Genomic DNA, 72,089 nt, shown 5'->3' on the forward strand with positions numbered 1-72,089 from the left:
TGTGCTAGCGAGGGAGCTTTCCCTGTCCACATCTCGTGAGGTGTTTTGGTAACCTTCTTTGTGGGAACTAAGTTAAGGATATGGGTGGCAGTCTCCAAGGCATACCCCCAGAATGAGATTGGTAACGAAGCACGACTCATCATAGAGCGAACCATGTCCAACAAGGTTCGATTACGTCTCTCAGCCACACCATTCAATTGTGGCGTTCTAGGAGGCGTCAATTGTGAAACTATTCCACACTCTTTCAGATAGTCGTGAAACTCAAGACTTAGGTACTCTCCCCCTCGATCAGATCGAAGCATCTTGATTTTCCTGCCCAACTGATTCTCCACTTCATTCTTGAACTCTTTGAACTTTTCAAAGGTTTCTGACTTCTGCTTGATTAAGTAGATATATCCATATCTGCTATAATCATCTGTAAAAGTCACGTAGAAGCGACAAGCGTCCCTTGTGGTGGATCTAAAGGGTCCACATACATCTGTATGTATGAGATCCAATACACCCTCACCCCTTTCACATGTGCCAGTAAAGGGTGACTTGGTCATCTTCCCAAGCAAACAAGACTCACACACGTCATCGTCCCTAAGGTCGAATAACTCCAATACTCCATCCTTTTGGAGTTGGGCTATGCGTTTCTTGTTAACATGGCCAAGGCGACAATGCCACAAGCATGCTTTGTCCAAACTTGTGGACGAATCAATATTCAAAACATCATTTCCTAAATTGTCAATAACTAACACAGATTCATAAATCCCATTACAAGGTAATGCATTGAAATAAAAGACACCATTCAAATAAGCATTAATAGAACCATTACTATTATCAAATGAATATCTGAAACCTTGTCTAAACAAACCATGAAAAGAAATGATGTTCCTTGCCATATCTGGCGAATAGCAACAATTATTTAAATCTAGTCCTAACCCATTACTCAACACTAAGGAATAAACTCCGATCTTGGTTACTGGTGAAGACTTCTTGTTTCCCATGATCAAGCTTATCCTTCCATGCTCCACTTCCCTACTTCTTTTTAGGCCCTGCATATCAGAACAAATGTGGTAACCACACCCTGTATCAAGAACCCATGAAGTAGCAAATGATGAGTTATTAGATTTAATTAAATACATACCTGCAAAGGTGGGCTTTATCTTCCCATCCTTAATATCTTGCAGATATTTAGGGCAGCTTCGTTTCCAGTGGCCCTTCTGGTGGCAATAGAAGCATTCTGCTTCCTTGGGGTCAGAAGAGGGCTTAATAGAACCTGCTTTGGTCCCACTAGAAGAGGAACCATCTTGGGTCTTACCCTTATGGTGGCTCTTGGAAGGAGCCTTCCTCTTCTTTCCCTTTCCTTGGCCAATTGCCAACACAGGAGCAGTTACAGTAGAGGATGATGCAATAGATTTGTCCTTGAGGTTGCTCTCAGCTGTCCTCAGGAGCCCTTGAAGCTTACTTAGGGTGACCTCTTCCTTATTCATGTGGTAGGTCATTCTGAACTGGTTGTATCAGGAAGGCAAGGAGTGGAGGATGATGTCGATAGCCAAATCCTCATCAAACTTAACATTAAGTTTGAGAAGACGATCAACATATCTTTGCATTCTTTGCAAATGAGCAGTTAGGGATTCTCCACTCCCCATCTTAGCGGTGATCATGTTGGTGATGATCTCATAGCGCTCTTGCCTCGCGCTCTGGTGGTACCTGTCCAGCAAATCTTGGTGCATCTCATATGGATACATGTCCTCATAGGACTTTTGGAGTTCGAGGTTCATGGTGGCCAACATAATGCAATGAACTTTCGTTGCATCACGCTCGTGGGCCTCAAAGGCGGCCATCTCTTCAGGAGTAGCTTCTTCTGGGTTGATCTTTTCTAGCTTCTCGTCTAGGACATATTATTTGTCCTCGTAACGAGTTATCATGCGAATGTATCTCATCCACTCGTTGAAGTTCGAGCCATCAAATGTCACTTTCTGACATAGGTTCATCAACGAGAATGACCCAGAAGTGTTGTTGTTCGTGTTTGGGTTTGACATCTGAAATAGAAAGGAACAAAGTTTGATTAGAATGAATCCCCAATTAAACACCCAAATGAGAAATTAGGGCTAGGATCCAACAACATTATTTACAACTTAGAAAAGGGATGCCGTAATCTAAAAGTAAATAATTTGAAGGTAAGTGAATGACGATTCACTAATTTTCACCATGAAAAACGAAAGAGGTTAAGTTTTAAATGTATTTGAAAATTCCTAGATTTCTTTTGAGATTCATTGAACATTTCAATGGCATGTTTAAATCTCGATATGCACTTCAAATTTGCGACTGGGATGCCGAGGATCGCAAACAAGTTTGTGAATAACCATGCGAATCAACATGGTGCACTCAATGTCTTCATCACCTAATCAATGTGCTGGTTAGCCACGCACGCTCTATTGATCTATGATAAGACATCGAGCCACCCTTTGTCACCAATGTCAATCCTAAATTAGTGTGCTGGTTAACCACGCACGCTCCACTAACGTTTGATAGGGGTACAAAGTGTAATTTCATGGAATAGCATCATTTTCACATTTTACCCTAAAGTAACTAAGAATGGGAATTTGTAAAACAATGTAGTTACTTTAATATTTCCATTATACTTATAAGGAGGAATTAAGTGCCCTATCCTATCCGTTCGGCTAACGACCCTCCACCAGTCAAGCAAGCGGTAGATGTGAGTGTACATCCATTAAGCGCCATTTTATAGGCATCAACCTTATACCCACCTTATAGACTGGCTTCGTGAATGAGGCCTACTAGCGATAAGACTAGCTTATTCTTATACATATATATAATAATTAATCTTATAATATCATAATTGTATAAGGGTGTATTTTAAAACATTTCAAAATACTAGTGTCTTAATTGTATTTAAAATTTTCGAAAATTAGACCATTTAATTTAAAATTTTAAACACCAAAAATCTTTGATTTAATAATTATCAAAATTAAACAATTAATTTAAAATATTAAATCATGAAGGATTATCATGAAATTAAACTATTAATTTACCAAATCCTTTAAATCCCCTAGATTGTGAAATATATGGAAAGGATAATACAAGATCTTCAATTATCTAGTTTAAACAATTAAATTGATAATCACAAAGATAGCAATATCCAAATCCCTAAAATCTTGGGATCTTGTCTTGGGGGGCAAGGGATTTTCGAAATCCCTAGGGTTTCATAACCCTAATTTCGAAAATATGGAGGCTAGGCAAAAGGGTTTAAGAACCCTATCAAAATCGCCAACTAGGGTTTTGCAACCCTAATTGCGAAAATCACCAAGCCTTAGGGTTTACTTGCCATAAACCCTAATTTGTCAAGTTCATAATATGTATCAAATCCAATTGAAAACAAAAAACCAAAGGCTCTGATACCACTGATAGGTTTTATACAAACAATCCTATGTGTGCATGCAACCCTAATTGGATCTATGTTTTCACTATAAGACATACAACTATATGAACACAAAATAAACCCTGGCATGCTTCTATAATTTTCGAAAATCATATAGAAGTGTAGTAGACATACCTTTGTTGTTATATTGCAATAACAACTAGTTTCCTTGATCTCTTGAACTCTTGAAAGCAAGCACCACAATTGTAGTGCCTCTAATGGCTCACAAACACCTTGAAGCAAGAAGGCAATTAAGAGAGAGAGGGAGGATACTAATTTTTGGCCCTAGGGTTTCTCTTGGAATCAAGTGGCCGAAAATTGAAGCATAGGGCATCTATTTATATTGTAGGGTGCTAGGGTTTCAGTCTAAACCCTAATGGACAGCTTAGCCACCAAGCAGCCCAAGGAACCTTCTGGAATGAGGCCCTTGGACGAAATATGATGATCCCTCATCATAATTTCGTTCCTCCTTATTCCATTGGGTTTCCCAGCCCAAAACTCAACTATCACACATTTGACAGTTTATACCCCTTTATTTAATTAATCTCTTTTAGTCACCAAATTAATTCCTAATTAATTTATGACTAATACTAATTAAATAAATATGATTTCTCCTTTAATATATCATTCTTATAATATATTAATAAACCATAATATCTTCTCTCTCATATCAAATTACCTTGTCAAGTTGCTTTGGTGAAGGCAACCCAAAAGGACCATGCACACTCGGATCAAGTACATACCAAATATAGTTACGGACTTAGACACTAATCCAACAAATACGTCACGTCACATGTGATCAGGGTTGAATAATCTCAGAGTGCTGGATTTGGCCCTATTGCGCATCTCTTGTTTGAGTCTAACCGTTGTAGGGACGAGTCTTTTACTCGAAGGATTATCTGAGGCTCGTCACATGTGATGGTATTCAGGTAATGACTAATTGGCATCACAAGGAGGCCTTCAGCAGCTGAAGACTGGTTTGAGTTGAGTCAGAGGTTTCCTTAGGGTAAGCCTAGGATGAGATAGTGCTGGGAGCTGTAGTAGTAGAGAAAGGGACCTGGTGGAGTCGAAGCAGTTCTTGAGGAAAGTACGGATAGATGTGGAAGGTAGTATGGGCCCGTACTACTGAAAGCAGAGGATCCGTACTCGATTCGAGAAAGGCCGAGATGATACCGGGAAACTTGTAGTGTGTGTGTATGATCCCCCAGCAGTGATGAGTGTTCTGATAGTTATGTGTTATGTTTGTCAGCATGGTGACATTGCGCGAGAGACCAGTAGGCGGATCAGGCGTCGGAGAGGGATCAGGCTCGGGTTCAGGGACCGAGCAGCTCGAGGAGCGTATGAGAGAGTTTATATAAGCAGAGGTTATGCGCAGCATATTAGATCAAACTCCTGTGATCTTTAGCACGGTCAAGGAGGGTATACTGGAGATTTTGGATGAGAGGCTGGGAGCCTTCCGTACAGAGATGATGGATTTGATGGGAGCTCGTACTTTGACATTCCGAGAGTTTAGAGCTTGCGGAACGCCAGATTATCACGGGGCTAGGGACCCCATCGCTAGCAGCAGGTGGTTAGCCGATGTTGCCAACGCTTTTCGTACGAGCCGGTGTCCCGAGGGGGACAAGGTCAGACTCGCCTCCTGTCTTCTGAAGGACAGAGCGAGGGATTGGTGGGAGGAGGTTGGTCACGCCATGGGTGATGATACCGCGTTGGACGCGATGACCTGGAGCGATTTCTCGGCCAGATTCAGGGCTGAGTTTTCACCGATTATTGAGGTGCAGCAGCTGGCACGAGAGTTTCAGGATTTGACGCAGACTACTGAGACTGTGGCGGAGATCACCGCCAAGTTCAGGGAGAGGGCTCTTCTTGTTCCGCAGTATGTCACGGGCGAGGAGATGAAGAAGGCCCGATATCACGAGATGTTGAGGGCTGACATCAGGGAGTTCGTGAGTAGGTCCGGCTGTAAGACGCTGGAAGATATGATTTCTCGGGCCAGGGAGAGGGAGATCGATTTGGAGCAGATCCGGAAGAGGAAGCCGGATGAGGTTCAGACAGCCACAGGATCGGGCAAAAGGTCCAAGGGGTCGGACTCGAGATCGGGGGATTATCAGGACCGCAGCCGATGCGGGAAGTGTGGCAGGACGCACGGGGGTGCGTGCAGGAGTGGGAGTGGTGGTGAGTTTGGCTGCTTCAAGTGCGGTCGGACTGGTCATTTTAGCCGAGATTGTACTACGACCACCACTCAGGGATCCGACCTGATATGTTTTCAATGCAATCGGCGGGGCCACAAGAAGGCCCAGTACCCCAGTTTGCTTTCGGCAGGACGGGTGATAGCACCTGCCCCTGCGACTTTGAGGATCACGGACGGCCGTCAGGGCCGAGCAGAGTCGCCAGCGGTAGGGGGCAGGGCTTTTCAGATGTCTACCATGGAGACACGAGCAGCACCGGACGTTGCAGGTGCGTATCTTTTATTTCCTTGTTGACTCTTATTCATGATTATATTGTTATGGTTCTGCATCGTTATTGGCATGAGTATTTTAGAATAGGGTGGCCTGCTTGTGAGTAAGAAATATGCCATCTGCATACCGAGGACTTGAGAATGATAGTTAAAGGATGTTCCTTCCTAGAGCAGGTTACTTAGGGTGTAGTAACTGTAGCATGTCTATGTAGGGCTCGGAGGTGTCCCGCTAGTTTCCGGGAGGTGCTGTTGAGGAATAGATTGGTTAGATCCCATAGCTATGATAAGTTTGGGCTTTACAGCAGATTGATTACGGAATGGTGGTAAGGATTGGAAACTCTTGCCAAAGCTTTGAGCAGTGAGGCATAAGCAGGATCAAAGTGGGGGAGAACCCTCCGAGTATACAAAGGTAAGAGCACGCAGATCCAGAATGAGTACGTGACCACCGAGAAGAAAATAAAGTAGTACATCGATTGATGGATTGAGGAGTTTAGGATTGGGAGTTTAAGGAACTTCCTAATAGTTAGTTCATGTAATCGAGATGGTTGGCAGCTAGTTGAGAATCCAGGTTGGAGGACCACTTATAGGACTCTAGTGAGTCGGAATGAGAATCTTGAGAACGGTTAGCAAGAGATGCTTCCGTGTTAGTAGTCAGTGGCAAAGACGGCATGCAGAGCGTGGTAGAGCGGCAGGAGAGCCGTAACATTTCTCAGCAGCAGCCAGTAGTATGGAAAGTGTTGTAAGACTACGGGGATAGTCGTAGCATTCACTAGCAGCCAGTAGTGTGGAAGGTGTTGTAAGACTATGGGGATAGCCGTAGCATTCACTAGCAGCCAGTAGTATGGAAAGTGTTGTAAGACTACGGGGATAGCCGTAGCATTCACTAGCAGCCAGTAGTGTGGAAGGTGTTGTAAGACTACGGGGATAGCCGTAGCATTCACTAGCAGCCAGTAGTATGGAAAGTGTTGTAAGACTACGGGGATAGCCGTAGCATTCACTAGCGGCCAGTTAGCAAGGAAGGCGTTGTAAGACTACGGGTAAGCCGTAGCTTTCCCTAGTAGCATAGTAGCGGAGATCGGGCGGAGGCCCGTGTCTTCCAGTTAGTGGAGTTTGGGCGAGACCCTTACCTCCTAGCGATCATGGTAGAGATCGGGAATGGGTAGTTGATGAGAATAGTACGGAGCTAGCCTACATAGCCCTAGAGAGGTGAGACCTTGGGAGAAGCCGCTCCAGAATGTAGCTGGGTGAGACCCGTGGGCGAGGCCCGTATGTTAGTAGCAGTATAGGTGAGACCTAAGAGCAAGAGTGCTAAGTAGTATGGTTTGGGTGAGACCCGTGGGCGAGGCCCGTGCAATAGTAGGTAGGAATGTGGGACTAGAGGGAGAGACCGCTCTAGGATATAGCTGGGTGAGACCCGTGGGCGAGGCCCGTATGCTGGGAGCAGTTTAGGTGAGACCTAGGAGCAGGGTTGCTCAGTAGTATGATTGGGTGAGACCCGTGGGCGAGGCCCGTGCGAGAGTCGTTAGGCAAGTGAGAATAGAGGATTAGACCACTTGAGGTTATAGATGGGCGAGACCCGTGGGCGAGGCCCGTGAGTTTATAGCAGCGCAGGTGAGACCTGGTAGGGACCTTAGGGTCAAGATAAGGGATCGAGGATCCCAGGACTTGTAGTGCCAGGGTGGCAGAATAGATAGAACAGTTATAGATAGTCGAAGTATATTCAGAAGTCGCTGGGAGCGACTGGGAGATTGCGTTGGGGTGTAGTAACCGGTGGGGGTCCGGTCAACCCAGATATTGGCAGTTTAGTTGGACCAGGGTGGTCTCAGTGTATCCGGTAGGCGGATGAGGGGCAACATAATTTCCAGTAAGTGGTAGTAGCGGTAAGGAGAATGTGAACCCCGAGAGGGTCAGCGTAGGTACTCGGGAAGTACCAGAAGGATTACCAGTTAAGTAAGTTGTGTTCACAGTAAGTTGTAGTTAATTATTTATATGTTTAATGTGCAGTTGTTACAAGTGTATCACTACATAATATTTGGCAATGAATTTGTGACAGAAATGGCTTGAAGACCTGATGGGAAAGGCTTGAAGAATGAATTAAAGAATGATCGTACTCAATGTTTAAGAATGTTGTTATTTTTTAAGAATTACACTTGTTATTCTTTCAGAATGTTGTTATTATCAAGAAATTGTTATTCTTGATGATATGTTGTATAATTCTTTAAGCATGTTTAATATAAAAAGTATCTTGAATGAAATAATATTCTGCAACAATAAAACCGCAAATATATTTACTAGTTTATTGTTGACTTTTTGTCATTCTGACAGAATAAAATCTGTTATTATTAAAAATAATATTAAAATTTAATTAGAATTAATTTAAAAAATTCATATTTTTAAAAAATAAGGGAATTAATGATCCCTTAAAATCCGAAAATTTCCTTTTTTAAAATAGGTTAATTGACCAAAATACGCTTTGGCTGAAATTTGTGTGATTATATGATACATGCTACCCTATGGTAATATCATAGACCCTCAGATCATGACTGTTGATTCTATTCATCTAGTAGTCCAGATCTGTGCATTCTGGCACACAATAGTTAGTAAAAACAAAATAACCTAAGCCTATATATATATATATATATATATATATATATATATATATATATATATATATATATATATATATATATATATATATATATTGAGGGTATGCAATATAATGCTTTAGGGGAAATATAGATGATTTCATGGTATCAAAGCACCGTACTTTCTTGGATCGTTCTAAACCCTAGTCGACGACTCCTTTCCTTTTTATCTCTTTCTTCCTTCTCATCTTCTTCACCATGTCAGGCTCTTTGACTGAAAAGCCCTCCTCCACCATTAACATAAAACATGTTGTCCCGTTCGTCTTGGATCTAGCTAGACCAGATGAATTATGTTATATGGAGAGTGCTTTTTGAAATCCATTGCATCGGTTATGGAGTTGACGATCATCTCAAGCCTCAACCTCAATCTCCTCCTGCAGACAAAGAGAAAGACAAGGTTACTGTCGAGTCTTCTTTTAACTAAATGGTTGCGCACATACTCGATTGTAAAATCCTGGTTATACGGTACTCTCTCTATTCCTCTTCTCAACATGATTTTCAAGAAGCAAGCCACTGCCTTTGAAGTTTGGGAAAATCTGGAGAATGTTTTCCGTGATAATAAAGCCTACAAAATTATTTAGCTTGATAGAGATCTTCGGAACATCTCCCTTGGTAACTCATCTATTACAGAGTATTGCAACAAAATAAAATCCATTGCTGATCGTTTGGAGCATATGGATGCTAAGGTCTCAGAAGCTAAACTTGTTGCATATATGATTAATGGTTTGTCTCAAAAGTTCTGATACATTGCCATTAATATCCATCACCGTGAACCTCCTCTCTCGTTTTGGGATGCTCGATCCATTCTTATCTGTGAGGAGAAGCAAATGCTTCATGATGAACAACATGACTCGTCAATCAATCATACCGATCATACCTCCTCATTGAATACTATTTATGTTCAGTCATCTTGTAACACCCAAAATCAAAAGGGCCAAGAAAGGAAAGGAAACCCTAAGTCAAAGGGGCAACTCGTCGAGTCCAGGGAAGAACTCGGCGAGTCGGAGCGGGATCCGGGGGAACGATTAAGTTGCCGACCCGGCGAGTCGGCAAAGGGGACTCGGCGAGTCCGGTCTGAAGAGGGAAACCCTAAATCCGGGACTTTGGGCACTATTTAAGCGTCTTATTCTCTCCATTAGGGTTCCTTGGAACCTCTCTCATCCAGAATACCGAACCCTAGCCACCATATCCATTTTTGAGCAAAGATCTAGCTTTGGTGTTGTGATTTGAAGCTTGAAAGAGAAGGAAGTTCATAGTGGTGCAAGAGGAAGCCTTGGATCCAGAGTTGGTGTGATTCTTCAGAGCATTTGGAGGTAAGAAGGCATTACCTTCACTCTTTTGCATATAGTTTTCCCTTTGTTATGAGATTTGGGGCTTTTATGCCATGTCCTTGAACCATTTCGAGTTAGAGCCCAAATCTGAAGTTGCTACTTCAGATCTAAGTGTATTCTGGCCTAGAGAATCATAAAGTATCAGTCTTGGGGGTGTAGGTGAAGCATGGTTGTCTTAAACCCGAGTTCATAGTGTTTTGAGCCTAGATCTCCTTAGCTACACGTAAAGTTTGCAACTTTACGTGGGGAATACACTTGGGAATGGTGGATCTATGAATTGGAACCCATGCATGACTCAAAAACCACTGTATGGATTAAGAACTGAATAGACTCGGCGAGTCCTTCGAGTGGACTCGGCGAGTTGGATGAAGATAGGCAGGTACTCGACGAGTTTGAAGAACAACTCGGCGAGTCTGTTGAAGATTGCCTTGGACTCGGCGAGTCTGTTCTTGGACTCGGCGAGTCACGTCGCGAAACCTCAAACCCTTCGAGTTAAGACTGGGATCAGTGAGTTGAGTGGGGACTTAGTGAGTTGGACAGGACAGAACACGGAAATCGGTAGACTCGGCGAGTCAGGGGTTGACTCGGCGAGTCGAGTCGCGAATGAAAGGATTCTGAGCACATGGACTCAGCGAGTCAGTAGGCAGACTCGGCGAGTAGGGTTGACCTGGAAGGTTGACTTTGACCAGGACTTTGACTTTGACCAGAGTAGACTTAGTTGACTTTCGGAGGACAGTTAGATTAAGTGTGATGTTGATATTGGTAGCTCGGGGAGCTAGTGGAGCAACAGTTCAGAGAGAGTGGACAGACAGCAGCCAGAGGGTTATCAGCAGCTTCAGCAGTTTGAGGTGAGTTTCCCTTGCTGTGGATGGGTCTACGGCCACAATGCCGGCCCATGTAGTCATGAGTAGGATGACCCGGGGGTTAGCCCTAGGCATTGTTTGCTAGTACGATATTCAGGACCAAGGTCCGATGTCGGGCGGGTGCCCAAGGAATGGTTTGCATGATAGAGTATACTTGTTGTCTGTGTGATACATGTATGTGCCTGGTAGGGTGGTGAGTGTGGGCGAGGTCCCGTATATCACCAATAGCAGAGTGTGGACGGTGTTCCATATCTCATTAGCAGCAGAGCAGGGGCGAGGCCCAAGTTAGGAAAAGAGTGAGTGTGGGCTAGGCCCGTATCTCACTATCAGTAGGAGTGTGGACGGGGTTCCACGACTCATCAGTAGCAGGACAAGGGCGAGGCCCAAGATAGGCGAGGCCTTAGAGCAGGATTCAGTAGTATATGTTCAGTTATGTGTTGTGATATGTTTATGTGTTAGTATATGTTAGCGGGCGGGGCCCAGAGACAGGCGGGGCCTAAGAGAAACAGATCTGTATCCGAGCGGGGCTCGAAGCCAGGCGGGGCCTGGAGCGGCGGGGCCGTTGTAGCGGGCGAGGCCCGAGGTAGTGGGCGAGGCCCGAAGTAGCGGGTGTGGCCCAGTATTTGCAGTATGTGATTATGCAGGGTATGTGGTAGGTTGGGGAACTCACTAAGCTTCGTGCTTACGGTTTTCAGTTTTGGTTTCAGGTACTTCCGGTAGCGGAGGGAAGAGCTCGGGGTGATCGCATGGCACACACCATAGATTAGACAGCCTGGGAATGTTTTACTCTGATAAAGAACATATGTTTTGGAATTAATACTCTGATTATGTTATGGAATGATAAATGTGTTTTAAGTAACGTTTTATAAAAGAAATTTGTAGTCTTGAAAATTGGGGCGTTACACATCTACCAATAACAATAGCCATGGCAGTGGAAGAGGAAGCTATCGTGGTGGTCGTGGCGGTCATCGTGGTGGTCGGGGAGGAGGTACCTTCGATGGCCGGTTCCACAATAATTATGGTGGCAATTTTTCTCTTGGTGGCGGATTCTTACCTGGTGGCGGACTGCAACGACAAGGAGAAGGGGGTACCTGGGCCTACGACTGGTTTCAAGTGCCTCATCCTACTAATGGGCCGTCCCAGCTTGGCTTGTTGCCAACTCCAAATGTAATTGGGCCCAAACAGTAGCAAACTAAACACAATTTGGCCCAACAGCAACACCAGTTTTTTACTTCTCCTCAACCCAACAGCAGCAGCCCATATTCTTCTCAGCATGCATACCAGGTCTAACAGCAAAATCATGAGCCCACTACACTCCCTCAAATGTTCAACACAATGTCGTTAAATGATCCGGGTCACACAGATTGGTACATGGACACCGGGGCTACTTCCTATCTTCACTCAAATGCAGGTATCCTTAAGTCCGTTTCTGATAAAAATAGTATTTTTTTCATCATCTATATTAGTTGGCGACGGATCTAAAATACCTATAACAAATATGGGTCACACCACTCTTCCGCTTCCTAATCTTTATCGTACGTTACATCTTAAAAAATTTTTAATTACTCCTTCCATTATTAAAAATCTTATTTATGTTCGTCGTTTCGTTTGTGAAAATAATTGTTCTATTGAATTTGACTCTTTTGGATAATCTGTGAAGGATTACCGCACCAAACAAATTCTCATTCGATGTGACAACACTGGTGACCTTTATCCCGTTACTTCTCCAACTACTCAAGCTTTCGTATCCATTGCTCCGTCAATTTGGCATCAACGTCTTGGTCATCCCGGTCATCACATGTTCAAGAATCTAGTTAATAATAATTATATTTCTTGTTCGTCTATTATAGACCCTACTTTATGTCATGCATGTCAATTGGGAAAACATGTTAAGTTACCTTTTAGTTCATCTAGTTCTGGTTCACATTTTCCTTTTGAATTAATTCATTCAGATGTTTGGACATCTCCCATTCAAAGTTTAAGTGGAATTAAATATTATGTTATTTTTATTGATGATTATTCTCACTTTGTATGGGTATATCCTATTCGTTTCAAATCTGATGTTTTTGACAAGTTTGTGCATTTCCAATCATTTGTCAATAAAGAATTTGAAACTGATATCAAAACCGTTCATTCTGACAATGGAGGTGAGTATAACAATCATAAATTTCATAATCTTTTTTCCCACAATGGCATTAAATTTTGTTTCTCGTGTCCTTATACTTCTCAACAAAATGGTAAATCTGAATGTATGCTTCGCACTCTCAACAATGCCATTCACACGCTTTTGTTTCATGCTCGGCTTCCTCCCACCTATTGGGCGGAAGCCCTTCACATGGCGGCTCATCTCCTTAACATACTTCCCTCCACCACCCTTGGCAATGACACCTCCTTTCATAAACTTTACAATAAAACTCCAACATATGATCACCTTCGCGTCTTTGGTTGCCTTTGCTTTCCTCACATCAATGCCCCTCATAAACTCCCCCCGAGATCCACCCCTTGAATTTTTCTTGGTTATCCAACCAATCATAAAGGCTATCGTTGTCTTAATCTCGACACAAACCAAATAATCATATCCCGCCATGTGGTGTTTGACGAAACAGTCTTTCCTTTTGGATCCATCACACCAAATATTGCACCGTCTTACTCTTTTCTTGACAATTCTGTTTCATCTCACCCTCTTGCATATACCCCGGCCCCTAATACTCCATTCAAGGATGATGCTCCTCACGAGCCATCCTCGGATCCAAACACTAGCACTTCCAATCAACCATCCTCTCACGACATCCCTCTTCAATCTACCTCCTCATCTTCGGACTTCTGCAACCTCCCAAACTCTCCTACTCTTGGCTCTCATCAGTCAAATCTGATTACGTCGATTCCTTCTAATTCTCCAATCTCTTCTCCTTCTCATGAATCTACTAATCTTCCTTCCAATGTCACTCAATCTCAACATCCTATGCTCACTCGTGCGAAACACGAAAATTTTAAACCTCTTCGCAAACTAAACCTTCACATTGATTCCTCCTCTCCTATCCCTAAAAATTATCTACAGGCTTTTAAAGATCCAAACTGGCTTAATGCAACGACTGAAGAATATACTGCTCTTATCTCTAACAAAACTTGGGTACTTGTTCTGAGACCTCCTGCTGCTAGTGTTATTAACTGTATTTGGCTGTTTAAAAAGAAACATGATGCAGATTGGTCGTTATCTCGCTATAAAGCTCGTCTAGTTGCTAATGGACGAAGTCAGCGTCCCGGAATTGATTGTGATGAAACGTTTAGTCCTGTCGTTAAGCCCGCCACCATTCGCATCGTTCTTACTATTGCTGTCACACATTAGTAGCCTATTAGACAGCTTGATGTAAAGAATGCTTTTCTTCATGGGCATTTACAAGAAATGGTATACATGCAACAACCGCCAGGTTTTAGAGATCCCTCTCGACCAGATTTTGTGTGTCTGCTTCAGAAATCTCTTTATGGTCTCAAACAGGCACCTCGGGGTTGGTTTCAGCGGTTTGCCATGTTCATTTCACGCACTGGGTTTGTTCATAGCCGGTGTGACACTTCTTTATTCATATACAGATAGGGCTCTCATACGGCATACCTATTATTATACGTGGATGACATTGTTCTTACTGGTTCTTCTCCTAATTTACTGACTCACATTGTCTCTCTATTGAGTGGTGAGTTCTCTATGTCGGATCTTGGGGACCTCCACTATTTTTTGGGTATTAGAGCTACCCAATCGGCCGATGGATTGTTCTTGTCTGAACAAAAATATGCAATCGAAATTCTCAATCGAGCTTCTATGTCTAACTGCAAGCCCGCTTCTAGTCCAGCTGATTTATCTGCAAAGTTGGATGGATCTGGTCCTCCTATTGATGATCCTACTTTATATCGCAGCTTAGTTGGTGCATTACAGTATCTTACATTCACTCGACCTAATATCACATATGTTGTGCAACAGATATGTCTATATAAGCATGACCCGCGTGAACCTCATTTCACTGCTCTAAAAAGTATTTTACCTTATGTTCGAGGTACTACAGCTTATGGGCTTCAGTTATATTCTTCACCCAATCATTCTCTCATTGCATACTCCGATGTTGATTGGGGTGGTTCCCAGTGACTCGTCGGTCTACTTCGGGATATTGTGTCTTTCTTGGTCACAATCTTCTCTCTTGGTCCTCCAAATGTCAGAATACTACATCAAGGTCGAGTGCTGAAACCGAATACAGGGGTGTTGCTAATGCGGTGGCTGAAACATGTTGGATTCGCAACTTACTTCTTGAGCTTCATTATCTGCTTGCTAAGGCTACCATTGTCTATTATGATAATGTGAGTGCTGTTTACATGTCATCTAATCTGGTTCATCACCAACGTACAAAACACATAGAGATTGATCTCCATTTTGGTCGAGACAAAGTCCCCACTGGTCATTTTCGTGTCCTTCATGTTCCGTCTTCTTCTCAATATGCTGATATTTTTACAAAGAGTTTGCCGTCTTTGTTCTTTGATTTTCGATCCAGCTTGAACGTTCGTGAGCATACCCTCGTTCAACCTGCGGGGGTTGTTAGTGTAGGATATATAGTATGTATGTGTATTCATTTATTGTGTGGCCCATGTATTTGGCCCTTTTATGATGTATCGTGTGTATATATATATATATATATATATATATATATATATATATATATATATATATATATATATATATATATATATGTATATATATTGAGGGTATGCAATATAATGCTTTATGGGAAATATAGACGATTTCAGTGATGAAATCACTAACTTTCTAATACATATGACTCACTATTTATACTACAAAAATAAGATGAAAAATGAGTTATAATATAAATGCATATTATGATGGTGCATTATTACATTCATAAAACACATTGAAATGGTTGTTACTAATGCTAAATAATGATGGAGAGTTGTGGGGACAAGGGGAATCTAAAGGTCATTCACAAACTAATATTGTGTAACACTCTTACTTGCATGACGATTGTATCATGCCTCGTTAAAACCTTAATAGATAAAACCTCATGGAAAAAATTCTTTATTAAGGAAAAAGAGTAAATGATTAATAACATACATTGGAAAAAATGTCTCGTTAAAAACCTTGCTAAGAAAACTCAGTGGGAAAAGCTTAGCTAGGGAAATGAGTTTAATATGTTTCCATCTCCTTCTGATCATCACAACACTTGATTTCCTTGAAACGTCACATACCAATGTTCCGTACCATATTTTCAAATTTGGATGTAGGAGGCCACGCTCTTTTTGAATATCATGAGTGAAAAAAAAACTTTGGTGATATATTTTTGGCTATGTCTACTTTGATAAACCCTTCCTTGAATTGGGCTATACAAGCCACATTATCTTCATATAGAACATCCTTGTTAGAAGTTATACCATAATTTTCACGAATATGATGAGTTAAATTTCTTAACAAAATACATGCACGACTTGCCTCATAAATTGATATAATCTTTGTATGGTTAGAAGAAGCAGCAACTAAAGTTTGTTTAACAAAACGCTAAGAAATTGTGGTACCTCCACAAGTGAATAACATGTTTGGGATTGAGCTTTGTGTGGATCAGATAAATATTCAACATCTGCATAACCTTTTAACTATGCATTTGATGCATTTAAGTAGTATAAGCCCATATCCATTATACCTCGAAGATATCGAAGAATGTGTTGACTCTATTCTAGTGTCTTCTTATTTGGAAAAAACTACATCTTGCTAATGAGTTTATAGCAAAAGATATATCAGGTTTGTATTATTAGCATGATACATTAGTGCACCATTAGCACTTAGATATTAACTTCGGGACCAAGAAGTTTTTCATGTTTTTCACAATGCCGAAAATTGGTCCTTTTTGTAATCTAGGTGCCTTACCATCATCGGGTTACTCAATGGATGTGAGTTATCCATATAAAATCTCTTAAGCACTTTTTTTAGATAAGTGGATTGACGTACAAAACTTCGTCCTTCGTGTGCTCACTTTGAAGACCCAAACAAAATTTCGTTTTACCAAGATCTTTCATTTCGAAAAAAAAAAATCAAACAAGAAGTGGCCTTTTCCAACTCTCCAAGAGTTCCAATTATGTTCAAATCATCTATGTAAACAGAAATTATAACAAATTTTAATCCAAATCTTTTTATGAATACACATGTCACATCGTGGCACCCATAAGAGGCACGTGATCTTCAATTGCCATGTCACGTCGTGGCATACGGGTTTCCTCAAAAACCATGTATTTGACTCCTTTATATCATCAACTGGTTCATTCTGGGAAATGGGTGTTACAACAAGTATATATATCGCCTTGTTTCTTTTTTCCACCATAAAATGGGGTAAGGATAAATGATGTTTAAGAAATATTTGTGAAAATTGATGACGTGAAATGGAAGTAAAAACAAATTAGGAAATTTTGTAAAATGTTAGGGACTTAATTAGTAAAACATCATTTCAATGACTTTCTACAACACGTAGATGCAAAACACCCATACATAGTTTTCCAAATTAAGGCATGTCCCCATTAAGACCATTAAGTAAATAACATTCAGCCCCTAATTCAGATGAACAAAACTCCTGAACAGAGAGAGTTAAAGAGAAATTGTACAAGAAAAAAAAAACATAACAAAATAAAGCATAAATTAGGAGAGGTAACATACCTTGTTAAAACACCCTGAATGAGGTAGTGTGGCTCCTATTGGAGGATGGTTGGAAGCTATGTTGGTAGGGTCATCATGAAGCTCTATAGTCTATACCACGAAGAGTAACTCATCTTCTAACTAGTTACAATCTAAAATAAGATGATGTGTCAGCAATCTTTTTTCCGCTCAAAACATGTCTACATTGGTGGTATTGAAAAAAAAAATATTGGAACTAACTTGAATTTGCATGGCCTCCTTAAGTTGGAATGCCACCTCAGCAATCGCCGGTCGTTTTTCCCGAGTTTTTTCCAAGCATTGATACGCAATTGCTGAAAACTTGAGCAGTGTACTTGGTTTGATATCTTTCCTTATTTTGGGATCAGTAATTTTGTCTATGTCTCTACTTTTGTAGCTAGCTCGAGCCAAATGATGGAGGAATCGCCGTTCGTCATTGTAACTGAAATCACACGCGAGCCTTCCACATAATACTTCAAATAAAACCACACCAAACGAATAAACATCTGATTCTTTTGTTAGAAAACCTGTTTTTTCGTATTGTGGGTCACAATAACCATGTGTGCCAGCAATGTTAGTGATCACAAACGTGTTCTGTTGATTTGCTAGACCTATTCTTGACAGCCCAAAATCAGCAAGTTTTACATTCCAATTCTTATCCAACAAAATATTTGAACTTTTTATATCACGGTGTATTATTCTGTGTTTTTCTGCCACGTGATTATGAAGATAGTCCAATGCAGAAGCAACATCAATGCATATTTTTAGAAGTTGTGGCCATGAAGGTCGAACCAATATAGAAGTGTCACGTAAATATGTATCAAGGCTTCCATTGCTCGCATATTCATAGACAAGGATCATCTCCTTGTTATCATCACAAAACCCTACAAGGATTATAATGTTTTCGTGTTGATATTGTGAGAGCAGGGTGAGCTCAGTGTGGAACTCCTTGTTACCTTGAAACCCGGTGACATCTAACCGTTTTACAGCAACTACTTGGTTTACATGATCAGCCCAGAAGAGGATTCCCTTGTAGACCCTTCCATATCCACCCTTCCCGATGAAGTTTCTTTCGTTAAAGTCTTGGGTACCATCTTTTATGGCGTGAAGAGGGATTTTGAGATCGTTTATTTGCTTCATCTAAATGTAATCGGGAGTAACTAATATTTATCAAGTCTGAAACAACATATATACACAAAATTTATGAAACTAACCTTTGGATGTGTTAGCAGCATTCGATCTGAACTTCCGGGGTCAAGTGGAGGTATACTATGAGTATACATATCTGCCCTCTGAGCAACCTCCGCATATTCTAATATCTATGCACACATACACAACAATAATTTACCAAAATGACATCAACATAAACAATAATCATCAAATGAATTTCTTGAAGCATGAGATATCTCCAGCATTCACCTTTGTATCAACAGCATCATTTTTCTGCTTGTTTGCTACATTGTTACAACACATTTTAAACAAAAAAACTCAAATAATATTCAAACACATAATCGACAAAAGATCAAAGAAGCAAAAAACACCACAACATATATCATACGAACCTAAAAGAATTGCATTACAAACTCCACATTTGTAGACTAGAACTTCTGGAGGCTCCAACAGAGCTTTCCAGCAACTTGGGCAACGAACTAACCGGAGTTTAGTGTTCACCTTTGGATATTGTAGTAGCGAGTGATTTGAACTTTCGGTGTCATGTGGAAATACATTATTACCATAAATTTTTGCCTTTTGAGCAAAATCTGTGTGTGCTACCAATATCTATGCATACACAAACAAAAATAATTCACCAAAATTTGCATAGATAAATATAAGTACTCGTCAAATCAATTTCTTGAAGCAAGAGAAATATCCGGCATTTACCTCTGTATCATGATCTGGATCAACTCTCTTGCTTTTATCCTTCTTCACTGCATTGTTACACCACATTTCAAAAAAAAACATAAAATATTTGAAAAAGAAATCAACCGAAGATATCCTACGAACCTATAAGAATTGCATTACAGCCTCCACATACATAGACTGGAACTTGTGGTGGCTCATACTGAAATTTCCAGCAACATGGGCATCGAACTAACAGAAGTTTATCTTTTCCAATATAAAGAACTAACCGGTGTTTAGTGCTCATTTTGATGCTCAGATTTATGAACTGCTATTGGCTTTTGAAAACCCGGAAATGTTGAACAAATAGAATTATTTAGCAAATTAATGATTAACAGATGCTAATTGGTTAATTATGAACTAGATTTTGGTCAAAATAAGTCAAAATGGCGTAGAAGACCCCATGGAATTAAAGACCTCTGTTGACCGAAAAAGAACGGTGGAAATTTTGAACCAAAATGTAATGGACAAGAACCCAATTCTGGAAATTAGGAAGACATAATATTACCCCTTTTGTCAAAAGATCCAAAACCCAACAAATCAAGAACCGGTAATCAATTATAGTTTAAGGAAAAAAAAGTGATTTTATAAAAAAAATTACATTGGTATTGGAGGAGAAATTGAGAGAACGAGCATGAGAAATATTGTTATCAAAGATCCAAAATTTGAAACATAGATTCAAATCAAGAACGAGGCATATCAAAATAGTATTGCAAGAAATTAGTTTCGCGAGAAAAGAAAAACATGAGAGATTCTTGATGGATCTAAGCTTCGAAACAGAGAACCAAATCAAGAACTACGAATTAACAAAAACGACATTTGTTACTGTATTTGGAATGAAGAGAATAAGAACCTGAAAATTTGTTAGGAAATGCTGTTGTTCATACGAAATCCATGGAAATTTGGAGAGTAAGTCTAGAAGATGAAACAGTTGGGAACAGAAGACGAAGTCCTGTAATAGGCGACTAACTCGAAATAAGTATACATATAAAAGTAAAAGGGAAAACATAATGATTATCACGCCTGTAAACAGTAAGCTTCAAGAGTTTCCGACTTTCACCACGTTACTTTGGACATATTCGCTTTTTCGTCCTTCTATTTTTTCACCATCTTAGTTTCCCAATCTAGGATCCCACCGCAATTGTTTTCAAATTATTTGGACTCCTTACTTTCTTTATTCCCAACATTGATTTTAGTTTTCCGACGACTTCTCATCCAATAATTTAGGATTTCGATTTTTGTCGCCAACAACCGTATGCGCTCTATTGCCGCCACCAATCGTCCGCCAACAACCATCGGTGCTCTGTTACTGTTTCGAATTTCGGTATGTGGTATGTTGTTTCAATTTGATTATGATTTTCTGTTCAATTGCTCTTCCTTCTTTTTTTTATGCAATGTCTCCGACTCTGTGGGTTTCAAGTTTCCGACGACTTCCCGTCTGAAATTTCGGTATTCCGATATTTGTCGCCAACAACCGTCTGCGCACTATTGCCACCGCCAACCGCCTGTGCTCTGTTGTTGCTTGGAATTTTGGTATGTTGTATGTTGTTTCAGTTTGATTATGATTTTATGTTGAACTTCTCTTCCTTCTGTTTTTTTTGTGCGATGGCTCCTGTTTCGTGTATAATTCAAGTCATTTTATAGGAAAAAAAAAAAACAAACCTGCATAAATGGATATTTTGCAAGTTCATACATTGCCCAATCCTATCTATTGCTTAAATTTTGTCTAGAAAAAGTTGCACCTGATATAGACCATAACAAAATGAAAATTGTTGCAATTTCATAGACTTGAGAGAGTTATAGAAAAACTGCATTTACAATACTCTCAACATGCTACTAATTTATCTCGAAGTTACCCAGTTTTACAATTTTGCCTCCAAAATGGTTTTGTTCTGATTTTAGTGTCACTTTTTAATGTCCTGCTGTCTGTAAGATTAGGGTTTTGAGTAACTGTTTGTATTTTTATTTTGATTCGGTATTAAGAATCTAAAGGGTTGTGATAGCTTAGACTAGCAAATTACACACAGGAAATCAAACGTAAAGGATAGGTTCCCACAATTCTAGAGGTGGGTGCTCTCCCAAGTTCATAAGAACTGTTTCATTAATCTTCACATAAAAAAAACAAAAGACCCTCCCCGGACTATATATAAGACAGCTGGAGACAAACAGAATAAACCCAGACCCTCCCCACTAGAAGGATCCCCACAGATAAAATCATGGGGGAGGAGCATAAGAAACGAGAGGGACCACACCAAATAAAACAAAGACAAAAAGAAACATAAATAGGCCTGGGCTGCAGAAGAGGATTAAGATGGAGTGGGTTGGTGTGGTTTGTTCCTTCCCCTTTTGTAGACAAGGACGTCCTTGGGCCTATCAATACCCGCCTCCCAAACTCGAACCTTGCCCTCAAGGTTAAATTCTGGAAATTGAAGGTGGAACCTGTTAAAGTCTTCCCAAGTGGCTTCAGCTTCAGACAACCCCTTCCATTGAATCAACACTTCCTTTCCTTGATCTCTTCCCTTTCCATCCCTTACCCCTCGAAGCAATAATGGTTGGAGGATTAGCTCCATCTCTGTGTTGAGTTGTGGAGGCAGTTCATTGCTAACAGTGGGCTCACCATGGGCTGCCCGCAGTTGAGACACGTGAAAGACGGGATGGATAGCAGCCGTTGGAGGGAGGTCCAACTTGTAGGCGACTTTACCAATCCGTTGGGCAATGCGATAGGGTCCATAGTATTTAGGAGCCAATTTCTCATACTTTCTTTTGGCTAGACTTTGTAGCCGGTATGGGCGAAGCTTCACGTAAACCTTATCGCCCACGTTGAACTCCACTTCTCGGCGATGCTTGTTAGCCTGCAGCTCCATTTTTTGTTGATCCCTCATCAAATGGACTCGAAGGTCATCCAAGACGGCATCCCGATCTTCTAGCAGTTGATCGATCGTATCCATATTAGTTTGTTGTCCCTCATAACGGATGATGGGAGATGGGTCACGACCATACAAGGCTTTGAATGGGGTGCCATTTATCGAGGTGTGATAAGATGTATTATACCATAACTCCGCCCACGACAGCCAACGTGCCCAGCTCGTGGGTTTTTCTGAACAGAAACATCTCAAGTAAGTCTCCAAACAGCAATTGACCACCTCAGACTGCCCATCTGTTTGAGGGTGGTAGGTTGTGCTTCTCTTCAGTTGCACCTCATGTAAACAGAACATCTCACTCCAAAGTTGGCTCACAAAAATTCGGTCTCTATCGCTGATAATGGAAGAGGGAAAACCATGCAACCTCACAATCTCTTTGATGAATTCATTGGCAACTGTAGCTGTTATGAAGGGATGTTTGAGAGGGACAAAATGGGCATATTTGGTTAGTCTATCAACTACCACCCATATTGTGTCCCAGCCCCTTGATTTTGGAAGGCCTTCAATAAAGTCCATGGTCACTTCGTCCCATGTTTGTGTCGGGAGAGGGATGGGTTGCAGCAGCCCAGCTGGGGATGTAGTAAGAGTTTTGTGGGTTTGACAAATTTTGCAGTTCCTCACGTATTCCATGATGGTGGTGCGCATTCCAGGCCAAAACAGTTCCATTGCTGCTCGCATGTATGTTTTCTTTTCCCCTGCATGCCCCCCAATTGGGGAATCGTGGTACATGGCTAGAATCTCGGGTAAAAGGGCTGTTGAAGAGGGAATGACTAGCCGACCCTTGAACAGAAGGTTACCTTGGTATGTGGAATACCCTTTGTGAGATTCTGCATCCCGCTCCAAGTCCACTTTAACTTTTTGTATGAAGTCATCCCTGGCCAATTCCTCTTTCAGTTGATCCCAAAATTTCCAAACCCCCGTGGCGATGGTGTTGCATTCGAGCTAGTTGTCCTTTCGTGATAGAGCATCCGCCACGCGGTTGCTAGCCCCTGGTCGGTATTGGATATCGAAGTTGAAGCCCATGAGTTTCGAAACCCATTTTTGGTAATCGCTTCCCACCATCCTCTGTTCTAGAATGTATTTGAGGCTCAGTTGATCGGTGCGCACCAAGAACTTTCTTCCCAGCAGATAGGGTCGTCATTTGAGGACCGCCATGACAATTGCCATGAGTTCTTTCTCGTAAATAGATTTAAGGCGAGCTTAAGCACCTAAGGTGAAACTGTAGTAGGCTATCGGCCGGTTTTCTTGCATCAAAACGGCCCCCAAACCATGACTGGACGCATCCGTCGCGACAACAAAGAGCTTGGTGAAGTCGGGCATGGCCAAAACTGGGACAGTGGTCATGGCTTTTTTTAGTTGTAAGAAAGCCTCGTTGGCCTCCTCATTCCAGCCAAACTTGTCTTTTTTTAACTGCTCCGTGAGAGGTTTGGCTATGTTGGCATACCCTTTCACAAATTTCCTATAATACGCGGTGAGTCCAAGGAACCCCCTAAGCCCTTTGAGATTACCCGGAGTAGGCCAATCTTGCATTGCTTGGATTTTGTTGTCTTTATCAAATACTCCCTTTGCTGAAACCACGTGTCCCAAGTATGTCAGCCTTCTCTTCCCGAACTCACATTTTTTGAAATTTACAAACAATTGATGCTCCTTCAATTTTTGGAGAGCTGCTAGCACATGATCGCGATGTAGATCCTCACTAGGGCTGTAAATCAAAATATCGTCAAAGAAGACCATAATGAAATTCCTTAGGTAGGGACGGAATATATCATTCATAAGAGCTTGAAAAGTAGTCGGGGCATTAGTGAGGCCGAAAGGCATTACTTTCAACTCGTAATGCCCGTCGTGTGTTCAAAACGCCGTTTTTAGTACATCTTCCACCCGAACCCTGATTTGGTGATAACCTGACTTCAAGTCAAGTTTACTGAAAATGACCGACCCATGTAGTTCATCCAGCAGCTCATCTATAACGGGTATAGGGAATTTGTCGGGAACTGTTGCTCGATTCAAAGCCCTGTAGTCTACGCAAAATCTCCAAGACCCGTCCTTCTTTCTCACTAGGATAACCGGGCTGGAATACGGGCTATTGCTGGGTTGAATCACACCCGCCTGTAACATTTCTCTGATCATCCTTTCAATTTCATCTTTCTGATAGTGAGGATACCGATAGGGACGAACACTTACCGGGGCTGTCCCATCTTTAATGACGATTTGGTGTTCCAGGGATCGTGGAGGGGGTAGGCCGGTGGGTTCTTGGAAGATACCCTCAAATTCTTGGATAAGACTCTGTAGAAATTTAGGGATAGGTTCAGGGGTATCTGAGATTACCTCCGTGTTACTGAGCTCGAGAAGCATGCCATTTCCCTCCTTCCCAATCGTCCTCGTCATAGCCTTAAGAGAAATTAGGGATTTCCCAGAGATTTGTCCCCCACGATTTTAGCTTTTCTCCCCCCTACATCGAGTTCCATGGTCTGCTCTTTCCAATTCGTTTTAGTAACCCCCAGGGTCTCCAACCATTGCATTCCCAATATAACATCAGAACTACCTAACCGCAGTGGGAGGAAATCCTCCGTGATATCGAGCTCCTTAAGGTGAAGTAAGATACCTTTGCAAATCCATGTGCCCCGCTCGCTATCGACGGTTCCAATTCTTACCCCGTACGGTTCTGTCTCGTCGATCGGGATCCCCAAGGTGGAGACCAGGTGTGAAGCGATGAAGTTGTGCGTGGCCCCAGGATCAATTAGGGTTACCACCGGTTGATTCCCAATAGCCCCTCTAATCTTCATCGTCTTTGGAGAAGACAAACCTGCTACCGAGTTGAGAGATACTTCTACCTTGGGGCTGACTTCCGTGGAAATAAGTGTAGCTGGGTCGACATCGCCGGGGGGGGTCTTCAGGTGTCGGTTCTTCCTCATCTACCAGAATCACGTTAACCTGCGATTTGCAGACGTGTCCCTTGAACCACCTGTCGTCACTGCGATAGCATACGCCCCGGTTCCTCTTATCTTGGATTTGAGCCTCAGTTAGAGTTCGATGAGGTCGCACAATACTTCCCGTTCTTTCTGGTTGAGAGAACGTGATTGAGTGGGTCGGATTTCCCCCAATACTACGCCTCCCTGTTTGATTGCCTCGAATTCCCAAGGATTCGAACCCGGTAGCGAACAAGGCCCTATTCCTTTCTTCAATCTTTTGGGCTAAGTCAATGGCACGGCCCAGATCTCGGGGAGTCGAAAGTCTTAACTCCGTTTTGATCTGATCCGATAGCCCATCAATGAAATTCCCCAACGCCACCCTTTCTGATAAACCTTCCAGCGGAGCCGACAATTCGATGAACCGCCGGACGTATTCCTCCGTTGTCCCCGTCTGCGTTAGGGCAGCCCACTGCTCGTACAGGTCGCCACCTTGTATGGGGCGAAATCTGTTCTAGAATGTATTTGAGGCTCAGTTGATCGGTGCGCACCACGAACTTTCTTCCCAGCAGATAGGGTCGCCATTTGAGGACCGCCATGACAATTGCCATGAGTTCTTTCTCGTAAATAGATTTAAGGCGAGCTTGAGCACCTAAGGTGAAACTGTAGTAGGCTATCGGCCGGTTTTCTTGCATCAAAACGGCCCCCAAACCATGACCGGACGCATCCGTCTCGACAACAAAGAGCTTGGTGAAGTCGGGCATGGCCAAAACTGGGACAGTGGTCATGGCTTTTTTTAGTTGTAAGAAAGCCTCGTTGGCCTCCTCATTCCAGCCAAACTTGTCTTTTTTTAACTGCTCCGTGAGAGGTTTGGCTATGTTGGCATACACTTTCACAAATTTCCTATAATACCCGGTGAGTCCAAGGAACCCCCTAAGCCCTTTGAGATTGCCCGGAGTAGGCCAATCTTGCATTGCTTGGATTTTGTTGTCTTCAGTAGATACTCCCTCTGCTGAAACCACGTGTCCCAAGTATGTGTCTTCTCTTCCCGAACTCACATTTTTTGAAATTTACAAACAATTGATGCTCCTTCAATTTTTGGAGAGCTGCTAGCACATGATCGCGATGTAGATCCTCACTAGGGCTGTAAATCAAAATATCGTCAAAGAAGACCAGAATGAACTTCCTTAGGTAGGGACGGAATATATCATTCATAAGAGCTTGAAAAGTAGTCGGGGCATTAGTGAGGCCGAAAGGCATTACTTTCAACTCGTAATGCCCGTCGTGTGTTCAAAACGTCGTCTTTGGTACATCTTCCACCCGAACCCTGATTTGGTGATAACCTGACTTCAAGTCAAGTTTACTGAAAATGACCGACCCATGTAGTTCATCCAGTAGCTCATCTATAACGGGTATAGGGAATTTGTCGGGAACTGTTGCTCGATTCAAAGCCCTGTAGTCTACGCAAAATCTCCAAGACCCGTCCTTCTTTCTCACTAGGATAACCGGGCTGGAATACGGGCTATTGCTGGGTTGAATCACACCCGCCTCTAACATTTCTCTGATCATCCTTTCAATTTCATCTTTCTGATAGTGAGGATACCGATAGGGACGAACACTTACCGGGGTTGTCCCATCTTTAATGACAATTTGGTGTTCCAGGGATCGTGGAGGGGGTAGGCCGGTGGGTTCTTGGAAGATACCCTCAAATTCTTGGATAAGACTCTGTAAGAATTTAGGGATAGGTTCAGGGGTATCTGAGATTACCTCCGTGTTACTGAGCTCGAGAAGCATGCCATTTCCCTCCTTCCCAATCGTCCTCGTCATAGCCTTAAGAGAAATTAGGGATTTCCCCAGAGATTTGTCCCCCACGATTTTAGCTTTTCTCCCCCCTACATCGAGTTCCATGGTCTGCTCTTTCCAATTCGTTTTAGTAACCCCCAGGGTCTCCAACCATTGCATTCCCAATATAACATCAGAACTACCTAACCGCAGTGGGAGGAAATCCTCCGTGATATCGAGCTCCTTAAGGTGAAGTAAGATACCTTTGCAAATCCCTGTGCCCCGCTCGCTATCGACGGTTCCCATTCTTACCCCGTACGGTTCTGTCTCGTCGATCGGGATCCCCAAGGTGGAGACCAGGTGTGAAGCGATGAAGTTGTGCATGGCCCCAGGATCAATTAGGGTTACCACCGGTTGATTCCCAATAGCCCCTCTAATCTTCATCGTCTTTGGAGAAGACAAACCTGCTACCGAGTTGAGAGATACTTCTACCTTGGGGCTGACTTCCGTGGAAACAAGTGTAGCTGGGTCGACATCGCCGGGGGGGTCTTTAGGTGTCGGTTCTTCCTCATCTACCAGAATCACGTTAACCTGCGATTTGCAGATGTGTCCCTTGAACCACCTGTCGTCACTGCGATAGCATACGCCCCGGTTCCTCTTATCTTGGATGTGAGCCTCAGTTAGAGTTCGATGAGGTCGCACAATACTTCCCGTTATTTCTGGTTAAGAGAACGTGATTGAGTGGGTCGGATTTCCCCCAATACTATGCCTCCCGGTTTGATTGCCTCGAATTCCCAAGGATCCGAACCTGCTAGCGAACAAGGCCCTATTCCTTTCTTCAATCTGTTGGGCTAAGTCAATGGCACGGCCCAGATCTCTGGGAGTCGAAAGTCTTAACTCCGTTTTGATCTGATCCGATAGCCCATCAATGAAATTCCCCAACGCCATCCTTTCTGATAAACCTTCCAGCAGAGCCGACAATTCGATGAACCGCCGGACGTATTCCTCTGCCGTCCCCGTCTGCGTTAGGGCAGCCCACTGCTCGTACAGGTCGCCACCTTGTATGGGGCGAAATCTGTTCAAGAACAGCGATACCAAGCCAAAGCATCCCCACCATGTTCGTATCTTCGCTCGTTGGTTGGACCAGCGATACCAAGCCAAAGCATCCCCACTAAGAGCGAGAACAGCCGCCGTAATCTTCTCTTCGTCCAAGAGTTGGTATATGGCAAAGTAGTGCTCCGCCTGAAGAATCCATCCGTCTGGATCCGTTCCATCAAAGGTTGGCATTTCAATCTTTCTATGCCGGAATTCATACCTCCCACCGCCAGTGTTGTTGTTAGTTTGGTAAAGGGTCCCAAACACAAGACCGTTTCCACCTGATCCGCCGTTTCCTCCAATCCCGCCTGAGCCGCCTCCACTTGGTATCAAACCGCTAACGACAGAGCTCGCCACCCCCTTGTTCTTGTTCGTTGGAGGTCTAGAAGGGGTATTGTTGCCTGAAAGAATCACCGGTTGTTGGGTTCTCCCCGTCGGCGCCCCTGTTACAGTATCTAGTTTCTCCAATACCTTGTCCAAGGTAGACTGCAGTCCTCCTGTCGTTGATTTGTTCGGTCTTGGCCTTGGAGAAGGCTCTCCATCCTTAGCTTCATCTCCTGGATATCAGTCCCATGAGATTGAAGATGGACCTGCATGATCCCCATTTGCTCCTCGACCTTCTTCATCGCAGCTGCTTCTTTGGAAACTCCTCCCATTGAATCTTATCGCTCTGATACCAATTGATAGCTTAGACTAGCAAATTACACACAGGAAATCAAACGTAAAGGATAGGTTCCCACAATTCTAGAGGTGGGTGCTCTCCCAAGTTCATAAGAACTGTTTCATTAATCTTCACATAAAAAAAACAAAAGACCCTCCCCAGACTATATATAAGACAGCTAGAGACAAACAGAATAAACCCAGACCCTGCTCCCCACTAGAAGGATCCCCACAGATAAAATCGTGGGGGAGGAGCATAACAAACGAGAGGGACCACACCAAATAAAACAAAGACAAAAAGAAACACTAAATAGGCTTGGGCTGCAGAAGAGGATTAAGATGGAGTGGGCTGGTGTGGTTTGTTCCTTCCCCTTTTGTAGACAAGGACGTCCTTGGTGTTGAATGTGAAGCCACAGCTGGTCAAAAGGCAGAAAACTAGGAACCTTGTTTTCTGTAGTAGCAGAAAACAAGGGAAATGTTTTGAGGCTTTTTTCTTAAAGTTTGGCTGAAGACCCGGTTGTGTTTTTTGATTACTTCTGATTTCCATCTCTATATAAGAGATTACTCTGTATTTTGTAAACCACCTCCAACATCACAGAAGAAGAAATAAAAACTCCTAGTTACCCTCGTGTGGACGTAGGTCAGAAATAGACCGAACCACCTTAAATCTTTTTGTTCTTGTTTTTCTAAAATTCATGAGCTGAGAGAGAGAGAGGTTCGTGTTCATCCTTGTGTTCTTGTTTTTCGTGAGCTCTGTGTGTGTGTTTAGAGTCGTGTGTTAAGTGTCTCGATCCTAACAAGTGGTATCAGAGCTTTGGTTTTAGCTCTAGAGGGTGATTTTCATTTTTTGGTCAAAATTTGTTTTCGTCAAAAACGATTTTGGTGTATACCGTTGGAAAGGTCTCGTTCCGAAGATTCCGAAAATATTTTTTTCTGAATTTTTTGACCACCGGAAGACGTCCAAATCGTCGGTCAAAGGTTTGCCGGAATAGTGACCGGGAAAACCAGTTTGCCGGAGAAGACGACACTGTAGCATCAGACACTGTAGCAGTCTGCCGGAGAAGACGACACTGTAGCAGAAACTGTAGCACGACGTCAGCAGACACTGTAGCAGGCACTGTAGCAACACTGTAGCAGATTTGAAAATTTGCAATTTGGCCCCTGAATTTCCAGAAAATTGCAAGATAGGTCATTGTTCTTTCAGAAAATGGCAGAAAGCAGTAAGCTTCAGATTGAGAAGTTTGATGGGAAAGATTTTGGTTGGTGGAATATGCAAATTGAAGATTTGCTCGTGCAGAAAGACTTGGACGCAGTTTTAGGTGAAAAACCGGAGGCGATGACACAGGCAAACTGGGAGACTTTGGATAAGAAGGCCAAGGCATTTATTAGACTGACGTTGTCAAAGGATGTTGCCTTCAACATTTTGAAGGAGACCTCGGAAAAGGGAATCATGGAGGCATTGTCTAATATGTACGAGAAGCCGTCGGCAGCAAATAAAGTCTTCCTGATTCGGGAACTAGTCAACACGGGGATGAGGGAAGGAAGTTCAGTTACAGTACACATCAACAATTTGAACTCGATTTTATCCAGACTTGGGTCAGTGGGAAAAAAATTTGAGGACGAAGTTCAAGCTTTACTACTGTTATCATCATTACCTGACAGTTGGTCCAGAACAGTTACAGCCGTTACTAGTTCTGCAGGATCGAAAGAGCTCACTTTTGAGGGAATTCGGGATTTAATTCTAGGCGAAGACGTCAGACGAAGAAATTCCGGGGAATCATCAAGTGAACAATTGAATGCGGTCAGAGGTAGAAGAAATAATAGAGGTAGTGGGAGCGGGAACAGGAGAAGGAGTCAGTCGAGGACTCGAAATGATGTGACTTGTTGGAACTGTAAAGAGGTTGGACATTTCAGGAATCAATGTCCAAAAGACAAGAAAGAAGTTAACGTTGCATTAGACCATTCAGATGATGATGTTTTGATCTGTAGTGTGGAGAGCAATGTGGATTCCTGGGTTATGGATTCGGGTGCTTCATTTCACGCTACCCACATCCGTGAAGCACTGCGGAATCTGAAAGAAGGGGATTTTGGTAAGGTAAGACTGGCGAACGATGAGGTTCTTGATGTAACGAGCATAGGTGACTTAGATCTGAAGACTCCAGTCGGTCCATGGACTTTGAAGGATGTCCGGGTAATTCCACGTCTGAAGAAACAGTTGATTTCTATTGGGCAGTTGGATGAACAGGGACACGAGGTTAAGTTCAGGAATGGGCAGTGGAAGGTTGTCAAAGGAAATCTTGTGATAGCTCGTGGACATAAGAGGGGTTCATTATATATGGTCAGATTACCATCTGAGGGAGTAACCGTCCCAGTTCAGAAGAAAAACAAAATCCGGTTCATAGAGTCTCCTGGACAGAAGAAGGTTTGCTTTGCAGATGGCAAACCCAGAGTCACAGGTCAGATTCAGGTTGAACGTGTTTGGAACGGTTCAGAAAAACCAGTCAAGGGCATTCATAACAGTGGGAGCATGGGCTTTGTTTCAGCTAGAATACCCAAAACATAGTGGGTTAAGAGAACCAGTATTCCATCTGTAAAAGTCTCTCCAGATTATCTGTTTCACATGGAGAGTGTCGTTTGTTCTCAGGATTTTCCAGGATCGGGCAGTTCATTTCAGTGGGAGCCGGTGGAGACAGAGAACAGGTCAGTAGCAGACTTAGCCATGACTGATGTGTTGGAGCTAACGAAAGCTTCAACTGGCCTTCAGGTTAATTGAAGAGAAGGCCAGGGTAACTAGGAAGGAGTTAAGATCAAAATTTTTTTAGAAATACAGATGCACAGTTGAAGCACTGGTGAAGATTGTTCCGTGGCTTCAAGTGGGAGATTGTTGAATGTGAAGCCACAGCTGGTCAAAAGGCAGAAAACTAGGAACCATGCTTTCTGTAGTGGCAGAAAACAAGGGAAATGTTTTGAGGCTTTTTTCTTAAAGTTTGGCTGAAGACCCGGTTGTGTTTTTTGATTACTTCTGATTTCCATCTCTATATAAGAGATTACTATGTATTTTGTAAACCACCTCCAACATCACAGAAGAAGAAATAAAAACTCCTAGTTACCCTCGTGTGGACGTAGGTCAGAAATAGACCGAACCACCTTAAATCTTTGTGTTCTTGTTTTTCTATAATTCGTGAGCTGAGAGAGAGAGAGAGGTTCGTGTTCGTGTCTCGATCCTAACACTTGGGCCTATCAGGTTGTTACTATTTTATTCTTTAAATGTTGTTTTTTTTTATTTGGATTGGGTTTCTTGGTATTCATATTTCATCCTAATGCATATGATTCCTATTAAATCCATACATTATGTTTTTGCTGTCATGCTACAAACTATAACCACACTCATTGATTTGCAGTGTGTTGGAGATGATGAAATTGTGGATCCAATGGTAATGACATTTCTCAATACCTCGAGAATCCGCAAGTATTTTCTTATTCTGTTTGTGTATCATTAAAAGGTTTGAATAATCATATGTTTTGTTTGTTGATAGGTTAATAGGGAATTCATGCGGAAAATCAAAATCAAAGTCTAAGTTTCATTTTTCTACATCTATAATATTATTACAAAAACATTTGTTGGCACTGAGATACTGGATGTCAAAATGGTAAGGGTATGTTTTTTTTTCTTAATGTGCTTAGTAGATACTGTTTTTTTTACTTAATATGTTGAAGGGACTTAAGCTTCAACAAATTAACATGCTACATACCAGACTCTTTATGAGATTCACAATCTTTGCATTTCATGTAATTTTCTTAATTGTTTTTTTTTTACATTACAAGATGACAAATCTTCAATTATAACACAATTTTATATAATTTTCAGGTATCTGGGAAACAATGACTTAAAATTACAAATCTCTAGAACCTCCAAAACAAAAAGCACAAACAGTAACATACAAAAAAAGACCCAATTGCCCTTGCTTGATAACTTTGAACCAGAACAACCTAGAACCTTTTATAAACCCATTATTCCTTCTTTTTTTCGTTTTTTCTGAATAGACCCAAAAAATCCTTTACTTAGATCCTCCCTTCTCCTTTTATCAATCTTTTTCGATCGACCCCGACAAAAAGAATGAAAAAGAAATCAGATAAATCTCTTTTAATATATCCAAACAATGCCATCAAAATCAATACCAAAACCTTATAACACCATGTCTATCGCGCGTCCAAGAAGTCCAGATCAAACTCGTAGAAGGTCTAATACAAAAAAGGACTGAAAATCTCTTCTTTTCTTTTCCTGTACCAGAAGCACCTTTTAATTATTTGAATAAGCATATCACAATAATTCATCTGTCAACCTATAATACGAACCATCACTCTATCCTAATAATACGTAGCCTTTTCTTTTTGATTTTTTAAAAAAAATACCCAAATATAGCATCGTAATTTCAAAAGTACCTTCATATAGCATTCCATTTTAATTTTTTTCCCGTAAATCTAGCAAATATAGCATTTTACTTTATTTTTTTTAAACTACACAGACATAGAGTTGCATATAGCATTGTACTTCGATTTTATTTGAACAACGTTGATGTAGCATTGTAGTATAATATTTTTACACTTCCTTGATATCCTACGTGGCATATATGATTATAGGGCGAAAGTTGGATAGCATGCTTATTTTCTGTAAGACCTCCCTTCATTACATCATATATACATTTTTCTGGTACAAAATTGTAAATGGGGATTTTTTTTTCCGTCTATTATTACAGGCTTTTATTGGGACAATGTTATGATTTTTGGTGTTGCAGATGATGGCTACAACTAGTATGATACTGCTTTATGTAGGAATTATAGACAACATTATACTTTTTTTATTTATTATTAAGCAATGTACCTTGAAAGACCACCAAATTATATCATTGTATTTCCAGTTTTTATTTCATAGTAAAATATTAGATCCCGATGAATTCATGAATCATTCTACTCCAAACCAACAACGAATATCATGTTTCAAACTATTACAATGTGTCTAATCTGTTGGTGCTTAATTCTTTGCTTTTTGAAGGTTTTTGGATGTTTTGATTTTCATCCTTCAAATTGATCACCTTTCCATTGACGATTGTCCAAAAAATCGGATTTCTAACATATGGTGTTTTAATTTACATCCTTGAAAATGCTTTGACTTAACCATGATCGTTAATATACTTGAAACGTAACTTATAGTAAAGACCACTTCATTTACCAACACCAGAAAATTGGAATATCACCAAAGGGTTTCTAACCCAACGGTATCCGGTGTTTCCTCCTCCTTAAGGTTGAGGGTTCAAGTCTCATTGTGGACATAGGTGAAATAACTTAGGAATAGTTTAGTATATATTTGTATTTGCCGTTAAAAAAAAACTGGAATATCAAAAAAAAAAAATACTAGAACATTTAATACGGACCCAAGGACACGTTCATCTAATAATAGAAAAAAAACCCAACAAAAAAAGTTATTTGTGGTTCACCATGGGCTCACTCACTAGTTGTTATTAAATGAACAAATATGTTATAGCATTCTACTTTTAAAGTAGAATGTGTTAATCGACATGAACAAATATGTTATAGCATATTTTAAACTATTTTGTATCAAATACCAAAACGGTCCATGTAAACTGTTTATATATCAATGACAAAACTGCACGAATGGTCCCTGTGGTTTGCTCAAAATTGCCACTTTTGGCCAAAAAAGTTTGGACTGGCAGCAGAGGTCCAAACTTTTCATTTTGTTATATTTTCTTTTTTCAGTTTTTTTTATTAATTTTATTAAGTTTTGATTAAAATAAATAAAACAAAAAAAGAGAAAATAACCCACACACACACACACACACACACACACACACACACACACACACACACACACACACACACACACACACACACACACACCTTTGTCTGTATTGTTTGGTTAGAACTCCAACACTTAACACCACCGTCAACATCACAACCACAACCACCATAGTCGCCGCCGATTTTAGCGGCCACCGGTTACAGCGGCGACGTTACTATTTTCACCGTCGGAAGGAGGGAGACGAAGAGAGACATAAAGGAAAAAATAAAACACCTCCTTAACCACCTGCCAGCAAATTGATTCACCCCAGACGCCACCCCTCTTCCTTTTCCTATTTGCTGCTACGAACTTCTCATCCGATTGCAGATCTACGTCGCCAGACGCCACCTAATCGAGTTACATCGCCAGACGCCACCTAATCGAGTTACATCGCCGTCGGAGTAGAAGAACTAGGGTACAAAGGACAAATCAACCGCGCCGCCGTCTCTTAGGGTTTTAAGATCCGTTTCTCTGCTACTAGGGTTTTCAGATCTGGAACCATTGATTTCAGATTTGGAACGAGGGTTTACGTCTTCGTCTGTGATGAGTGGTGACTCCGACGTCGTTTGAAAATTCGTAAATGGTGGTGGTCTGAGCGTCGTCATCGGTAAACCTAGCTTCTTCATCTTTATCAACAGCGAGAGAGAGAGAGAGAGAGAGAGAGAGAGAGAGAGAGAGGGAGGGGGAGAGAGAGAACGTGAACGTTGCCAAGTGGTGGTTTACGTCGTCGTCTGTGATGAGAAGGGTGGAGTTTTGACAAAAAGGGAGAGGGCTAGCAAGAAGGTCAATTTCTTCAGATTAATGGTGGTCCTTGATGATGTCTGAACGGTGCCTAGTGGTGCTTTACGTCGATGGCAATGGTGTTTTCCGGTGATAGTGGTGGTTTCCGGCGATAAATGTGATTTCCGACGATAGCGGTGGTGGTTTCCAGTGATAGTAGTGGTGGTTTCCGGCGATTATTGGTGAACTAATAGAGAGATATTGTGACTCGTATAAGGGATTTGGTGGGGTAGTTGTATTAGGACAGCTTTATATTTTTTTTGTTTTATTTTAATTAGATAAATAGTAAATAAATAAAAAGAAAAGGGAAAACCAAATAGAGAGGGCAAAAATGTCATTTTACACACCTCCAATTATAAAACGGACCAAAATCGCAACAAAATGAAAACTTTGGACCAAAGTGGGAATTTTGAGCAAACCACAGGGACTATTTGTGCAGTTTTGTCTATATCAATTGCATAAATGGTCACTATAAAATGTATTGTATAAATGACAGAAATGGTCCTAGCAAATTTACCCTTCATACACATACTGTTACATACACACACAATCACATATATACATACCAACATAGGTACAAAGCAAAATACATGCGCACATAGTTACAAATAGGATGCTATAATGTAAACAAAAGAATTAGAATTAGAAGTAGGATAATGTAAAAATTTTATAACTAAAAGTAGGAAGCTATAATTACTTTTTTTATTGTAAATTGCAGAATTAAGGCTGATGAAGTGTTTTGTATGATGGACTTCGAGAAGGAATGAGATGATTCATTAAGACAATGGAATGAAAAAGGATTTGTTTCATTAGACCACTTGAATGGAATGAACCAACCCATTCCTTTTTACATATTTGACTTTGAGAAGGGTGTTTAGTAATCACCCAATGAAAAAAATATACATATGTCGCAGAAAAAAGATGAATCAAAGCGATGGGAGAACTTCAATGTATGCTACTTTACAAAAGCAAGAAATTTAATAGTGAGCAAATGCAAAATAATGGAATGACTGAGGTATATAAAAAAGGAGGTAATTGGGTTGACGTTCATATATTTTTATAAGATAATATACGCTGACTTATTGCATTATATTGTTAAAATTCAAATAGTCCATTAAAATAACAATTGTTTCTAATTTAAGTTCCTTTTTTTAGGAAGGGATTTAAGATTCCATGTTGGTTATAATAGGCTGACAGCTGACCAATTTAAAAGAATCCAGATTTATTGAACATTGTTATTAATAGTCTCCAATAATATCCAGAATTTATTCCTAAATTTGAGGGGTGGAGATGTTAAAATCGTATTCAAAGTAAAAAATAGAATTTTGATTTCCTTTAAATTGTTAATTTGTAGGGATTCCAAAATTAAATTTTAATTCTTGGATAGTAAGTGTTGTACCGAAATTGAAACAAAAGAAGGCAAGATGGTCAAATCACTTTGAAGAATTATGGGATGTAGAAATGCCACCTGACAGGATATTGAGTCTTTTATTAGAATAAGTAGAGGAGTTTATAGACAAAACTTGTTAAGAAATCAACACTTTTGTACTAAAGTTATACTAAAATTTAGCAAGTTCAGCACAAATTTTATGCACATGTAAAATGGAAAACATAATTATATAGGAAAATTTCATATATATCCTTGTAAATTTTAAATATTACTTCAATATCCTTATAAACTTTAATATTATGGGTACATCCCTCTAAAATTATAAAAATTACATCAATATCCTATCAATTTTTTTTATCTAATATTCAATATTATATATATATATATATATATATATATATATATATATATATATATATATATATATATATATAGAGAAAAGTTCAATAGAGAACCATAATTATTGGTTCTTCAAGGAACCAAATCTTTTTTTCAATTTCTAGAGCTTATTCTTTATCGAAAAAAAAATCTAAAAATATCTAAATTCATATATTAACATTGTGAATGTTAAAAATATTTTTCGGATTCACCGTGTGAATCCGGATTCACATTGTGAATTTTCAAAGATTCACATTGTGAATTTGATGTTAAAAAAAAATCGAATTTGATATCATTGGAAAAAGGATAAAAAGTTATTAATTTCTATATTTTTAGTTTTTTTTTTTTGATAAAAAATAAGGTCTAAAAGTTGAAAAAAAGTTGGTTACTTGATTCTTTGGTTAATTATGGTTCTCTATTGAACCTCACCCTATATATATATATATATATATATATATATATATATATATATATATATATATATATATATATATATATATATAGGGAGTGGTTCAAATGAGAACCACAAAAGATTAAGAACCTTAAGAACCCTCATTTCATAAGCAAATATGTATTGTGAATATTACTAAATATGTTCAAATCTCAATTTTTTTCTTTTTGGTAAGAAAATGGCAAAATCGTAAAAAAAATTAGTCTATTATTTTCATTCATTCATATTTCAACACAAAATTTATATAAAATACAAATTTATACAGTCAATTTAAATTTTAATACACAAAATTTACAATTAATACAATCAACTATACACTAACTAAAAAATTCAGAGAATTGTCAAACCCAAACGCTACCATCGCCACCACCACCACACGTCGCCACCAACCACTTGCATCGCAACAATTCTTTCTTACAAATCAGATCTGCACATAAAATGTTGCAATGACAAGTTAAATATTACATTCATAGTTTAATAAACCTATTAATTTACTCATTTTGAATTTAATAAAAAACAATTATAAAAATTAAAGAGTTCTTACATAAGTATACAACACAAAAATAAATATATTCACCAAAATATTTATATATAAATTTATACATAAATCATTCATATTTTAACAAAAAATTTATAAAAAACCATTCACAACAAAATGTTGTCAATTTACAGCTTAATATAGTCAATTACCGTTTAAGACATAAAATTAACAGCTTAATATAATAAATTAACAATTTAATAAGCAGAAATGTCATATTCTTAACTGAAAACTTACATTTATACCTTCAGATATGGAGACTAATGCTTATTTCAAAGTTTAATTTACACGATATTAACAATTTAAATTTTATATAATTTATTTAGATTAGAGAAAGTCATATATGTGTATAATGTTTCTTTCTTCACATATTTCAGAAGCAAACATAAAATTCATAAAAAAAATCACAGCTTAATATAGTCAAATTACAGTTTAATACACAACATTTACAGCTTAATACAATAAATTCACAGTTTAATATATAAAAAATTATATATTCAAAGTCATATTCTCAACTTAAAACTCACATCTATGCGTTCATATCTGGATGAATTTTTGTGTATTAAAATGTAAATTTATTATATTAAGATGTGAATAAAATTTACAACTTAATACACAAACATCATAGTTTAATACAATACATTCACAAATCATTGACAAGTATAATCTCATATTTCAGTGCATAAATAGTTTATTCACAGTTTAATAAATACATAAATTAACACATATTTCAGAGGATACATAAAAAAACATATGCATAATCATAAAATAAAATAATTTATCTGAAATCAGCGAAGAAGATGAAGATGAGTGAGAAATAGAACATATCCCTACTTTACCCCCACCACTAGCATCGACATCGCTAAGTATCATAAGCTGCCATCAACCCTCTCGATCATCATCCATCGGTGCCAACACCGCCAATATCATTCCCTCAAAAATCAGATTTGGATAAAAAAATTTAGAATTCACAATTCAATTCATCATTTCAGCCACTAATTCACAACTTACTTTAATATTTCAACGTTTAACTTACACGGCAGCCACAGTTTAAAATTTACATATTTTATTCAAAATTAGAGAAAATCATATATGTTTATAATGTTTCATTTATCTCATATTAAGTTCACAAAAGATCACAGCTTAATACAATTAATTTATAGCTCAATACAATCAATTCACAGCTTAATACAGTCAATTCACAGTTTAATACATCAAATTTACAACTTAATATAATAAATGTGTAGTTTAATATACAAAATTCACAACTTAATACAGTAAGTAAGAACTTAATATAATCAATTCACAACTTAATACAATCATTTCACAATTTAATACATAAATTTCACAACTTAGTATAAAATTTACAATTTAATGTATAAAAATTATACATTTGTAACCATATTCTCAGCTTAATAGACTTGTTCATAACTAAATCACAACTTAAACCTTATAAAACTCATGAATTCATTGTTTAAAGCTTATATTTTCTTATAAATAACCGTTAACACAAAATTTATTAAAACCTCACAACTTAATACAGTCAATTCACAGTTTAAACAGAAAATTCACAGCTTAATGCAGTCAATTTACTGTTTGAAACACAAAAATCAAAATATAATACACAAAATTCACAGCTTAATATAGTCAATTCATAGTTTAAACATAAAATTCATAACTTAATGCAGTTAATTCAAAGTATAAAACACAAAACTATAGCTTAATACACAAAGTTCACAACTTATTACAATAAATTCACAACTTAATACACAAAATTTACAGTATAGACTCTCATTAACAGTATTTACAACTTAAAAACATACTTGATTTTCTTTTAACATTTCATCAAATATCTTGTGTGCACCACACAAATTAATACATTTCAATATTTTAATTCACAGTTTAATAAACAATATACTCTCATTAACGGTATTTACAACTTAAAAACATACTTGATTTTGTTGAAACATATGATTAAATACCTTGTGTCACCACACAAATTCACAGTTTAACAAAGTATTTCAGGATTCTCATTCCTAATTTATTAAAACAATTTAGGGCTCTAATTTATAATATTCACAACTTAAAAACATATTAATTCACTCATTCATAATTAAAACGAACATTAACAAAACTAAACAATAATTGGAAAACATCACAAGTCACAACTTATATAAAAAAACATAAATTCAAATTATTTGAGAAAAACCTAACATAGAATAGCATACATTTTAAATTCAATTCAAAACATAACAACCATAAAACATAAACTTTGAATATCATTTTTATGCAAATATTATAACAAATAGTATAACAAACTTGTATTAACAACTTAATAGAATTAAAAACTAAGATTAAGAAAAACAAACAAAAAATACAATTTTAAAACATTAAATTCACACATTAACAAAAGAAAAAAAAACGATCAAAAGAAAACTACTTTTTTAGCATGGAGATCAAAAACGGAGAAAGACTTTTACAATAAAATAGCTTATATTATAATATAATGACATGTTCTTAAAAAATCAAACTCAAAACAAGTATAATTAATAGTTCAAAATTTTAAGATTTTAAAATAATTAAATCTATAATGATAGGCAAATCATAAAACTAAAATATAACTAAAAAAATAAGAAAAAAAAGTAAATATCATGAGATGCATGTCATATAACAAAATTAATTAATAATACTTTAACATGTGCTAGACTAGGGCATAGATTGTAGTAAAAAAAGCATATGAATCTATTTAGCTAGTGAATAGTAACACTACAGAAATAAAATGAACAACAAACGATTATCTCTATTACTTTTGAAAACACAGGAAAGTGGTTTAATATCTGTGATCATACTATTCCACTATAAGTATATACACTTCTTGGCTTTCTTTTTATCCACTCCACTCATAGCCAACCCAACTGTCTTCAAACAAAATGAGGTGAACAGTATGTGTTTGTCAAATGACTATTATTAGGAGCTGGGCGGATACAATAGTAACAAAAGACACCTGATTGATAATGAAAATACCCAAATTGATGATATAATAGCATCTGTATCAACCTAATAATCATTAAAATAATAGCATATTAATTCCCTGTAGCTTCACTTGTTTTCTTAAAAAACAAGTATGTTATTATTAAGCCAAACGAGTGAATAATTTCCAAATCAGTCGCTGTTGAGATACACTAAGTATGTTATTTCAAGTTCCAAATAACCATAATTGAGCAAAATCAAAGCATTTTGACTACCTTAACTAGATAATACTCCCTCCGTCCCAAAATTATAGTTCATCTTTCCTTTTTGGTTTGACTACCATTTTACAATAATTCACAAATTCAAATAAATCAAAAATTCAAACTCTACTACTACCACCACCACACGCTGCCACTAACCACTTGTACCAACATCGCAACCATCATTTTCTTCTAAATCAAATCTGTAAATAATGTCATGCATTAATAACTTAAATACTACATTCACAGTCTAATAAAACCATTTATTTCATTCATTTTGAATTTAATGCAAAACTATTATTAAAACTAATGTATTCTTACATACTTATACAACACAAAAAATAAATATATTCAGAACAAAATTAACAAAAAAAATTATACATAAATCATTCATATTTTAAATTGTGAATTTAATATATTAAGTCGTGAATAAAATTTACAATATTTCAAAAGCAAAAAAAATAATAATAAAATAATCGCAATTTAATGTAAATTCATTCACGGCTTAATACAATCAATTCATAATTTAATACACAAAATTCACAGCGTAATATTGTCAATTTATAGTATAGGAAGAAAATTAACTGTTTAATGCAGTTAATTCACAGTTTAAAATACAAAAATCACAGTTCAGTACACAAAATTCAAAGTTTAATGCACAAAAAGTAAGCATTCACAACCATATTTTCAACTTAACACTCTTTATATAGTCAATTCAAAGTTTATATACAAAATTCATAGCTTAACTTAATACAAGTAACTTCATAGCTTCATACACATAATTCACAGTTTAATCTAGTCAATTTACAGTTCAAACAGAAAATTCACAACTTAATGCAGTCAATTCGTAGCTTAAAAAGAAAATTCAAAGCTTAATGCAATCAATTCAAAGTTTAAAACACAAAAATCACAGCTTAGTACACTAAATTCACATTTTAATACACAAAAAGTAGTATTCACATCCATATTATCAACTTAAAACACTTATTACAATTAATACACAATCTAATATAGAAAATTCACAAACTAATATAATAATTTCTAAGTTTAATTCAAAAACAATTATACATTCACAACTTAATAGCAGTTAAAACTAATATTAACAAAATTATACGACAAATGAGAGATTAAGACATCAAATTCACACTTTAACAGAAAAAAACAAACAAAAAAAACTATATCATAGAGATCTACAATAGATGCAAGTAGAAAACAAAACTTAAAGGAGATTTATTTATAAAAATTGACATACCTGATTTTTTTTTAAGATTTATCTTCAAAAATCAGATTTGATGCAAGCCAACATGAAATGCACTAGATACACCTGATCCATACATGAAATGTATCGTACACATCAGATTTGATGAAGGTTTGGTGTTAGGTAGTAGATCAATAACAAATGATAAATAAAAATATTTAATTCACAGCTTAACAAAAGAAAAAATGATAAAAAAAAGTGCATCATAGAGATCTATAACAAATGTAAGTAGAAAAATAAATATCAAACATGCATTCACAGCTTAAAATGTATTCACATCATAAAACAAATATTTCTTTATTCATAACAGTTAAAACCAACAGTAACAGGACTAAACAATTAGTAAAACATTTAAACATCATAATTCGCAACTTAAAAAATCTGGATTTACATTATTTTTTAAAGCACTAGCATTATAACACATTCTAAATTCAATTCATAGCATAACAACTAAAAAACCTAAGCTATGGACAACAATTATATGGAAAAATCATTACAAATAAGAAAACAAACATTTATTCACAGCTTAATAGTAGTTAAAACTAATATTAAGAAAAGTAAACAAAAAAGAGAGATTAAAACATTACACTCACAGCTTAACAAAAGGAAAAAGAACCAACACAAAAATTACCATACTTGATGCAGATCTGGTGATGTTTTACCAGAGATCAGAGAGGCAAAGATGGAGACAAGTTGCACATTTTTCACCAGATCTGAAACTTGATGAAAATGAACCACATATATGGACAGTTATGGTGGCGGAAATCATATAGCAACATCGCAACCATCATTTCTTCCAAATCAGATCTGTAAATAAAGTCATGCATTAACAACTTAAATACTACAGTCACAGTCTAATAAAACCTGCTAATTCACTCATCTTGAATTTAATGCAAAATAATTATAAAAACTAATATAGTCTTCCATATTTATATAACACAAAAAATAAATATATTTACAAACAAATTAAAACAAACATTTGTACATAAATCAGTCATATTTTATCCCATAATTCATTAAAAATTCACAGCTTAATAAAATCAATTCATAGTTTAGTACATAAAACTCACAGCTAAGTATAAAAAATTAACAGTTTAATGCACAAAAATTATAAATTTACAACCATGTTCTCAACTTAAAACTTACATATATTCTTATTTACAAAAAATTTCACGACTTCAATTTTAAATGCTTTATTCAAAATTAGATTAAACGAGATCTATATATAATAGTACTTTATCTCATATTTTAGAAGGCTACGAGGAATTATAAAAAATTCATAGCTTAATACAATTAATTCACAGCTTAATAAAGTCAATTCACTGTTTAATACAATTCATTTACAAATTAATACAATCAAATCATTGTTTAATAAAAATATCACAGCTTAATATAATAATTTCAAATTTTAATACGAAAAAATTATACTTCACAATCATATTCTCAAGTTAAAACTTACATGTCTAGACTTTAATTCACAATTTAATAAGGTAGTTTATGTCTCTCATTCACAATATTTACAACTTCAAACATAATCGATTTTGCTGAAGCATTTCATCAAATATCTTGTGTGCACCAAACAAATTCACAGTTTAATAGAGCATTTTAGGACTCTCATTCATAGTTTAAAAAAACAGTTTAGGGCTCTCTTTCATAGTATTCACTACTTAAAACCATATCAATTCACTCATTCATAGTTAAAAATAACTTTAATATAACTAAACAATAGTTGAAACATTAAAAATCATAATTCACAGCTTAAAAAAATTCATATTATTTGAGAAAACATTAACATAATAACACATATTCTATTTTTTATTCACAGTATAACAACCATCAAACATAAACTATGAATAAAAATTTGATGCATATGATATAACAAATAAGAAAAAAAGCATGGATCCACAAATTAACAACATAACAAACTATGATTAACAAAAATATTAAATTCACAACTTAACAGAAGAAAAAAAATAAAAATAAAAAATTGACATACCTGATGTGTTTCATTAGAGGTCAGAGAGAAAGAGATGGAGGAGGTGAAGGTGTTGGAGTGTATCTAAGGTGGAACTACAATAAAACACAAATGTAACTACTTAAAACACAAATATCACAACTTAATACAATAAATCACAGTTTAATAAACAAACAACTACGCATTCACAACTAAATTAACAACTTAAAAAAATCACATTTTTTGAGAAGAAACTAAAATAATAACACACATTCTAAATTAAATTCACAGAATAACAACCATAAAACATAAACTTTGAATAATATTTTTATGCAAATAGTATAACAAATTAGAAAAAGAAACATGGATTCACAATTTAATAGCACTTAAAAGTTAAAACTGAGATTAACAATAACAAACAAAAAATAAGATATTTAAACAATAAATTCATCTTAACAAAAGAAAAAACGATAAAAAGAAAACTTTTTTTTAATAAATAATATCAAAACCAAAGTAAAACTTTTAGAATAGAGGGGCTTACTTTATAATATAGTTATATAATCTTAAATAACAAAACTCAAAACTACTAATTCAAAATTTTAAGATTTAACTACATTTTTTATGAAATAGAAAGAAAAAAATTATGAAATTTTTTTTACTAATTCATAAAACTTATATATAACTAAAATTTAAAAAGTAAATAAAAAGCCAAAGCAAATGGACAGGAAAATCGCATATCAAATTTATATAATCAGAAAGTATGAACAAGACTTTCATATGATAGGTACTACGTACTAGGCCTAGCTATAGAAATAGAAAGAAAAAATATATATGAAGCTCTTTAGAGATGCACAGTAAAGCTGACATTATTACACAATAGGATATTACCTTTACGTTTCTCCAAAAATTGAAGTCGTTCCTTTGCTATCTTGTTAAAAGAAAACACTGGTAAGCAAAACTGAAAATCCTCCCACTCTTGCAACAAAGAAGCTCTGAAGTTACATCTTCTTCAGTGATCGGTTAGTCACGAACGACCGGTGAATAAAGGAGGAAAGTCTACTCTGGTAGCAAGCCACCAGACGGCGATGCTCGCCGGAGATTTGTAGATCTGGACACATCGCTCGTCGGAGCTTGTGAATTTGCCGTCACCGCTCGCCGGAGTCTTAGATCTAGCCTCGTATGTCGTTGTTGGTGGCGGTTACCAACATAATTTCTAGATGTCGAGATGTAGGAGGACGACATTATCAGTGGATCTGGTGCATGTAGAGTAAAAATTACAGATCTAGATGGCGGTGTCGGTGCCGACATGGTTCTGACGAGCCGGTGGTGGGCGGACATGGCGAGGTAGGAGGTGGTGGGCGTGTGATCGGAATAGTTCGCCAGAGGTAGGAGGCGGCGGCGACGGTGGTGCGACGACGACATGTCGGCGGTACGCCGGTGGTGTGGTGGTGGTAGCTGGTGTAAGGTTGGAGTGTTCTTCAATTTTGATGAAAGATTGTGAAAAAGTTTGAGTGTTTGAATGTTTGGTATCTGATACATAAAATTAGTCTTAATAATAAGCCAAAAAAGTGGTTATTAGAGTTCTTAACTTTTAATGGTTCTCATTTGAACCTTTACACTTGATATCCAAAAAATAAAATCTTCAAATTCAACCTTAGCAACATATTTCTCATTTGCTGCTCTAACACTTCAGCGTATCGGTAGCAGCGGAGTATACCCCATCCTAATTTATTACATGTCCATACGTATATATCTAATCATATATATATATATATATATATATATATATATGTTCACAGATTTAGTAATCATATATGATTATAATGGTTGGTGGAAGAAGAGGTGGCGGTGGTATAAGTGACGAAGGTGGCTGTGGTAGGGTCGATAAGTGGTGGAGGTTGTGGTAGTGGTGGTGGCGGTGGCGGTGGCGGTGACGGTTGTTGTGGTGGAGAAGGTGACAGAGGTGAAAGGAATGGGCAACGTTACATAATCATTTATGATTATAACTAACTCGCATCGCCGGTAAGCCGGAGGGTTAGAGCAACATATGTGAATGATGTGGCTGAGGTTGAATCTCAAGATCTTTATTTTATCTTGAATCTCAATGAAACATATATATATATATATATATATATATATATATATATATATATATATATATATATATATATAGGGGATAGTTCAAATAAAAACAGTAAATAGTGTGAGAACGTAAAAACACTATTTTTATGTTATTATTCTGCAATGAATTTTGTATCCACAGCTTTATGTCATTATTCAACAATGAATAAATGAATAGTCACGAGTTAAAACTAAAATTAGAATTTACTACAATAATGCACATACATAAATTTATAGTAGAATAATAACATTCTATTGAATATATGAATAATCAAATGTTAATATTCATACTAGAATTACTTCAACAATACACATATACAACATTCATTACAGAATAATAACATAAACATAGTGTTTTTACGTTCTCACACTATTTACTGTTTTTATTTGAACTTACTTCTATATATATATATATATATATATATATATATATATATATATATATATATATATATATATATATATATATATATAGTAGAGTCGAAAGTTGTAGTAAGAGTCGAAAGGTATATCTTTAGGATTTGTGTCTGTAGATAACGAAAGTTAAGCATTTTCGTTATCTAAGCTATTTACAAGGCAACTAAAGGTTTCAATATGTAACGATAAGTCCTTGTATTTTTTTGTAAGTCTGATGTACCCTATAAATAGGGTAAGTGCTTAGGTCTAGAGTAACGAAACGACCACTTCTTAATAGTGTTGTACTAAAAAACCTATGTACTCTTTCCAGACTAAAACTGAGCTAAACAAATTATATTTACATCTTTGTGTGTCTTTATCGCTTTCATATAATCGATTGATTCAAACATTGTTTCTAACACTTTTCAATTGGTATCAGACCGGGAGTCACTTATTTGATTGAAGAATCTACGCTTTTCATCTTTTTAAATTGTTCATTCTGATTCATTATTCTGCAATTTGAAAACGTAATTCTTTACTTAATCAGTAAGTGATTAATTGATTCTGCTATTGTTTCTGTCAATCAATTTGATAATTGTCTCATTTTCTTTTGGAAATTCCTCTTTTCATCAAATCAAATTAGATGGAAAATCTCACTGTGAAAACTATGATGAACTATGCAAATCTTTTTGGATCTGCAACGAAGATTTTGATGCTGAGTCTCGAGTATTATGATCAATGGGTTGATCGGATGGGGGACTATCTTAATGGCATTGATGAAAATCTATGGTACTACTGTAACTGCTGCATACATGGTTGCACGAGCAAACACCAAGAAGGCTTGTGATGGTAAATCTCTTCGTGAAATGAGAGGTGCTCTTCCTCTGGTTGTCTATAACTATGTTCGTGGGTGTACAAGTGCTAAAGAAATTTGGGATAATTTGAAAGAGAAGTATTAGGGAAATGAAAGAACAAGGAAGATTTAAGTGAAGAAATGTTTGTCTGAGCTTGCTGACATGAAGCAGAAAGCGAACGAAGACATTGAGGCTTACTACGATACGATGATTGATCTGATCTTCAGGTGCAATCGATATAGGGTACAAAGTACTTATCTTGAATTCAAACTTACTTTCGTGTATGGACTTAGAAAGGAATGGAGAAACATTTGATTAATGATCAAGACACAGGAGAATTTTGATACTCTTTCATTATCAAATTTGTAAAATATTCTCAAAGCACATGAAACAAAAGTGTTAGAGATGGCTGAGGAGAACAAGCTAAACTATGGTGGTCCAATAACATTAGTGTCAAAAGCAAATGTGAAGGAAGAAGAGTCTGAGGATGAAGAAAAAGAAGAAGAAGAAGAAGAAGGATTTTTTTTATCAATTCTAACGACGAAGTTGTTCCTTTTTACTCTAATAATAGAGTGAAAAAGTTTTTCAAGAAACCAATCAGTGGAAGTTTGAAGAAAAATTTGAAAAGAATCAACTTTCGAATGTTGAAGGAAGTCAAAGTGAGAAAGAGAAAGTGGAGGAGAAAAAAGAAGAGAAAAAGTCAGAGTTTAAGCTTAAAGGAGATTATGGATACGACTCTAACTACTATTATGGTCATAATCATTTGGCCAAAGATTGCATGTTGAGGAATATGGAAGAGATGAAGGAGAAGATGAAAGATGAGGTGTATTATGCAAAAATATTAGATGAAGTTCGTACCCAAATGAAAATCTATTTCTTATGGCTAAAGGAGGAGATGAAAATGATGAAGCGTATTAAATCTAGTCATTTGGATCGGATGACGAAGAGATGCATAATCCTACACATGGGGTGTCGTATGCAAGATTTGAAGAAGGTGATAAGAGCTTGTTTTGTAATATCCGTAAAAATTCACAAAAAAATTTAAACTTTTTCAAATATCCAAAACCATCATTTACTATAAACTGTTTTCAAAATAGTTTAACATCCGAGAAATCCTAGAAATCATAACATAAAATGCGAAGATGTGCACGATCAAGCCTTCGCCTTCCCACGATCATCCGAAGTACCTGAAACAAAATCCACAACTGTAAACCCGAAGCTTAGTGAGTTTCCCCAAAATACCAACACCATACAAAAACCAAAATAATATCATAACAAACAGTATGCATACAGAGTCTTCAGCATGATTGGACCGCCTCACAGGGCCTTCAGCCTATCTGGACCACTCTCAGAACCTTAAGCATGTCTAGACTGCCTCACCGGGCCTTCATCCTATCTGGACCATTCTTCGGGCCATCGGACTGATACGCCCCGCTGGGCCTTCAGACTATCCGGAACGCCCTGGGTTTGTTGGCCTTCAGCACAAAGCAGGACCGCCTCAACCCACCTGCCATCAAACATCAACAAATATCATATCAAACACTAGCTAGCATGTACGGACAGTCATACTGATGTAACAGATCACTAATCATAACATCATCCTATATACCAAGATACAGATCTAACAGATCACTGAACATAGCACCATCCTATATACCAGGATACAGATCTAACAGATCACTAAACATATCATCATCATACGATAAACCAGGATACAATCCAAAGGGCCGGCCTTGGTGCCTTAGACCCTGTTAGTATAGTGAGGAGAACTCACCTCACAAGCAACACTGACTAATAAGATCCAACTGCCAAAACACAAATCCGAACTCAACTTCCTAAAATCACCATGTGATCAACTCCATCAAAATCTCGAAATACCCTTAAGGTCAAACTTGGTCAACCATGGTCAATGTCAAAGTCAACAGTCAAGGTCAACAGTCCATGTTGACCCAACTCGTCGAGTGCATCTACCGACTCGTCGACTTCCTTCAGTACTCAGAAAATGGGAAAACCCGAGTCAACTCGCCGAGTTATTAGAACAACTCGTCGAGTTCCTATAGTATCCAGAAAACGGGAAACTCGATCCAACTCGTCGAGTTGTCAGGACAACTCGTCGATTTTTCCCAATCATAACATATTCAGCCCTTTTTAAGCGAATCTAAAGCCCCAAACTATAGATCTTGTCCCTTAGGACTGAAATACCATGTAAAGTTGCTAACTTTACGTCCATGCATGGCATCAAGAGGCTAAAACACTAAAATAAAGCTTATTAAGGGACTTAGGGCATGAAGGAGGGCCAAGACCTGATAAAGCTTGAAACTTTAGGCCCAAGGAGGCCACAAATCTTACAGATCTGAAGTTCTAACTTCATATAATGCCCAAATCAAAGAATGGTCCCAAAATAAGCCAAAAATGGCAATAAACTTTCAAATGAAGAGATCTAACAAACAAATGGTCAAGGTATCAACTTTATACCTCCAAATAGTTGCAACAGCAGAGAAGATCTCGGATCCACAACCTTCCTTTCAAGTAACCTTCTTCAAGCTTCAATTTCCTTCTAAAAGAGCACCAAAAATCACTCTCCAAGCTCACACACACTCAAAATGAGAGATGAAGCACGAATTAGGGTTTCTCTGGACTGAGGGGACGATAAGGGAGGCCAACAATGAGTCATAAGGTCTTTAAATAGGGTGCAAAACCCTAAATATTATGGTTTCATAAATATTCGTCAACTCGTTGAGTTTTTCTCAACAACTCGTCGAGTTGAGAGCTTCCAACACGTCGAGTCTGAGGCCATCAACTCGACGAGTTCCAAAGGAGAATTTGTCTTTTAAGCCATAAATCTCATACCTAGGAGTCGGGATGTTACATGTTCTAGGAAGAAAAGGAGAATAGTGATGAGAATATGATGGAGTATGCGAAAGTTGACGAGGAAGATGATGAAGAAGATGGCAAGACAACTGGGTGGTGTTTCGTTTCTACGCCATCAAAATCACCAATGATAGCAAAGGTACATGATCTTTTTATCTCACTTAATATTCCTTCGAATTCTTATCAATTATTTTATGTGAATTTTATGAAACCTGCTCTTACTTGTATGACTTGCTTATTTCAATAAGTAGTGAAGCAGAAGCATCTAAGGCATCCCTGTACGAAGCTCGCAATAGGCCGGAAGAAAAGAAAAATAAATTTGAGGGTTTAGATCTTTACATCATGAATCTTATGTGTGATAGGGATACACTTAGGATGGATAATAAATAGGTAGTTAAGCACCGAAACATTTATTGTAATACTGCTAAGAGATTGTATGGAATGCTTACAGATCTTTATCATTCTGATGACATATGTATAGAACAACATAGGCAATTTCTTCCCTTTTTTACTTTCAAATGAGAGTTAGTTGATGATAATACTTTTGATTGTGAGAGTAAAGTAGAAAACTATTCCACTGTCTCGAATGATTCATATGGTTATGGTATAGTTCATGTAAATGATTGTTTGAATGTTGACGAACTTGTTAATATTGTGAATGAGACTATGACCAAAAGCGAACAAATCAAAATTTTAAACAAGACTAAGAATTCGACACAACGTACTCAACAAATTTTGCTGATATCAAAGATGATTATGACAATATCAGTGAAATTGAGGAAGAGGAATGTGTTCATTGCTCGAAATTTTCCATCATTAATGTCACTTTGTTAGCTAAGGGCAAAGATGTTTTTTCACTCAAATGCGAAGTTAAATGATGAGTCATCTTCGACAGATTATACTTGTGATTTTCAAAAGGAAAATGTTGTTATTGAGGACATAATAAATAATGAAAGTGACAGTGATGATGATTCTTGTGAAAATGAGAATCCTAGGGTTGTGGAAGCACAAGTGTTTGAGGACACAGAGGAGTTTTCAAAGATTTTGAAAGATAAAGGAAAATATTATTTGGAAACGAATATTGTTCTTTATCCTTCATGTATCAAAGATCTTCCCAATCAAGTTTTTGTGAAAAAAAAAGAAATTTTGAAAATTTTGATCCAAAGATCAATGAATTGTTAAAAGAAGATAATAAAAATGTGACTGATGGAGGTTTTACTCAAATCAGAAATCGAGGAAAACAATTTAAATAAAATATCTCATGTTTTTCAAAGACAAAAGAGTCAAAAGTCGTCTTCTAATGAGAGTAAAATGAAATCAAACAAATTTTGGTTTGTGAATTCTGATAAGTTCAAAAACAAAAGCAAAATTTAAGATAAAAGTGAGCAAAATTTACCTAATGATTCTAGTAATCAAAAGGCAAAAGCTCATGATTTCAGAAAGAACAAAGAATCAGTTACTTTCACAAATCAAAAAGGAAAATTTCAAAATAAAAAAGAAAAATATGAGCAAAGTGATTTGAAAAATGAAAATGAAATTTAAAGAAAGAAAGCACAAAACAAAGCATATTGGCAGCAACAAAAGGAAATGCAAAAAGCAAAATTTTGAGAAACAAGAATAAACAAAACTCTGAAAAGAAGTTTTCACACTCATCAGAAACTCATACTTCAAAAAGATTTTTTCAATGTGATTTGAATTTTAACAAAAGGAATGTTGGAAATAAATGTGGTTTTTCTCCAAAAGCGAAAGTTAATTTGAATGCGAATGAGAAAACTAGAGTGATAAATTCAAATAAATCTAAACAAAATATTCAAGAAAGTTTTCATCAAAATTATGTTGAGAAAAATTCTCAAAACAAGAATGGTTGTCAAAATAACGGATTTAAACTAAAAAGAAATTTTTATCAAAATCAAAAAGTGTTTCAAAAAGATTCTCATTTTGGTTATCGAAATAGATACCAAAATCGCTTTTAGAAACGACCACAAAAGCCATCATCACAAATGCTATTGACAAAAATGAAAAATGTTGCAAAAAGAAATGTACCATTCAAAGTTGATGGTCCAAAGTTTCCAGATCCTGATTTTTAGAAAAAGTCAAAAGTGTCCTTTATCAAAGTAGACACGACACGAGAAACCTTAACCATTAGTTAGAGAGAAAAGGAAGAAAATTTCAATTGAAGAAGTATTCACAAGAACTAGTCCAAGAGGCTTATGAGAATTACTTAAATAAATCCTTGAATGGGAGTACCTCTTCTGAAGAATCAATGTCAAAAGTGTCAAAATGGAGAGAAGTTAAAGCAACGAAAATTGATGTTTCTTAAGAACAAGTTAAAAAAGAGTAAATTAAAGTTGAAACTTTGCCATTGCATGATTACATATAAATGCCTAAAGAAGACGAAGTTGACTTAATTAAAAATTAAAAATCAAAAGTTCATAATTGATTTTTTAGTTCCTCATTGCACAATTTTTTCAAACTAATGTCCAAGGACCCAAAAGGTCTTGGGGACCTAAATTTCTCTAATTGATTACAGGTACTATGTGACGAGAAATATGACGAAAACTATTATATTGATAGTGGATGCTTGCGTCACATGACTGGGAGGAAAGAAAATTTGAGAGATTATTGTAAGTTAGAAAATGTTGCTCTTGTAAAGTTTGGAAACAATCAAAAGTGCAAAATCAAAGGATATGAAATGGAAAGTTCATGGTGAATTGAGTTGCTTATGTTGAAGAATTGAAGCATAACCTGATAAGTGTTTCTCAACTTGTAATTGGAAAAGGAAATCAAATTCTTTTCGATGAGGAAGGAAGCACAATTTCAAACAAAGAAATGAAGGAGATTTTATTGAAGTCAAAGCGAAAGGGTGATATGTTCACTCTCAACATGAAACCTATTATGGGAAAACCTTCTGTGTACTTACTATCGAAAGCCTCTTCAGATCTCATTTGGTTATGGCATCTACATCTTTCTCATCTTGACTTCAAGAGTTTAAATAAAATTGTTCTTAATCATCTTGTTCGTGGTTTACCAGTTTTAAAATTTGATAATGATTCATTGTGTGCAACTTCTGAATAAGGAAAACAACATCATCAGGTTCATCCAATCACAATTGATTCCAAGATCATTGAACCATTGAAACTTCTTCACATTGACTTGTGTTGTCTTTCGAATGTTGAGTCACTCAATAAGAAGAAGTACATACTTGTTATTGTTGGTGATTTTTCAAGATTTACTTGGGTTTTCTTTCTTCGATAGAAGCCTGAAATTGTTCAAGTGATGATCGATTTTATAAGAGCATTGAACTGAGCTTGAAAAGAAAAGTTCGAAAGAAAAAAATTAAGTGACAATGGAACGGAGTTCAAAAATAGAATCATATATTAATTTTTTACTGAACTGGGAATTTCACATAGCGTTTTGTCTCCATATACACTACAACAAAATGGTGTAGTCGAATGAAGAAATCGTTCCTTGTGTGAAGCGGCTAGAACAATGCTTACATATGTGAATTTGCCACAATACTTTCGTGCAGAAGTTGTTTTGACTGCTTGCTTTATGCAAAATTGTTCTTTTATTCATCGCCGCTTCAATATCACACCTTATGTGATTATAAACAAAAGGAAAACTAATGTTAAATTTTTCCATGTTTTTGGTTGCAAATGTTTCATAATGAATCTCAAGGATAGTATTTCCAAATTTCAGACAAAAGCTAATGAAGGAATTTTCTTGGGATATTCTCCCAATTATGTTGCTTATAGGGTGTTGAACAAGGAAACAAGAAAAAATCAAGAAACCAAATCTCACTTTTGACGATCATTATGTCAAGAGAGTTGAACAAGAATTTCCTAAGAAACCAATAATTTCTTTAACAAATGAAGAATCTGAAAAAAGTCTTACCTTTGATGTTGATCTTGATTTCATTTTTGGTATTCCTGACAGGGCAATTAATGTTGAGATCAATGTTGAAGATAATCAGGATCCTGAGGCATCGAAACACTCAGATGACTCTACACTCACTAATGAAGAAAATGAAGCACAGTCTTCACAACCTCAAGAGTACATGTCGAAAGGGTACACAATTTGACTATTGATCAAGTGGAGGGGGAGCACTTGATTTCTTCATCTCATGACGAAAGACTAGATTCGAATGTTGAGGGGGAACATCATACAAAGAATCCATTGGTTGAGGGGGAGCCAAGTGGAACGACTCATGAAGAGAATGATGCTAGTGGTAATATATTTCATGATTTTAACGATAACATCTCAATTTTACTTGAGTTATCAGATGTGGAAGAGACATTTGAGGATACACGTTTGGAATTTGATCATGCCTTTCCACCATTGGAAAAATGGACAAGGGATCATCCAAAAGAACAGATTTTTTGTGATCCAAATTCAGTTGTTTTGACATGAGCCCAGATTCGAGCCAAAAATTAGGTGTTAAATGTTCATCAGGAAATCTGTATGTTTAATGTCTTTATTTTGAAAATTGAACAAAAAAAAATCAAGAACACATTTGAACATTTCTATTGGGTTGTTGAAATGCAGTTTGAGTTGGGTGAATTTGAACGAAACAATGTTTGGAGGTTAATTCCTAAACTTGATGATGTTTCACTAGTTGGACATAAATGAGTTTTTAAGAATAAAATTGACAAATATGGTAATATCGTTGGAAACAAAGCTATACTAGTCGTAAAAGGTTATTATCAACAATAAGGGATTGATTATGAGGAAACCTTCGCTGCTGTTGCAAGACTCGAGGTTGTACGAATTTTTCTGGCATATGCCGCTTGCAAGGATTTCGACATCTACCAGATAAATGTAAAGTGCACATTCCTTAATGATGTTCTTGAAGAGAAAGTGTATGTTGAACAACCACTTGGATTCGTCAGTGATAAGTTTCCTGATCATTATTATATCCTTGACAAGGCATTTATGGGTTGAAACAAGCACCTCATGCTTGGTATGCAACTCTACCCAATTTTTTAAAAATCGCTAAATTTAAACAAGACTAGTTGATCCTACTTTATTTCGTAAGAAAGTATGGGATCATCTGATGTTAGATCAAAATTATGTTGACGACATTATATTTGGTTCTGCCGACCCTTCATTGTCTAAGGAGTTTGAGGAGTTAATGAAGAGTAAATTCGAAATAAGCATGATGGGCAAAATAAACCATTTCTTTGGTTTAAATATTCGTCAAAGCAGGGAAGGAATTTTTATCAATCAAGAGTATTATACTCGAAACCTGCTTGAAAGATTTGGAATGACAAATAGCACGAAAGCTAAACTTCCCATGGCAGTCGGCACTCGCTTAAGTCCTTCGTTAGATAAGTCTAGTGTCAATATCAAAACATATAGAAGCATGATCGGTTAACTTTTGTATTTAACTTCAAGTCGACCTGATATAATGTTTTCTGTGTAATTGTGCCATGTATCAAAAAATCCAAGAGAACCCTATCTTACAGTAGTGAAAAATATCTTTCGCTATCCGCAGGGTACAAAGACTTTAGGTATGTGGTATCCATCGAAAATAAGATTCTTTATCCAAGCATTATCTAATGAGGATCTAGGGGGTTGTCAATTGGATTGAAAGAGCACTAATGGAGGGTGTCAATTCCTAGACATGAAATTTATAAGTTAGTAGGCAGACATGCATATCCATTTCAATAGCTAAGGCTGAATACATAGTTGTTGCGGCGTGTACATGTCAAGTGATATGGATTCAAAGCCGATTACGTGACTATGCGATCAATATGAAGAAAATTCCATTATATTGTGAGTCTCAAAGCGCAATTTGCATTTGTCATAATCTAGTTCAAAATTCAAAAACAAAACATATTGCTCTTCATTACCACTTCATCAAGGATCATGTTGAAGATGGGAATATTGAAGTCCATTTTGTAAAAATCACTGATCAACTTGATGATATTTTTTACAAAACCTTTGGATAAAAAATCATTTTTATGGATTTTGAATGGATTTGGAATGATGGAAGCATGTTATGTTCCCAATTCTACATAATGTTTCTTGAATTTGACATGGGAATGTGATTAACCTTACATTCGATTGTTGGTTTCACTTTCGATTGCTGTTCTAACTTTTATTAGATGGCATAACTTTCACGTGTTTTATTATGTTTCGTTACTTGTTGAATTTCAGTCCAAAGGTTACTGATCATGTTAAGCATTCGAATGTCTTTGCATTCTTCTCTTTGAATCATTCAGTGTAAAGTTGCAAATCGTGTATGGAGTTAGTCTTTCGATGGGTAATATCCCTTTGGTGAGCGATTGAAGTTGAAAAATCATTTTCGGAAAGAGAAGGCATTGGTAATATATGTTTCTTATTTCTTGTATATTCTTCATCAAAATTAAAAATTCAAAAAGATTTTCTAATTTTTGTTTTCTCAAAATCAAAAATAATAAAAAAAAAATCTTAATTTTTTGTCTTTTCTTTATCAAAATCAAAAAATCCAAAAAGATTTTCATTATTTTTAGTCTTCTCTTTATAAAAAAACAAATTCCAAATTTTTTTTGTAATGTCTGAATTTGTTTTTAAAAATAGAAAATAAATTTTTTTTTTGGAATCTCATTGTCACAACGTGTTGCACGTTCGCATGCCAAATAAGCGCATTCACAGGAACATGTATGGCACGAAACCTCTATAGTAGTTATATGTCCCTACAAGCATGTTGCAACATGTTGTCCTCAAGACTTATAGACTCTTTGTGTTCGAAGCCTTAATGAAATTTTTCACACGAAAGTTTCTTCCCAATTAGGCTATATTCACAATAGTTGAGGGGCTATCTTTATCTTCTCATTTTGAGTAAAGAGATTTCTACTATGTCTAATTTTTCATAGAGGTACAACGAGTTTTTATCACCAATCTTTTTCACCCAAAATTTCTTACACGATCTCACACAATGACACATTCCCAATACATATTTGGTTGAAACCAACCAGGATAGGTATGTCACAAATATGTGTTTACGATCCTAAATCATTTTTCCATAATGAATGTGAAACCCAACAAATCTCAACTTAATGAATTAATGGTGAACATATTATGTTCAAGATTTTAACGAAACATTTGTTTCACTGTACCACTTTCGATGTTCAAAATCTCATTTTCATTGTCATAGTGTGATCATAATAAAATGTACTAATCTCAAGTAATTTTTTCCTAATAGATCCAACTTTTCAATTTTTCATGAAATGAGAATTCTGTTTGAACATCTTTTCTACATTCTTTATTACTTCAAATTTTCCAAAGCCTACTTGTTCTTGACTACACCGGTCATCCAAGTATTTTTGCACAATGATCGACAATTATGTTAAGTTGTGAATTTGTTTGAAAATGAAGCCACCCATGAACCTAATTAAAAAGAGGCCATTCGATACTCATAAATGAGTTTTTGATTGTAATTCACGGGAAACCATACAAGCAGTTCGTCATCTCTCTTGATGTCGAATGTAGTGTATCTTTGCCCCGAATCAATCTGCTTTCATATCAAAGATTATTTGATATCACAATATCCAAACTTTTCTTAATATGATTCTATCTTTTCGTTTAGCACACTTAAGCACTGAAATCTTTGAGGTTATGAGTAGTACTAACTCAAACCTAGATTTCGCAAAGTCTGGCACATGATTTCTCTCATCGTTCCTATAAGTTAATGAGCCTAGCCTCCATGATGAAGGATGGTTCTCTAATGATATCGAAACTTATGATGGTTCCTTTTTGATAGGAGAAATGAAAGATGTGGTGGATGTGATAGTTCAAGATTTTCATGAGAATTAAGGTAAAAGGTGATCATCACTTTTACACATGGCGGTTTTTTATGATGACAGTTAAGTAATCAATATTCTATGTGACGTTTTATTACTAGACAATGGTTTGAATTCAAAGTTTACGCCAGTTACTTAAGGAAACTGCTAATTCCAATCCCAATTTTATGCTTTCAGAATTCTCTCAAGAACCCAAACTGTTCATCGCAAATTCTCTCTGAAAAATTCTCTTCAATATTCTCGAATGGCAGCTGAACAACAAGTTATTGGTCAATTCAACACCAACAACGATGACATCTCACAACCGATGACGAAGATTCAATATAGAAATCTTTGACTCAATCCTTCACTCGATGTTTATCCCGAAGAACTGTAGATGCTAGTCCAAGTTTTGAACAGTTATGTTCTTTCTTTGCACTATCGTCCTCATTTTCCATTCCGATGAAATGGCTATCATTATCAGTTTCCACTACTATTTACAACAAGACAACTAAGGTTTTTACGTACCAGTTGACGTCTAACAAGATGAAGAAGCTTACTAGGAAACAATTCGCTTAAATTCTGTAGTTACCTTCTTCAGGTACATTTTATGAAGTCACCACTGATCAAGTAATTTATATGTTCAATGAGATGGGTCATCAACCCACCCTTTTGAACATAAGTCACTTCAAGAAGTCCAATTTTCCGTGTATTTGGAGTTTCTTCTTCGTAATTACTTTAAGGTGTTTAACAGAGCGAAGTTCAGGGTTACATAATGTAACACCCAAAAACAAAAACCAAAAAATAATTTGTTTTGATATTACTAAAAACCACAACATCAAATGTTATAATAAAACCATGTATCATACGTCTCAAAATGCCAAAGTAAATGTGTCAAACCAAACTAAAGTCAAGATCATATCAAAATATCTAAATAAACTCCCAGGATAAAACTGAAGCTGTGGTGTGTGCCATGCGATCATCCCGAGCCCTTCTCCTTTTTACAAGAGGTACCTGAAACAAAACTGAAACTGTAAGCACAGAGCTTAGTGAGCTCCCCCAAATTACCACATACTATAAAATAACAATTAAAGCACATACTGGGCCTAGCCCACTGCATCGGACCGAAGTCCGGAGACTGCATCGGACTGGAGTCCGGAACTAACCAGGGCCTTGCCCTCTACATCGGACCGAAGTCCGGAAACTGCATCGGACCGGAGTTCGGAACTAACCAGGGCCTTGCCCTCTGCATCGGACCGAAGTCCGGAAACTGACTGATCATACCATATCATAGCATAAACATATCAACTAGCATAAGCACATACACTGCATACTGCATCGAACCGAAGTCCGGAACACATAACACAAAACATGCTTGAATCAAAAAGACATCAAGCAAACTAATTACTACATCGGACCGAGATCCGGAACTACTGCTAACTAGACGGGCCGGCATTGTGGCCTTAGACCCGTTCCTACTGAAAGGAAACTCACCTCGTGATGCTGACTACTGTGATGCTAATCCTGACACTGGCTGACTGCTACACTGGATCTCCTCGACTACAAATCCCATAAATACTAAGTTAAACACTGATAACTACTCTCAGGGTAAGATGACCCTCTTACCCTTAGTCAAGGTCAAAGTCAAAGTCAAAGTCAAAGTCAAAGATCAACCCTTATAGTTGACTCTACTCGTCGAGTCTCCATACTGACTCGCCGAGTTCACAAGCACTTAACTCCTTTGCTCACGATCCGACTCGCCGAGTCACTTTTTGACTCGCCGAGTCCCCTACGTTGAATCCTTGCTACACACGTCTAGACTCGCCGAGTCATGCCATAACTCGTCGAGTCCCCCCTAACCTAAGTCCTGGTCTTGCCCTGCTCACCGAGTCACCCCTGACTCGTTGATTCAACTCCGAAACTCATCGAAACCCTAAGTTTAGAGTTTGCGTTCGGAATCGCGAGTCTGAAGAACAACTTGTCGAGTCTGATGCATGCACTGCTTGATTATTCAATTCTGATCCGAATCAACACATCAAATTCATAGATCTGGGCTTCTAGGACTCGAATAACACGTAAAGTTGCTGACTTTACGTGTCTCTTTGATGTAATGAAGCAGAAACACTAAAATTAGCCAATAATGGGGTTGTTTGACTAGGATAAGATTCATGGCTGCATAAAGGTGACTACAATGAGTCCCTGAAACCCATAGATACTCAGATATAATATATAGATTGCTAGGATTGCTTCATCACCAAGGATCTTAAGGTTTTTTAGTCCAAAATCACCATTAATGGAAGCTATAATATCTACAACTCATGATAATAAAACGGAGAGGACTTGGATACCAGAAATGAAGCCAAAAGGAGGTTGGATGTTGGATCTCCTTCTCCTTCCTTGATTCTCTTCCTTTCTCCTTCTTCTTCTTCCTTCAAAAACACCCAAATGAACACTTGTAAGGGTAAAACTCTCACAATAACACTAATGGGGCTAGGGTTTTAAGGTGATTGCTCTGGAGGTGATGGAGGCCGAAATGGGGAAGGATAATGATGCTTAAATAGGGTGCAAACCCTTAGGATTAGGGTTTTCTCCAGCCTGGCCGACTCGCCGAGTCAGGCATATCGACTCGCCGAGTCGATTCGAATTTCTCCACGTGCAGGCGCGCACTCACTCGACGAGTTAGGGCTTGGACTCGCCGAGTAGCCTTTATATTTTAGAAATTAAAAGAAAATAATATAATTATATTCATATACCGAGAACGGGGCGTTACAAATCTCCCCCACTTATCTTAGACTTCGCCCTCGAAGTCTGCTGACTCTGCAAATAACTTTGGATAGTGCTCTCTCATCTCCTGCTCAGGCTCCCAAGTCCACTCTGATCCATTTCGGTGCTGCCACTGCACCTTTACTAACTCGACCCTCTTATTCCTCAGTTCCTTCACCTTGCGATCTAAGATTGCCACCAGTTTCTCGATGTAATTCACACTATTATCCACCTGAATATCCTCCAAGGGTATCACTGCTGAATCATCCACTATACACTTCCGCAACTGAGAGACATGGAACGTGCTGTGAATCTGGCTAAGCTCGGCTGGAAGATCTAACTGATATGCAACTCGACCTACTCGGGCCAAAATCCTGAACAGGCCAATGAATCTGGGACCCAACTTGCCCCTCTTTCGGAACCTGATAACGCCCTTCCAGGGCGACACCTTCAGAAGGACCATATCGCCCACCTGAAACTCCAAATTCGATCGCCTCTTGTCGGCGTAACTCTTTTGCCTACTCTGAGCAGTCTGCAGTCTGCTACGGACCTGCTGAATCAACTCTGTGGTCTTGAGTACAACTTTAGTACTTCCCATAACTCTCTGACCCACCTCGCCCCAACAAAATAGGGTCCTGCACCTCCTCCCATAGAGCATCTCGAAGGGAGGTCGATCAATGCTGGCGTGGTAACTGTTGTTATACGAAAATTCTGCTAATGGAATATACGTATCCCAACTACCCCCGAAATCTAGTACACACGCTCGAAGCATGTCCTCGAGAGTCTGAATCGTCCTCTCACTCTGGCCGTCCGTCTGAGGATGGAAAGCGATGCTGAAGTGGAGACGAGTCCCTATCTCGTCATGAAACCGCTTCCAAAACCTGGAAGTGAATCGAACGTCTCGGTCTGAAACTACTGACACATGCACTCCATGCCGTGCCACTATCTCTCGCACATAAATATCAGCTAGCTTCTCGGCCGATATGCTCTCCTGAATCGGTATAAAGTGCGCGCTCTTGGTTAGTCAATCCACTATAACCCAAATCGAATCAACCCCACGTGCGGTCCTGGGAAGCTTTGTGATGAAATCCATGGTAATATCCTCCCATTTCAACACAGGAATATCTAACGGCTGCATCTTGCCATGGGGCTTCTGGTGCTCTGCCTTGACCTTCCTACAGGTCAGGCATCTCTCGACATACCAAGCGACGTCTCGCTTCATGCATGGCCACCAATAGTCTGGTCGAAGATCTCTATACATCTTCGTCGCACCTGGATAGATGGAGAATCGAGACTTATGGGCCTCATCCATCAATACTTGTCGTACTCTGCCCCAGTACGGTACCCATACCCTCCCATGAAAGGTCAATAATCCTCGACTATCATAATCAAAAGAGGGTACGATCCTCTCACACTTCTGACGCTCTTCCTTTAGGCCCTCAACCTGTGCCTCTCGAATCCGCTCTAACAATGGAGCCATCACTGTCATCCTCAAACAAATATCTCGGATCGGGGCCGCCACTGCCTTGCGGCTCAGAGCATCGGCCACTGCATTGGCCTTGCCCGGATGGTAGAGGATCTCGCAGTCATAATCTTTTACTACGTCCAACCACCGACGCTGCCTCATGTTCAGATTCGGCTGATCCATGAGGTACCTCAGACTCTTGTGATCCGTGTAAATAGTACATCGGACCCCATAGAGGTAATGTCTCCAAATCTTGAGGGCGAACACTACCGTCCCCAACTCTAAATCGTGCGTCGGATAATTAGCCTCGTGAGGCTTTAACTGTCTAGAGGCATAAGCTATCACATGCCCTCGCTGCATCAACACTGTTCCCAGACCTGTGATCGAAGCATCACAGTAGAATACAAAATCCTCTACTCCCTCTGGCAGGGTAAGGATCGGTGCCTCGCACAATCTCTGTCTGAGGGCCTCAAATGTTGCCTGCTGCTCGGGCCCCCAACGAAACACCACCGACTTCTTAGTCAGTCGGGTGAGCGGAACTGCTATCTTGGAGAAATTCTGAATGAATCTCTGATAGTACCTTGCCAGTCCTAGGAAGCTCCGAATCTCAAATGGAGACCTCGGTACCTCCCACTGCATCACAGCCTCTATCTTGGCCAGATCTACTAATATACCCTTATGATTGACGAGGTGTCCAAGGAATTACACCTCGCGCAACCAGAACTCGCACTTGGAGAACTTTGCGAAAAGTTTCTCCCTCCTCAGCGTCTCTAGCACCTCCCTCAGGTGCTCCTCATGCTGCTCCTGAGTCTTGGAATAAACCAAGATGTCATCAATAAACACTATCACAAACCGATCCAACATCGGTCTGCATACACGATTCATGAGATACATGAACGCGGCTGGAGCGTTGGTGAGCCCAAACGGCATCACCACAAACTCATAATGACCATAGCGGGTCCTAAAAGCGGTCTTCTGCACATCCTCATCCCTGACCCGCATCTGGTGATATCCTGACCGTAGATCAATCTTGGAGAACCAAGATGCTCCCTGAAGCTGGTCAAACAAATCATCAATCCTCGGAAGTAGGTAACGATTTTTCACCGTTACCTTGTTCAACTCCCGGTAGTCTATGCACATCCGGTGCGACCCATCCTTCTTTTTCACAAACAGTATCGGGGCCCCCCATGGCGAACTGCTTGGTCTGATAAAACCCTTGTCTAGCAGCTCCTGCAACTGCATAGACAACTCCTGCATATCAGGAGGAGCCAACCGATATGGTGCTTTGGCTATCGGTGCCGCACCAGGAACTAGGTCAATCTGAAACTCTACCTGCCTCTCTGGAGGTATCCCAGGTAAGTCTTCCGGGAACACATCTGAAAACTCTCGTATCACCGGTATATCATCAACTGTCGCCTTACCCTTATCTCGGGTATCCATGACATAGGCGACATATCCGGTGCAACCCAGCTGAAAGTAACGCCTTGCTCTCGCTGCGGAGCAGAGAACTGGTCCGCGCTGTGGCTTCTCACCCCGAATCACTAACTCTCCCCCACTTGGAGTGCGAACCCTCACTAGCTGTAGCTCGCAATCAATCACTGCCCCATTGGGGCTCAGCCAGTCCATACCCACTATAACTTTATTCCCTCGCAGGGGAATAGGTACCAAGTCTACTGAAAACTGCTCATCAAATAACTGCAGCGAGCACCCCATATGAACTCTCGCGACCCTAACGGTCCTATCGTCCGCTATCTCAACCTCAAGTGGACACTCCAGCTCCCCCGGAGCTCTGCTAAACCTCTTGCTAAGCGCAAAGGAGACAAATGATCGGGTAGCCCCCGAGTCAAACAATACGGTAGCTGAAATGCCGTTCACCAGGAACGACCCTATACCAAAACATATGCACATGATAAATAATCAACAACATAAAAAGATAAGAGGAAGATACATACCCGTCACCACATCAGAAGTCGCTCGCGCCTCCTCTGCTGTCATCTGGAATGCTCTACTCTTTGCCACTGGCGCCTCACCCCGGCCCTGACGGCCGTCTGCAATCCTCAAGGTAGCAGGGGCAGGTGTCGCCACCTTTCCTGCTGCTGACAAACTCAGACACTGGGACTTTTTATGTCCCCTCTGATTGCAATGGAAGCAAATCAGATCAGATGTTGTAATGGTAGAGGTGGTGGCGGTACAGTCTCTACTCATATGCCCAGTTCGGCCGCACTTATAGCAACCGGAACTCCCTGCCTTGCACGCCCCATCGTGCAATCTCCCACACTTGCCACACCGACTGTGACTCTGCTGTCCTCTGGATCTGTGATCTGATACCTTGGGCTTTTTGCCCGAACTCCCTGTACCAACCGCCACTTCTGGTTTCCTTTTCTTCTCCATCTCCATATCTATATCCCTCTCACGAGCCCTCGCAATCATGTCATCCAGCGTTTTACAGCTGGACCGGCTCACAAACTGGCGGATATCACTCCGCATCATCTCATGATATCGGGCCTTCTTCATTTCCTCATCAACTGCGTACTGAGGAACAAGAAGAGCCCTCTCCCTGAACTTGGCAGTAATCTCCGCCACTGTCTCTGTAGTCTGGGTAAGGTCCTGAAACTCTCTGGCTAACTGCTGCACCTCAGTAACCGGTGCGAACTCTGCCTTGAACCTGGTGGTAAAATCCGCCCAGGTCATGGCATCAAGTGCTGCGTCATCCCCGATGACATGTCCAATCTCCTCCCACCAGTTGCGTGCCCTGTCCTTCAGAAGACAGGATGCTAGTCTGACCTTGTCCCCCTCGGGACATCTGCTGGAGCGGAATGCATTGGCAACATCGGCCAACCACCTCGTACTCGCTATGGGGTCTCGTGCCCCATGGTAGTCTGGAGCTCCACAAGCTTGGAACTCCCTGAAAGTGAGTGTGCGTGACCCCATCATAGCCGCCACCTCCGTATGGAACGTGCCCAATCTCTCGTCCATCAGCTCCAAAATACCCTCCTTGATCGACCCAAAGATCACCGGGGTCTGCTCAAGGATGATGCGGGTGATCTCAGAGGAGAGAAACTCCCTAGTCTGCTCATCAATGTGCTCAACTCCCAAGCCTGAACCTGATCCCTCCCCGGCACCCGATCCGCCGCCTACTGGTCTGGAACGCAGAACCACCATTCTCAAAATTTACAACATAACACTGTCAGAATACTACATAACTCGTGGGATTCCACATACTGCAAGTTCCCTGATTTTATCTCGGTCCTTCTTGATTCGAGTACGGATCCTCCGCTTTCAGTAGTACGGGCCCATACTACCTTCCACATTCATCCGTACTTTCCTCAAGAACTGCCCTGACTCCACCAGTTCCCTTCTACTGATACTACCTTCAATATCAATCTCATTCTAGATCTGGCCTTGGGTGTCACTCCGCCCTCAGCTGCTAAAGACATCCTAGTAACGTCAGCTAACTACCTCATGAAAATAGTTAGCTCACATTACCAAAAGTCCCATAAAGCACAAAGCAAGCAGCATTCGGACAATGAGAGAATTAACCCCCTAATTTAGTCACACTTGTTCTACCCTCTACTCAGGAATCTGTACTAGCATACAATGATAAGTTCATACTATCAGGCATACCCTAATCAGGCTATCCAACTGCTGTCTACTCAATGCTAGCATGCGATTCTCATAAAGCTGAAACACATATATCAGGCACATAAGGCATCCTCCTAGATCCTTAGTCCTATTCTAGCATCCTGTTCTACTGAAACTGAAACAGATAATCATAACATAAACTTGTATAGGTAATTTGGGAGAACTTACTTGAGCTCGGCTGATCGCATGCACCACACCCTTTTCTCCTTTCAAAGTTCTTTTCTTTCTAAAATTCCTTTTCACTTTTTCTAAAACTCTTTTCTTTCCTCAAAGTCATTTTACAAAATTTTGATTTTCTTTTTGAGAATTTCAATACCAATCCTTAGTTTGAGTTCAGACATACCCGGAAGCATGCCTGAATCCCTCAAACCAAGGCTCTGATACCAACTTGTAACACCCAAAAACACAACCCAAATTTTTTTTTTTTGATATTACTAAAAACCACACCATCAAATGTTATAATTAAACCATGTATCATACGTCTCAAAATGCCAAAGTAAATGTGTCAAACCAAACTGAAGTCAAGATCATATCAAAATATCTAAATAAACTCCCAGGATAAAACTGAAGCTGTGGTGTGTGCCATGCGATGATCCCGAGTCCTTCTCCTTTTTACAAGAGGTACCTGAAACAAAACTGAAACTGTAAGCACAAAGCTTAGTGAGCTCCCCCAAATTACCACATACTATAAAATAACAATTAAAGCACATACTGGGCCTAGCCCACTGCATCGGACCGAAGTCCGGAGACTGCATCGGACCGGAGTCCGGAACTAACCAGGGCCTTTCCCTCTACATCGGACCGAAGTCCGGAAACTGCATCGGACCGGAGTTCGGAACTAACCAGGGCCTTGCCCTCTGCATCGGACCGAAGTTCGGAAACTGATTGATCATAACATATCATAGCATAAACATATCAACTAGCATAAGCACATACACTGCATACTGCATCGAACCGAAGTCCGGAACACATAACACAAAACATGCTTGAATCACAAAGACATCAAGCAAACTAATTACTACATCGGACCGAGATCCGGAACTACTGCTAACTAGACGGGTCGGCATTGTGGCCTTAGACCCGTTCCTACTGAAAGGAAACTCACCTCGTGATGCTGACTACTGTGATGCTAATCCTGACACTGGCTGACTGCTACACTGGATCTCCTCGACTACAAATCCCATAAATACTAAGTTAAACACTGATAACTACTCTCAGGGTAAGATGACCCTCTTACCCTTAGTCAAGGTCAAAGTCAAAGTCAAAGTCAAAGTCAAAGATCAACCCTTACAGTTGACTCTACTCGTCGAGTCTCCATACTGACTCGCCGAGTTCACAAGCACTTAACTCCTTTGCTCACGATCCGACTCGCCGAGTCACTTTTTGACTCGCCGAGTCCCCTACGTTGAATCCTTGCTACACACGTCTAGATTCGCCGAGTCATGCCATAACTCACCGAGTCCCCCCTAACCCAAGTCCTGGTCTTGCCCTGCTCACCGAGTCACCCCTGACTCGTTGATTCAACTCTGAAACTCATCGAAACCCTAAGTTTAGAGTTCGCGTTTGGACTCGCTGAGTCTGAAGAACAACTCGCCAAGTCTAATGCATGCACTGCTTGATTATTCAATTCTGATCCGAATCAACACATCAAATTCATAGATCTGGGCTTCTAGGACTCAAATAACACATATAGTTGCTGACTTTACGTGTCTCTTTGATGTAATGAAGCAGAAACACTAAAATTAGCCAATAATGGGGTTGTTTGACTAGGATAAGATTCATGGCTGCATAAAGGTGACTACAATGAGTACCTGAAACCCATAGATAATCAGATCTAAGATATAGATTGCTAGGATTGCTTCATCACCAAGGATCTTAAGGTTTTTGAGTCCAAAATCACCATTAATGGAAGCTATAATATCTACAACTCATGATAATAAAAGGGAGAGGACTTGGATACCAGAAATGAAGCCAAAAGGAGGTTGGATGCTAGATCTCCTTCTCCTTCCTTGATTCTCTTCCTTTCTCCTTTTTCTTCTTCCTTCAAAAACACCCAAATGAACACTTGTAAGGGTAAAACTCTCACAATAACACTAATGGGGCTAGGGTTTTAAGGTGGTTGCTCTGGAGGTGATGGAGGCTGAAACGGGGAAGGATAATGATGCTTAAATAGGGTACAAACCCTTAGGATTAGGGTTTTCTCCAGCCTGGCCGACTCGCCGAGTTGATTCGAATTTCTCCACGTGCAGGCGCGCACTCACTCGACGAGTCAGGGCTTGGACTCGCCGAGTAGCCTTTATATTTTAGAAATTAAAAGAAAATAATATAATTATATTCACATACCGAGAACGGGGCGTTACACATAAGGTGAAGCTTGAAGGTTATTCTATTATGTTTGGGTTGTACTATGGACTATATGTTGATTATGCATCTTTGTTGTGGGAAGAATTTAGTAATTCGATTTCTTATTCAAAACTAGCTATAGGGTTTTCGAGTGCTAGGTTTTGGGGATTGATTTTGAGGGAAATGTATAATCAGGAAAATGTTCTTTTTCCTTCTGATGTTGATACGACTGAATTCCCACTTATGACAAATCCAAAAGTTGTGATTAACAATGTTACAATTTTTCCAATCGTTACTCGAATTCCAGATTCGGTGCTCAAGTTAGTGAATCCTATAAATCCATTGTTGGTAAAGTATCTAGCTTCAACTGATTCAAATCCAATGGGTATTCTTCCACTAAAGGTTTCTGATAAAGGTGACGAAGGACCATCGAAAGTGTCTAAGGGTCAAAAGAAAAGGAAGCAAGAAGAGAAGCCAAAAGAAGTAGAAGAAAAAGTGGTTAAAGTGACTGTACCCACAAACACTGGCAAAGAGGTACTCAAAAGAACAAAGAAACCTACTAAGAAACCATTTGAATCTGCTTATGAGAAAGCTGCAATGAAAGTTCCAGAACTAGTAATCGAAACGGATGTACCAAAGAGTGTTTCAAAGAAAGTAAGGCAATTGCAGTATACAAGAAGGGGGGTTGTTATTCGAGAAGTTTCGCATCCTGGATCTCTAGCTTCCAAGAAAAGACAAGCTCTAGAGGTTGCGCAAAAGCTAAAGAAGCGAAAGAATAATCAGGTTGAGGATCAATTACATAATATTACAGTGGATCCTGATCATGATAACGATGGTTCAGATACTCAAAATTTTGATTTGTTTCAAGTTACACCAAGAAAGGATACCCCTGCCAATTAGACTTTCAAGGAGGCAAGTATTTCTGATATCTATGCAAACGTATCATAATACAGATGTAAATATCGATTCCGGTGTAGGTTTATATGGGGTTGTAGGTTTATATTCAACAAACACACACATACAATCGACACTTTCCAACCCTAACAAAACTCGACCGGAAAATCTGAAATCTAGGGGTGAATTGAGGGGTTGAGAGACAAATAGGGATAATAAGAAACAACGAGGAGATGGTTGTGTTCTTCATTTTCTTTCTTTATCAAGCATGGAAATCATATTTTAGTTAGAGGGAAGACAAATACATGTAATGTAACATCCGGATTCCCAAGTATCTTAAATTATGTATTTATATTGAGTTTTGGGAGAGGGACTCGGCGAGTAGGCGCTCAGACTCGCCGAGTAGAGTCGCGAATTCTTATCCGGATTGATGACCGGACTCGGCGAGTCCATATATGGACTCGGCGAGTCCACGCTGTTTAATGAAACCCTAATTTCTCGGGTTTGGGGACTATTTAAAGGCCCTTATGGCCGTCATTTGAGGTCACCAGTCCATAGAGAGAAACCCTAGAGTGCTTGAGCATTTTGAGAGAGAAAGGAAGCCATTTTTGACCTTGGGAGTGTTGTTTAGCAAGAAGAAGGAGGTACTAGCCAAGAGGAAGCATAGGAGATTGCTATTCTGTGGATTTGGAGCTGAGATCTTCACATTTGAGGTAGTAATTCGACTCTCCTTCTGTTCTTATGATGATCATATGGATTTAGGGTTTCTTAGACCCTTGTTGGTTAGATTTGATGTCCAACTAGTCCCTTATGATGGTGAGGCTTTGGATATGGATCCATAGAGGTCCAGAGAGCCTTATTCTTTAAGCTTTATGAAGAACAATGGAGGTTATGACCTTGGGTTAAGGTATTTGGGGCTAAATCATCATATATGATCAAATAGATGTTGTATGTGCATCAAGATAGAAACTTTACGTGATTATTGGGTTTGGGAATGATAGATCTAGAGGTTAGAGGATTGGATCTGACCTCAGGAAGTTGTTTGAGAATGTGCATGGAATGAACTCGCTGAGTCCATGAACGGACTCGACGAGTAGAGTCGGGTAGCCCCGCGACTCGCGATCTGTGATGACTCGTGGAGCATAGGGTTGACTCAGTGAGTCAGAGGGAATTAGAGGACTAGAGTTCAAGGCGGAACTCGCCGAGTCCATGAACAGACTCGGCGAGTTGAGTCGGGGTGGCCCCGCGATTCATGCCAGGTGTCACCCGTCGAGTAAGGGGAAAGACTCGACCTGCCATGCGAGATCAGAGAGATAGTGGGCACGTGTAGACTCGCCGAGTCGCCCAAGTGCACTCGGCGAGTCGGGTCAAAGTTTGACCGTTGACTTTTGTTGACTTTGAGGGTTTGGTCAACAATGGGATCTTTGTGTCAAGAGAGGGGTAAAATGGTCTTTTACCTTGCTGAGGGTGCCATGAGAGAGTTGAACCTAGTCTCGAGAGTTATATTTATGAGAGTATTTACTTTATGTGATTAGGCGGAGACTAGGCCACATTTCTACCGAGTCAGAGAGTTACCGAGACATCTGAGGTGAGTCTTCTCACTATACTTTACCAAGAGTGGTAATCAGAGCTATGAGACAGAGTATTGTGTATGCTTTTGCATGATGTAATTTATATGTGTTATATGTTATGTATGTTACAGAGTTTTCAGAGTTAGGACCGAAAGGTCCACAGAGTTAGGGTCAGAGGACCCACAGAGTTAGGGCCAGAGGGCCTACAGATTTATGGGACTGGAGGGTCCCACAGAGACACTTTGACCAGAGGGTCAAACAGAGTTATAGCCTCGAGTGGCTAATATGTGTTATGTGTGGTATTTTGGGGAACTCACTAAGCATTTATGCTTACAGTGTTGTGTTATGTGTCTCAGGTACCAGCGAGGATCGCGGGAAGGCATCGGCTTGATCAGTACACACGCGGGGAGATTTTTATTATGATCTTGGGATATGATGTTATGATTGACTATGTGATACAATGGTGTTTTTAAAACGATTATGAATGAAAATGTGTTTTATAAAATATGAAAAATTATTTTGAAAATTTGGGTGTTACAAGTTGGTATCAGAGCCTTGGTTTGAGGGATTCGGATACATCTTCGGGCGTATCTGAACTCAAACTGGGGATTCGAAAGAAATTTTGATGACTAAACAATTTTAAAAGAGTAAAAAGAGTTTTGAGACAAACAGAGCAGAGCCGTGTGTACGATCAGCCAGCGCCCGACCGGTGATTTCCCAAAATACCCTTGCAATTAGTGTTATGAGATATATTATGTTATGATATATGATGAGTTATGTTATGCATGCTAGAGTAGACTAGGTATTCTTATTAGGACTAGAGTGGTCTGATATGTGATGCCTTAGTCTAGGAGTTTTGCTGCTAGGGATACTTGAGAGTGTTTAGATA

The 72,089-nt window shown here is 38.7% G+C and overlaps 1 protein-coding gene and 1 pseudogene across 2 annotated transcripts; both read right to left on the reverse strand.

The window, feature by feature from the left end:
* Positions 1 to 17,175: 17,175 nt before the first annotated feature.
* LOC145161730 (putative serine/threonine-protein kinase PBL22) lies at positions 17,176 to 20,281 on the reverse strand. Of its 2 annotated transcripts, XR_013738604.1 has the most exons (9): positions 20,171 to 20,281; positions 19,423 to 19,595; positions 19,300 to 19,346; positions 18,981 to 19,197; positions 18,838 to 18,872; positions 18,633 to 18,737; positions 17,641 to 18,558; positions 17,422 to 17,552; positions 17,176 to 17,338 (listed from the first exon to the last, which is right to left on the reverse strand). XR_013738604.1 is itself a non-coding variant. In XM_079081347.1 (8 exons), exons 2-8 carry the CDS (start codon positions 19,562 to 19,564, stop codon positions 17,538 to 17,540), a joined length of 1,479 nt encoding a protein of 492 aa, XP_078937473.1. In that variant the 5' UTR covers positions 19,565 to 19,595; positions 20,171 to 20,281; the 3' UTR covers positions 17,176 to 17,537. The 2 variants fall into 2 exon arrangements, 1 of the variants encoding a protein (XP_078937473.1); XM_079081347.1 differs by having other exon boundaries at positions 17,176 to 17,552.
* A 3,157-nt stretch (positions 20,282 to 23,438) lies between these two features.
* LOC145124478 (putative mitochondrial protein AtMg00860 pseudogene) lies at positions 23,439 to 24,056 on the reverse strand (annotated as a pseudogene).
* Between the last annotated feature and the right edge of the window lie 48,033 nt (positions 24,057 to 72,089).

The sequence above is a fragment of the Lactuca virosa genome, chromosome 1 (genome assembly GCF_052849685.1).
Source record: "Lactuca virosa cultivar CGN04683 chromosome 1, Lactuca_virosa_CGN04683_v6, whole genome shotgun sequence".
NCBI lineage: Eukaryota > Viridiplantae > Streptophyta > Magnoliopsida > Asterales > Asteraceae > Lactuca > Lactuca virosa.

What these genes read in the sequence shown, in the direction of transcription:
- LOC145161730 (XM_079081347.1), bottom strand. Translation starts at nt 19,564, where the DNA reads ATGAGCACTAAACACCGGTTAGTTCTTTATATTGGAAAAGATAAACTT. An exon ending in CTGTAATGCAATTCTTATAG is followed by an intron (nt 19,347 to 19,422) that starts GTTCGTAGGATA and finishes GTAACAATGCAG; the next exon opens with TGAAGAAGGATAAAAGCAAG. An exon ending in ATCCAGATCATGATACAGAG is followed by an intron (nt 19,198 to 19,299) that starts GTAAATGCCGGA and finishes GTGTATGCATAG; the next exon opens with ATATTGGTAGCACACACAGA.